This window comes from Dipodomys merriami, unplaced genomic scaffold (assembly GCF_024711535.1).
Source record: "Dipodomys merriami isolate MVZ:Mamm:240054 unplaced genomic scaffold, mDipMer1.0.p SCAF_21, whole genome shotgun sequence".
Lineage (NCBI taxonomy): Eukaryota > Metazoa > Chordata > Mammalia > Rodentia > Heteromyidae > Dipodomys > Dipodomys merriami.
In genome coordinates, this window is record NW_027203493.1 from 5,849,546 (window position 1) to 5,913,804 (window position 64,259).

The 64,259-nt window shown below is 35.8% G+C and overlaps 9 protein-coding genes across 9 annotated transcripts; 1 reads left to right on the plus strand and 8 right to left on the minus strand.

Annotated features, from left to right (window-relative positions):
- Positions 1-420: 420 nt before the first annotated feature.
- LOC138834201 (olfactory receptor 4P4-like) lies at positions 421-1,347 on the minus strand. The gene has a single exon (XM_070032951.1). It carries the CDS (start codon positions 1,345-1,347, stop codon positions 421-423), a length of 927 nt encoding a protein of 308 aa, XP_069889052.1.
- A 6,313-nt stretch (positions 1,348-7,660) lies between these two features.
- Positions 7,661-8,587, minus strand: LOC138833693 (olfactory receptor 4P4-like). The gene has a single exon (XM_070031984.1). It carries the CDS (start codon positions 8,585-8,587, stop codon positions 7,661-7,663), a length of 927 nt encoding a protein of 308 aa, XP_069888085.1.
- A 16,647-nt stretch (positions 8,588-25,234) lies between these two features.
- Positions 25,235-26,164, plus strand: LOC138833695 (olfactory receptor 4P4-like). Its single transcript, XM_070031985.1, has one exon. It carries the CDS (start codon positions 25,235-25,237, stop codon positions 26,162-26,164), a length of 930 nt encoding a protein of 309 aa, XP_069888086.1.
- Positions 26,165-32,382: 6,218 nt separating this feature from the next.
- LOC138833696 (olfactory receptor 4P4-like) lies at positions 32,383-33,309 on the minus strand. The gene has a single exon (XM_070031986.1). The coding sequence runs from the start codon at positions 33,307-33,309 to the stop codon at positions 32,383-32,385; it is 927 nt and encodes a 308-aa protein (XP_069888087.1).
- Positions 33,310-37,761: 4,452 nt separating this feature from the next.
- LOC138833697 (olfactory receptor 4P4-like) lies at positions 37,762-38,679 on the minus strand. Its single transcript, XM_070031987.1, has one exon. The coding sequence runs from the start codon at positions 38,677-38,679 to the stop codon at positions 37,762-37,764; it is 918 nt and encodes a 305-aa protein (XP_069888088.1).
- Positions 38,680-42,888: 4,209 nt separating this feature from the next.
- On the minus strand, positions 42,889-43,815 carry LOC138833698 (olfactory receptor 4P4-like). The gene has a single exon (XM_070031989.1). It carries the CDS (start codon positions 43,813-43,815, stop codon positions 42,889-42,891), a length of 927 nt encoding a protein of 308 aa, XP_069888090.1.
- Positions 43,816-50,425: 6,610 nt separating this feature from the next.
- LOC138833699 (olfactory receptor 4P4-like) lies at positions 50,426-51,352 on the minus strand. Its single transcript, XM_070031990.1, has one exon. The coding sequence runs from the start codon at positions 51,350-51,352 to the stop codon at positions 50,426-50,428; it is 927 nt and encodes a 308-aa protein (XP_069888091.1).
- Positions 51,353-56,130: 4,778 nt separating this feature from the next.
- Positions 56,131-57,051, minus strand: LOC138834202 (olfactory receptor 4P4-like). Its single transcript, XM_070032952.1, has one exon. It carries the CDS (start codon positions 57,049-57,051, stop codon positions 56,131-56,133), a length of 921 nt encoding a protein of 306 aa, XP_069889053.1.
- A 5,740-nt stretch (positions 57,052-62,791) lies between these two features.
- On the minus strand, positions 62,792-63,718 carry LOC138833700 (olfactory receptor 4P4-like). Its single transcript, XM_070031991.1, has one exon. The coding sequence runs from the start codon at positions 63,716-63,718 to the stop codon at positions 62,792-62,794; it is 927 nt and encodes a 308-aa protein (XP_069888092.1).
- Positions 63,719-64,259: the final 541 nt, after the last annotated feature.

Here is a 64,259-nt window from a genome sequence, read left to right on the forward strand (position 1 = left end):
TCAGAGCATTAAGTTGTATTTCACAGAAAATAGAATTTAATGCAATAGTCTGAATAAGAACGGAAATAACTCATGCTTTTATTCCTTTTTGTTGCTCTGAATTAGCCCCTATCTTTCACATGCTAAGCATTCTTTTCACCATTGAGCTATAACCCAAAGCAGAAGGATGTGTTTTACAAGAACATTTCTTGAAATCTTCAAATCTTCCCATTTCTATCTTGGCTAAAAGGACCATTTAACATATAGATTACATCTCAATAACAGTAGGTAATTGTATTGTAGGGATTTTTTTCCCAATGGAGTAAACATAGTAGGTCATTTAGTCCATCCCCATAACAAAAATTCATGATGTTTACATGACCATTTAAGTAGTAACTGTTCTGGGAAAGTAGAACTCAAAGCATAATGATCATTCCCCCATTACATTAATTCAGAATGAGACATTTGACACCATATCTTCCGCATAGCCATTTTCATCTCCATGTTTCTCAGAGTATATATGAGAGGATTTAGCATGGGAGTTATCATTGTGTAGAACACAGAGATTTGTTTATCCTCGTTAGCACTTTCCACAGGTAGGCTATAGGTATAAATGCAAGGCACAAAAAATAGAACAACCACCATTATGTGAGAGCTACAGGTAGAGAGAGCTTTGTGCCGCCCTGCAGAGGATCTTGTCCTAAGATGACATAAAATGAGTATGTATGAAGTTAACAGCACAATAAAAATTACAACTAATACTGTCCCCGAATTGACAATCGCTAAGATGCTAACCACATGGATATCTTTGCAAACAAGTTTCAAAAGAGGCTTGATATCACACATGTAATGGTTTATCACGTTGGGACCACAGAACGGTAAATTCAGTACCATGAGCAGTAATGCAAGAGAATGCCCAAAACCAAGACCCCAGGCCATGGCGATGAGCAAGTTACACCTCTTCCGGTTCATGATCACCATGTAATGCAGTGGCTTGACAATGGCCACATAACGGTCAAAGGCCATGGCCACCAAGATGAATATTTCCACACCCGCCAACCAGTGCCCAGTGAAGAGCTGCGTCATGCAGTTGTTGTAGGAAATGTCTCTTCTGGTTGCAACCAAATCGCTGATAAGTCGGGGAGCCACAGTGGAGGTGTAGCAGAGGTCCATGAGGGAAAGATGGCAGAGAAAGTAGTACATTGGTTGCTCTATCAGATGACTGCAGGTGACAGTGAGGATGATGACAGAGTTTCCCATTATGAGTGTCAGGTAGCAGAGCAGGAACAAGAACAGAAACACTAGTTCTGTTTGCTTATTTCCAAAAAGTCCCATCAAAACAAATTCAGTAACATTATGTTTTTCCATGAAGTCAAGTTGATTCTGCCATTCACCATAGAACTCAATTCATATTAAATTATATAGAGTACAATACATTTTGATTGATTGATGTGTGTGTGTGTGTGTGTGTGTTACTTGGATTCAAACTCAGATTATCTTATTTCTAGTGTAGTGCTTTACAACTTGAGCTACATCCCCATTTCTGCTTTTGCTGAATTTTGGGGAGCTGGGGTCTAGCAAATTTTGTGCCAGGGCTGGCCTTTAATGGTGATTCACCAGGTCTTGAATTCCTGTGTAGCTAGGATTGCAGTTATAAGTCACTGGCATCTGGCTTAGAATACAATGCATCTTTAAAGTATTTTTTTGTTTTGTAGATATTTATAACTAAGAAAAACTCCACAGAACAAATTTATTACAAGATTCATATCTTAACCTTTTTACATAAAAGGCATCATTTTATTCCGAATAGTATTTAAGGAAAACATAATTTTTGAAAAAAACTTTTATAAAAACTTTTTCAGAAAAATACAATTTGACTCTCATAGAAACCTAATCGTCACTGTTCTTATATTTGTTAATTTTTTTAAAAAATAGTGAAGAGGAGGTATTAGAAAGTACATGAAATAATTGAGATATTATATATCATCTAATATATGAACATATATCTGATGGAATACATTCCCTGTTTCGATAAGCTGTTTCACATTATCTATGGTCAAGTAAAATTCTAACTATTCTCTAGTGCTCTAAATAAATAGAATATTATGCTAAGTGATCTTTCATTGTTAGGTATATAATATTCACAAATTCTATATTCCTTGAAAATTATACATGTAATTTATTTATAAAATCTCAATGTTGCCTCCTAAAATGTCATGTATATGAAAACAATATTTATTATTGACAAATAATAAATAAATAAATAAATATTGCAATTGCTCTTAATGATAGAGGAATAGCTTGGGTTAGGTGATAAAATTTTCAGTATTTCTCCATGGCATCTTTGGTCACGTTCCAGATTTGGATAGGCTAGCAATCAGGATACGGAGGCATCTAATTTCAGTCATCTAAATAGAGGAACACATTGCTTTTTATTTTGTAAAAAGCTTTCACTCACTCCCACAAACTCTATCAGAAACATTTTAGAGAGCTATTCAGTTTCTAGTGACACTGGGCAGGGCATAGAGTATTTTAGACATCTTATGCTATGTGTCTAGAGCAGAGGGTCCCTGTGTTGAAAACATAACCTGTTGTCAATAATTAAATATCTGCCTTCATACGAAAGACTGTTGACTTTAATGTATTTGTGTTTTCTCACTGAACTCTGTGGGAGAACAATGTGATTGATGTCTCAGACAGATCTCTGAGTAAAAAAATCAGGTGGAGGAGGAGGAGGAAGAGGCTCTGTGAACTTCTTTATTCTTGGAGAATAAATAATAAACAAAGAGAATAAATTCTCATTTTTTCTGAGACTTTCTAACTGGTAATTAGAAAGAACTCTGATAATCTACTTCCCTTATTTATTCTACAATAAAATAAGTTTGCATAATTAAAAAGGCTAGCAAGTTTACAGAACAGTCCTAACTTATGAACATGCACTGGAAAGAAGAAAATTATCATAAATACAGAACATCATCTTCATATCTGCAAGGTTTCACCTTCAGTGGAATTTGTGTTCTGCTCTAAGAAGGGTTGAAGGACTTTAACCACCCACTAAAAGGGTATTAATATAATTCTTTTGTACTTGGTTGAAGTTATGAGGACAAGTCTGTGAGTTAATAACAAAAAAGGAATCATTGGATAATTTCTAATTAAGATTACAGATTAAAACTTCAGAAATATTGGAGAGTCTTTTTAAAAATGGGGAAAATCCCTATGATTGTTCCAAGATATTTTACCCAATATTGGTGCAAACATCAGTGTCTCTTAAAATATACATGTGGAGTTATCATATAGCTTTGGGATGTTGTCTAGGAAAGCAAAGACTATCATGGCCAGAGTTGATTCAAAGCAATTAGTTCAATGAAACCTAGGGATTCTCCTAGAATCTCCTAGAAACTTAATCACCTTCTTCAAAGCCCTTACCATCTTGTAATACACTGAAATCTCTCTTTGCCTCTCTCTTTGCCCTCCATCCATCTTACCTCTCTCTTCCCCTCTTTATCCCCCACACACATCCCATCTACATATATACATAATTCCACATAATCCCACATGGTTTTAGGAATGAAAAACTTTAATCATAACAGATGCATATCTTGTATGCATCCTATTATTTCTGCTCTTCCAGAAAGATCTCAATGATGTACTATTTCCCTAAATATTTCAACTAGTGTCAGATGGAAAGAAAATATTGAAGTACAAAGGTGGGGAAATAAATATAGGATTGCAATCTTAAGAGCACATAAATTGTGTGAAGCTCCATCAAGAATCTTATGCTTTGATGTTTCCAAAGAGTTTTAATATCTGGGCATTGAACACTGTGAAATGGAAGAGTGCATGCTTAATTATCACTGCATTTAAATACAATGTCTATATACCAAATACTTGCAATTAAATAGTTTCAACCATATGTCACTCTTACCTTCACCATGAACAAACAGCTTTATATTATTTTATTATTGCCTCTGGCTTCCAGAAGTGTTATAGGCAAAGGATTCACAAGTTTTAAGGGGTAGATCTACACCTAAACCATGTTTGTATGTTCTGGTGCTCATAAATTCTTACTATAAATACTTGCATTTGAGCAAATACAGTAAAAAAAATCACTCTCAATTTTGTTTGACTTGACTATTCAATTTTCCTGAATGCCTTATATATTCTCTTGAAAGTAACCATCAACAAAAACATTATATGTGTGTGTGTATGTGTGTGTGTGTGTGTGTGTGTGTGTGTGTGTGTGTGTGTGTGTGTGTGTGTGTGTGTGTAGAGAGAGAGAGATCAGAAGAATTTAACACATACCATAATATAGGTTGCTCCAAACTTCAAACATTTTACCCCAATGTAAGGAAAATAATCTATGCTAATACTAGTAATTTGGATTTCAGATTTTTGGAATGTTAGGATGGTCCTTCATGCTCAACATTTTTACTTTTCTGAGTTAAAAACATGAAGGAAATGTGCAAAAATCCTGTCTCTCCTGTATCTCCCATTAATCTTGAGATTAAAAGCAGCTTCTAGTGATACATTGCTGATAATACTCTGAATTAAAAACTAAGGGGACCCCAGGGGGCAATTCTTATGAGCATTGTTATGAGTCAAATGCATGTGGAATAATAATTATAAAGGTGGATTCAATAACAATAAAATAACATTACAGAAGATTGTGAAGAAGCTTTCTATCATTTATCTCTTTGGGATATAAGTTAAAAAAATGTCTATAATGTTATAGCATTGGTGAAATATTAGAAATTATTTTCTCTTTCCCAGAAAAATCTCCTTAAAGACTGAATTCACTGATGTTCGTAAAATAAATATTTAATAAATCTTGAATCATGCATCATTTAATAGCAAGATTTTGCCCAGAAAGAATGAGAATCACTATTATATTCACCAATATCATCCAAATTACTACCATTTTCATACAGGATTGCAAATATTCTTCAATATTTAAGTATGAGCATTGGAAATTTAGAAGCTATGAACACTATTTTGTGTTCATACATATTAACTAGCATTAGATGAATGGCTAGTGATTGGAAATATCACTATATCTAATTAAGTTTTGTATTAATTTTTCTGTTTATGTGTGGCTTTGTTTGGTCCCAGCCTCCTCGTTGAGTAAGAGAAGGAAAAAAAAACATATCAATAGAACCTAAACTGAACCGAATATATAAATCATAGTCCCGACTTCATAATAGCCCATTCTCAAAGGTCTAGGGAAGGCTACTCTACAGGATTTCCTTGTTCTATTTTTTATATTGTACAAAATACATTCATGAAATGTATTTGTATCCTATCCCCGTATCTCCTTCTTGCCTTCCTTCCCTTATTCCCCAGGTCCTCCCAACACAAAATATTTCCCAAATGAAGTTGTTATCTTATTTGTTTGTTGTTTGCTTATATTTACGTATTTAGTATCTCCACATGAGGGAAAATACGTGATATTTGTCTTTTTGCATTTGACTTATTTTGATAATTTATATGAGAAAACATACAATAATTTTCTTTTTTATTATTATTGCTAAGTAGTTGTACAATGGAGTTGCCATTCAACAAAGAAGGTTGTGACTATAATGCATCCTGATTAATGTCTTGTCTTTACCATACTCCCCCATTCCTTTCCACTTGTCTCTTTTCTCACTTTCAATTTTGGAGGCTATACATTGAATTCTTGGCTGATTTCTCCCCACTTCTTTCCTTTGTTTGTCCACCTCTTTCCCTTCTCCCATGCATTTCAAGTATTACCTATTTCTTGGTGTTTATATTCTTGAGCTTTGATTTTGACTTTTTAAGGGATTGTCCTGCTTGACTTGAATCTACCTTACTTCAGTTAATACATATTTTTCTTAACTGGTGTATTGTGATGAACTAAGTAACCTCCGTTTCATCCACATTTCTGCAAGTGACATATTTCCTTTTATTAATGCCTGAATAGCCCTCAATTGTGTATATGTACCACATTTTTTCTGTTCATTAATGTTTAGGACAACTCATCTGCAGGTTACTCAGGTCTTGGGGAGTTACAGCCCTTTAATCATTGTTTGAATGTAGGTCAATTGTCTGCAAATTTAAATCACTTTTGCTATAACCTCAGGAGTCCTACATATCAAGGTTCTGTTTTTTAGTTCTGTTTTTAGTATTTAGATGAAATGTCATACTTGTTTCTAATTATATTTCTGTACTAATTACATTTCTGTCAACACAGTATGAGATTTCTGTATTTTTTTTATTTTTTTATTTTTTGTTCTTTCTTTTCTTGATAATTGCCATTCTGACCATGGCGGGAGGGGTGGAATCTCAATGCTGTTTTGATTTACATTTCTTTTGTAGCTAAAATTATGGAACATTTCTTTGGGTGTTTAGTGAATATTAGTTCTTCCTTTGGAAACTGTTCAATTAATTTCCAATATAAATTATTCTTTTGTTTAATATTTTGCAGTGTAGATATTGCAAATATTAATCCCTTGTCAGATGACATATAGCTATGTTCTCACATTCCCTATGCTATCTCTTCAATCTGAAAATTATTTACTTTATTTTTTTCCTTTCTTATTGTGAAAATACCTATACCGAAGCTTTTTGTAACCTGACATAATTCCATTTTTCAATTCATTGTGTTTTTTTGCAGAAAAAATTTTATTGGGGGAAGAGCAAAATGCTGCCCAGCACAAGATGGAGGTATGTGGAAAGAGAAGAGGAGAGGAGAGGAGAGGAGAGGAGAGGAGAGGAGAGGAGAGGAGAGGAGAGGAGAGGAGAGGAGAGGAGAGGAGAGGAGAGGAGAGGAGAGAAGAAGAGAGGGGAGGGGAGGAGAGGGGAGGGGAAGGGAGGGGAGGGGAGGGGAGGGGAGGGGAGGGGAGGGGAGGGGAAGGGAGGGGAGGGGAGGGGAGGGGAGGGGAGGGGAGGGGAGGGGAGGGGAAGGGAGGGGAGGGGAAGGGAGGGGAGGAGAGGAGAAGAGAAGAGAGGAAAGGAAAGGAGAGGAGAGGAGAGAAAATGAGGGAGAGGAAGAGAAGAAGAGAAGGAGGAGAGGGGAGCGAAGAAGGCAAGAAAACAGAGGTCCACAAGCACAGAGAAGACACAAGAAAAAGACATATTTTTCAATTCTTATTTGTATGTAGTGACCTATTTGATTCCTGTTGAACTGTGTCAATATCACCATGATCCTAATTCTTATCTTTATCACTATAATTTCTTCCACTGTACTGAGTTATAAAATAAGCACATTAGATGTGGACCAATTTTGGGTATGACATATGAGAAGACTAGATTGTATTTGAAAGAGAAGAGTTTAATTTAAAAATTTTGTTGAGAGGACTGAGCCATCTGAAAATGTGCCTGATTTACAATCTATTTTGGTGCTAGAGATTAAAATCAACGCTTGCAAATTACTACCCATGGTTCCCATGACCGAGCTATTACACCAAGCAGAAGGATGTGCAGAGGAAAATATACAGGAAATTATAAAGATTCAAATCCACTTGGTCACATCTGGACTATTTGAAGCATCTCACAGAGATTCCGATGTGAATTCAAATATGATTTATTACTTCATATAAATAACAAGAAAGTCCATTTAGCCCAAGTCCCACAAAACCTTCTAGGCACTATATTTGTAACAAAACAAATGATACCTATCATGAGGACATGGGACTGAAAGGGTTATAAATAAATCATCCCTTACTTACCTTAATCGTGAATGTGACATTCGCCCCCAGACCTTCCCCATAGCAATTTTCATCTCCTTATTTCTCAGAGTATAGATGAGAGGATTTAGCATGGGGGCAATCACGGTGTACAACACAGAGATTTCTTTATCCTTATTTTTACCACCTGCAGGGAAGCTATAGGTAAAAATACAGGGCACAAAAAATAGAACCACAACCATTATGTGAGAGCTACAGGTGGAGAGAGCTTTGCGTCTTCCTGCGGAGGATCTCATCCTGAGGTTATATAAGATGACTATGTATGATGCAAACAGCACAACGAAAATTACAATGACTACTGTCCCCGAATTAGCAATCACTAAGATGCTAACCAGACGGATATCTTTGCAAACCAGTTTCAAAAGGGGCTTGATATCACACACATAGTGATTTATCTGATTAGGACCACAGAAAGGTAAATTGAGCACCATCAGCAGCAAGGCAATAGAATGGCAGAAGCCAAGTCCCCAACCCATGGCTATCAGCAGGTTACACCGCTTCCGGTTCACGATGACCATGTAGTGGAGCGGTTTGACAATAGCAACATATCGGTCAAAAGCCATAGACACCAAAATGAACATTTCCACAGCTGCCAGCCAGTGGACAATAAAGAGTTGGGCCATACAGCTGTTGTAAGAAATACTCCTTCTTGTTGCAGCCAAATCCCTGATAAGCCGGGGAACGACAGTGGACGTGTAGCAGAGGTCCATGAGGGAAAGGTGGCAGAGAAAGTAATACATTGGTTGTTCTATGAGATGACTGCAGAGGATGGTGAGTAGGATGATAAGGTTTCCCATTATAACTGCCAGGTAACAAAGCAGGAACAAAAAAAAGAAGACTAGCTCTGTTTGCTTACTTCCAAAATGTCCCGTGAAAACAAATTCAGTGACGTTCTGTTTTTCCATGAATCAAAGTGAGCCTATAATACGCAGCAGAAACTTAGTTCTTCTGAAATTACATACTCATAAAAAATTGGGGGGAGGGCTGGGAATGTGGCTTAGTGGTAGAGTGCTTGTCTAGCATGCATGAAGCCCTGGGTTCGCTTCCTCAGTATCACATAAGCAGAAAAAGACGGAAATGGTGCTGTGGCTCAAGTGGTAGAGCACTTGAGCCTTGAGCACCAAGAGGCTCAGTGACTGTGCCCCAGGAACAGCAAAAAAAAAAAATTGGGAAAAAAGCAGATGCATACAATCGATGACTATAAAAGATTTTTATATTCAAAGTATCAACATATTTCTAATGGCATTTGATCAAAGAATATTGTATGACTGAAAACATTTCATATATTTTCATATATTTAAATGCAGAAAAAAATCCTACTGGGTAATATTCTTATATTCATCTTACATGTGAAGAAACAACGAATTAAGAGTAAATTTACTGTATCAAAATTTGAAGACATTATATAGTAGACTGAAGAACCCGAATCTGATGTCTGGATCCATGTTCTCAACAGGTGTGCTGTCTTGTTCAGGTCAAGTGGATTTTTACATGTTTTTCTACAGCTGTCAACAAAGAAAGATGATAGTACATTGTGAACACTTTGCAATTTAGAAAGTACAGACATTCACAGATGTATACACATAACTGTCTATATATCTATCTATCTCTGAATATTTATGTGTGCATATATGTATATATATATATATATATATATAGTGCTGATGTTGAACTCATGATTTCAATTTCCTTCTCAAGTGCTTTAGCCTTTGAGCCATACTTCAAGTCACACCTTCTTCTCTTCAACTTTACATATAAACAATCTATAAAATTTCAATATCACAACTAGCATTTCATGTATCTAGTGTAATTAATATGTATTTTACAAAAAGATACTCAATCTCCTTAAGAACAGCAGTGAAACAGCCTGGAGTTGTTGGGTTTTTTTATTTAGTGTTTCCTCAGGGCCCATTTGGTCACATTTAGGACTTGTAGAGACTAGAAACAAATACTTTGGGATGTCCATGCCAAGCATCTTAATAGAAGAACGTTATGTTTTGTTATATAACACCTTCACTTTATTCCTAAAACTCCAAAAGGCACATTTTGAAATAATTCCTGGAGGCAACAATGCTTGATAAGAAATGTACTCATTACCTTGCTCATGTAATTATAACCCCTCTGTATGGTATTGTCATAATAAAAAACGTATTAATAAAAAAGAAAGAAAGCATTCCTGGCATATTGGAAACATGACAGAGGACCTACACAATGACCAGATTGAAGACATGGAAGCTATTCTGATGCTGTGTATCTGGGAGCAGAGCATTGTGAGGATGATCACTCTTAACCACTGTCCAAGTAGCCTCTGCTGCAAACACATGCTTTATTTTCAATGAGATGTACAAGACACTATGTTGAAAACAAACCTTACAACAAACCTTTGTGGGTTGGAGAGGTGGGGAAGGAAGGGATAGTAGGGGAAAACAAAGGAGGGGGTAACAATGCTTGATAGGAAATGTATTCATTGCCTTACTCATGTCACTGTAACCGCTTTGTACAGTATAGTTACAATAATATATATATATATATATATATATATATATATAAAGCCTATTGTTCTAAGTGAACTTGTGTCCTTTCATTGGCATCTATGAGGAAGCAATGTAGTATACTAAGTATAGAGCTGCCTAAGAAACATAAATTGCGCCCACTTAGCTGCACTGTGAGTCTCTTTGTTTTTTACTTGAACTCTGCATTCTCTCTAAGCAATTTCTTCAACTGGTACATAGAATAATACTGCTCATCTACCCATCTTATTTAATCTCCCAAACAAAATAAGTTCATGTAAAAAACATGTATGTGGAAAAGGGCTTGTCAAATAAGAGAGCAGCCTTGTAAACGTTTTGAAGAAGAAAAACCATTGTAAATATATACACCAATGTATTGACAAAGATTTCTGCTGAGATGGATTTTGTGGTCTGCCACAAGAGGCAGACTGAGGAACTCATATTTTACACACACTAAGTTCACAGAGGGGGACGCGGCTATGAGAAGCTTGCTCTGGTTTGAAGTTTTGTGGAGAAATCTGTAAGGTGAATAAGGAAAAAAGGAACCTAGAGGTAAACTTAACATTAAACTCACAGAATAGAACTAGGGGAAAGTTAGAAGATTCAACTTCTGAAAATGGAAAAACTAGGTCCAAATTACACCCCTGATATCAGAGTGTTCCTCTGTATTAAAACATAGATCCAGTTCTGTATTATTTACAGGGTTTGAATATCATCCAGGAAAACACCTAACTCTGTAGACTTAGATGCTTTGCAGTAGTTCCCAGAGTCTCTACTAAGAATTCTCTGAAAATATGCCATGTTGACAAACCTCTTTCTCTTCAAATTCCATCGCTTCTTGATATCTTGAATCTGTCTGACAGTCTGTCTGTCTGTCTGTCTGTCTGTCTGTCTGTCTGTCTCTGTCTCTGTCTCTGTCTCTGTCTCTGTCTCTGTCTCTGTCTCTGTCTCTGTCTCTGTCTCTGTCTCTCTCTCTCTCTCTCTCTCTCTCTCTCTCTCTCTCTCTGCCTCTCACTGTGTCTCTCCTACTCTCTATTTCATCCCTCCCCCTGTCTTTATCTTTCCACACATATACCTCTGCATATAAGTATACAAGATTTTAGAGCAAAGAAGTTTCTCCTTTTGAGTACATACCTTTGGTTTAAACTCTACTATTTAAATTTCTTCAGATCTCAGTGACAAATTCTTTCCAAGGGTATCTCAACTTCTGTCATACAAGGAACAAAAAGAAAGAAAGAAAGAAAGAAAGAAAGAAAGAAAGAAAGAAAGAAAGAAAGAAAGAAAGAAAGAAAGAAAGAAAGAAAGAAAGAAAGGAAGGAAGGAAGGAAGGAAGGAAAGAAAGAAAGAAAGAAAGAAAGAAAGAAAGAAAGAAAGAAAGAAAGAAAGAAAGAAAGAAAGAAAGAAAGAAAGAAAGAAAGAAAGAAAGAAAGAAAGAAAAAAGAAAAGCATCAATGCACAATACCATGGATGTGGACATAGGACTAATGATACCAAAATTTTTAGAACACATAAGACTCAAGGAATATTTTATTCTTTCTGGCATAATATAAACTACTTCTCATTTATCACTTTATTTTCATGACAATTCATTGGTCATGAAATTCATATGCCATTTAATTATTGATCTTGCCTTCCAGCAAGTACAGTACAGCCTAAGATTGCACAAGTACTCAGAAGAAGATCTGCATATAAACAAAATAAAAATAAATGCAAATCAAAACAACATTGAGATTCCACCTCACCCCAGTTAGAATGGCTATAATCAAGAACTCTAACAACAACAGATGCTGGAGGGGATGTAGACAGAAGGGAACCCTACTGCATTGCTGGTGAGAGTGTAAACTTGTTCACCCACTTTGGAAAGTAGTATGGAGGTTCCTCAACAGACTCCACATAGAGCTCCCCTATGACCCAGCAATCCCACTTTTGGGCATTTACCCAAATGTTTACAAACAAGACCATACTAAAGCTACCAGCACAACTATATTTATTGTAGCATTATTTACCATAGCTAAGATATGGAACCAACCCAGATGCCCCTCAGTAGATGAAAGGATCAAGAAAATGTGGTATATATACACAATGGAATTCTATGCCTCCATCAGAAAGAATGACATCACCCCATTTGTTAGGAAATGGAAAGACTTGGAAAAAATTATATTAAGTGAAGTAAGCCAAGCCCAAAGAAACATAGGTCCCATGGTTTCCCTTATTTGCAATAATTAGTAAATGTCTGGGACAAGCAGACAAGTTTAAAAGCTATGTACATATGACCAGATAAGATGATGTTAAGCGAAATGAACCCCAAGTTAGGGACACAAGTGGTTTTTTCTTTCTTGCTATTGTTTCTAATATATTTATAATGTACTATGTGATTTTTTTCTTTGTATGTTCCTCCCCTACGATATAACCCCTGTTTTCACTGTATTGGATGTCGGTGCCCTGCATGTTGTATATACACTTCTCTAATTTGGGGAGGGGAAGGGAAAAAACTAAATGCTTAAATAGTGATACAGGTTGACCCATTGTAACAATGAGATGCACAAGCCACTATGTTGAAAAATGAACTTTACAATTTAGACAGGGGGTGGGGGAGATTGTAGTTGTGGAGGTGGGAGGGAAGAGATGGAAGGGAAAAAACAAAGGAGGAAGTAATAATGCTTGATAAGAAATGTACACCTTACCTTGCTCATGTAACTGTAACCCCTCTGTATAATATTTTTACAATAAAAATGTATAAAATGCAAAAAGCAGCAAAACAAATGTTCTTCTTGCTACAGCTGATGGAAATAATACAGCCACAAGATTTATTATAATCCTTCTCTTCTCCAAAAGGAAATCAATTTTAAAAAAGCAGAGCTGAAAAAATTGTATGTTCCAAATCTCCTGTACTTTTACCCTATTTAGTTATAGTTTTAAAATACAAATTTAAAATAGTCATGTCAAATTAAATGGCTCTTGGATTGCCAGGCCAATTTTCCCAAATTATCTTTCTCTTGAAAATAACCACTTTCAGAGTTTAAAATTTTACATAATATTAATCCAAATACCAAAGATTTTTACCTCTATATATGAAAAACATTAAATGTTAATTCTTACTTCTACCAGATTTCACATTTTGAGGGGATATGTAATTTGTCCTTCCAACTGCTTCTTCTTACTTTGGAAAACGTAAAAGAACAACTTGATGTGGACACAACCTGTCCCTCCCATGAATCTTCAAATCAAAGAAGCTATTCAGGATTCACTGCTAGGAAATAAAAGATATGTGAAGACCCAAAGGGAAAGCTCCTGTGGGAACTGTTTTGCAACAAATTGATGTGAAGTTACAATCATGAAAGTGAAGCCAATATTGCTAATGTGGTCAGACAGATGGTTTCAAGACTCTCTGTCATTCCTCTCATCAGGATTAAATATTTCTGTAATTTTATAGCATCGGTGACATCTGAAAATTTTGTTTTTATTTTTGTTTCCAGAAAAAAAAATCCCTTAATTATGGTATCTTTATAATTCATACTTTCTATAATGTTCATTTATTTTTCAGTTGAGCTAAGAAAGTCTTATAAGAGTGCTATTATTGTAGCATTTAATATTGTCCTTTGAAATGACATTATTATTATAGAGGATTGTAAATATATTTTTTGTCAGTAGTTCAATTTACCCTTTAAAATTTTAGGAGCCAGGAGCACCATTATTCAGTAGTTACCATTGATTTTAGAATAACAGCTGGAAACTGGAAAATTCCACAATGTGAAATGTAATGTAGTATTTGATCACTTCTGTTTGCTTTGGTTTCTGATTGTGTTGGTTTCATCCATCTCCTCATTGAATGGGAAAGCAAGGAAGTGTTGAAACTTCAGCAGAACCAAAGGGGAACAGGGCATGTATATCATACCCTTCAGTTGATAGCAGGCTAAATGCAGGCATCGCAAGGCCATGGATAGGTACAATCAATTCACTTATTATTGAAAACAGTTTCAATGGCGTGTATTATTTTACTTTCATACCTGCATATAAATTATTTTGATCTGTTCTTTTTGCTGTCTCCTTTGCCCTCCGTATCACACGGCTTCTTGCCTCCAACAATTTCCATTTTGCATATGACTGATTTATTGTTTTAACATCTGTATTCCTCATATTGTAACAAATAGTTAATATTTGTCTTCCTCATTCTTGCATTTTATTTTTGCACAATAATCTTTAGCTCCATCCACATTCTTGCAAACCACATCTTTTTTAATGTTTTTTATTGTAAAAATACTTTACAGAGTGGTTACAGTGGTTACATGAGCAAGGTAAAGAGTACATTTCCTATCAAGCATTGTTACCTCCAACACTGTTTTTCCCCTACCATCCCTTCCCTCCCACCTCCACAGCTACACCCCCCCCCAATCCCTACCTAAATTGTAAAGTTCATTTTTCAACATAGTGTCTTGTGCATCTCATTGTTACAATGGGTCAAACTGTATCCTTATTTAAGCATTTTGTTTTTTTCCCTTCCCCTCCCCAAATTAGAGAAGTGAATATACAAGATGCAGGGCACCAACATCAAATACAGTGAAAACAGGGGTTATACTGTAGGGGAAGAACATACAAAGAAACAAAAAATCACATGATACATTAGAAACAATAGTAAGAAAGAAAAAACCACTTGTGTCCCTATCTTGGGGTTTATTTCGCTTCTTTACAGCACCTTGACTAATTCCACAACTTGTCTATTGTAAATTGTAATTCAAAAACATGGGTGTGCAGATGTCTCTATTTTATACTGACACTTTAGGGTACAAGCACAAAAATATCAGTCAAGAATAATATATCAATTTTAGATTTGGGGCAACCTCTATGCAAATTTCCAGAATAACTGCAAAACTTACATCATTCCAATAGTAGATGCTGTTTCTTTGTGATTCTTATATTTTTCTTTTGTAGCCTGGCTAGCATTTGTTATTTCTTTTCTTGCTAGTTGATATTCTGACTGCGGTAAGATAGAATTTCAATTTTCTTTGGACTTGTATTTCTTTAATGACTAAAGAGGTTGAACATTTATTTATTGACTGTTAGTTCTTCACCTTTGGGAAACTTCAGTTAATTTGCATATATTAATCTCCTTTTGTTTTTTACTTTTTTGAATTCATACTAATTTTGCCAGATTATATTCACCTTTCTGGTTAATTGTTTGCATATATTTGGTTTCATTTTCTAGACTTCCTCTTTTCTGTGGTTTATGTAGAATCTTATAAATCTGATGTAATCCCATTAATTAATTCTTTCTCTTATATCCTAAGTGACTGGCAATTTTGTTTTTTTTTTGGTCAGTCTGGGGCTTGAACTCTGGGCCTGGGTGCTGTCCCTGTACTCTTTAGCTCAAGGCAAGTTCTCTACCGCTTGAGCCACAGCACCACTTCCAGTTTTCTAGTGGTTTATTGGAGATAAGAGTCTCATGGACTTTTCTGCCCAGGCTGGCTTTGAACCGCTATCCTCAGATCTCAGCCTCCTGAGTAGCTAGGATGACAGGTGTGAGCCGGCTCCCAGCGTGACTGGCATTCTATTGGGGAACAAGTAATCTGTGATTCTATCTTGAAATGCTTTCCTATTTTTCCCTCTAGTAGTTTCAATATCTCATATTTTACATTAAGGTCTCTATGCATTTTGAATTGATGTTTGTATAGGATGAGACACAAGGATCTAGTTTCAGTCATATACGTGTAGATATCCAGTTTTCCCAGTGCACTTTGTTGAAACAGACATCTTTTTTTAAAAATTTCAACAATAGACATTTTATTTTTTTAAATTTTTATTTATTTTTATTGTGAAAATACTGTACAGAGGGGTTACAATTACATGGGCAAGATAATGAGTACATTTCTTATCAAGCATTGTAGCCTCCTCCTGTTTCCCCTTCCCCCGCCCCTCCCGCCTCGCCCCCTTCCCTTCCCCCCCACCAAAGTTGTAAAGTTCGTTTTCGACATAACAACTTGTACTTCTCATTGTTGCAACTGGTCCACCTGTATCCCTATTTAAACGACTTGTTTTTCCCCTTCCCCTCCACAAATTATACCGACAACAAATACAGTGAAAGCAGGGGTTATACTGTGGGGGAGGGACATACAAAGCAACAAAGAAATAATCTTATAAATGCGTTAGAAACAATCTCATGAAAGAAAAAAAAAACATTTGAATACATACCTTAGGGTTCATTTCCCTAACCTCATGTTATCTGACCTTTTCTGCTTGACTCAGACATATACTAGGTATTGCAAATAAAGGAAACCATGGGACCAATTGAAACAGACATCTTATGTTTCAGCATCTTTCCAAGAATGATATGTCTGTTAATGCACTGATTTATTCCTGGGTCATGTATTCTATCCATTTTCAACACATCTATTTTTATGCAATAACACACTGTTTTTGTCGCTGTATCTCTGTAGTATAATTTGACATCAGATATTTTGATACCTACAATATTTCTTGGGTTGTTTTGTTTTTATGTGAATATAAGATATTGCATGATTTCATGTGAATTCTAAGAGTTTTATGTTATGTGAAAGATAATATCAACATTTGTAAAGACATTGCATTTAGCCTGTGCTTTACTTTGGGAGAATACAGTCATTTACATAATGCTAATCCTACCCAGTATTGAATACAGGAGGACAATTTCTTCATTTTTTCAGTATTTCACAATTTTCATTGTGGTAGTCATCTATGTCCAACTAGATTTGTTTGTTGGTGTTTCTGAAGTTACTGTGTGTTCATTGTTGATGTATTTATTTTGTATTTTTTAATTTATCCTATGTTCTCTTTTTATTGTAAAAATACTGCACAGAGGGGTTACAGTTACATGAGTAAGGTAATGACCACATTTCCTATTGAGCATTGTTACCTCCTCCTTTGTTTTTCTCCTACTGTCCCTTCCATCCTCCCCTCCCCAACTACTCCCTCCCTCCCCCCAAAGTTGTAAATTTCGTTTTCAATATAGTATCTAGTATCTTATACATCTCATTGTTACCTATATCTTTATTTCCGCATTTTGTTATTTCCCTTCCCCTTCTCAAATTGGAAAAAACGTATATACAAGACACAGGGCACCAGAATCAAATACAGTGATTCAATTCCACTTTCCTCATCATTTCTGACTATTCACTGTGTTTCAATTCCTTCTACCATGTACATAATTTTGTTTTTTAGTAGAGACCCAGACTTATATATACTAATAGTTTCCTTCATTCTTTTTCCTTTTCCTTCCTTTTTTTCTATTTAATACCCACTGCTTCAGGCCCTGCATGCAATTCTGTCTTCCATTGGTTCCACTAGACCAAAGCAGCTTACAAGAGACCCTCTTATGTGATTTAGAGAATGTTTTGCTGCCAGAACTCTGATTATGAAATTTGGTGGGGGATTTCATTCACTTTATGGATTTCTCCTTTCACATTTACATTGCCTCACATGTTTAATTTAGCTGTTTATTTCCAGTGGGACAGGTAATATGGAGTAGCACACTCATCAGTATCTGTTACATTTTTTTGGTTTTTTGATGGTAGCCCTTCTAACTGCAATGGCAGAGTGCTCATTGTAGGTTGACTGAGATTTATCTGAGAAAGCAACAGAAGAAGAGATTAAGACAGTCAGAATAAAGATGCCCAAAGACACATAGATATGATAACCACTAGAATATTTGTTTTTATCATTTTTGTCAGGGTTGCCATTGGAATATAGAACCTCCTGTCTCCTAGCAGATGCTCTATCTACACTGAACCACAGCTCTAGACCCATTATGCACTGATGATTTTGAAATAGGTTTCTCCCTGCTTCGTTGGGTTCAACTTATAGACTGTAATTTCTCCTAGTTTTTTTTTCTTCCTTCCATATCTTGGAACATAAGCACATAATAATACCCTGACCTGCTTCTGTTGAGATGGACTATTATATTTTGTTCAAACTGGCCTCAGGATTTGGTTCTTCCAATCTAAGTCTTCCTGTTGGCTAAGATCATAGGCCTGAACTACCATACCAGGCGCTTTTTAGTGTTTTTACATATGGTGAAATGAGGAGTTTACAATAACCTCCTATATATCTTACAAATCTTCAGAAGAAAAGAGCTTCAGGCACTAAATAAAAGATATCACAGTGAGAAAGGAAGAAATCAAATTATTTCTGCTTTTAAGCGATATAATTCATATATCTGTATATAAATTTGTACATTTTATGTACATGATATGTGTATGAAACTTTATTTGAAATTCTAAATGCTTTAGAATGTGAAATCATATATTCAAAACCATGAGTTAGTGTTTGCAGAAAATAAAGATTCAAATAAAATATGTCCTATGTGATGAATTAAAGAATTAATACTGTTAAAATTTTATACTATTCAAAGCAATCTACTGAAAAGTTCAATACTAAATTTCTAATGATTTTTAATGCAAAAAGAAAAATAATAGAACCAGAGAAATCTCAGCAATGAGAACAAAGCAAGCTCAAGGATGAAAGTCTTTGTCTTTAAAATATGTTATAAAAATACTACACCAAGCATTACATCACCTCTCATTAAAATATACACATATAACAATAAAATGAAGGTATCATAAACAAACCCATTCACATAAGACCAGCTACTCTTCAATAAAGATGCCAGAGGCATGTAATGATGCCAATATTCCTTTAGACAATCCTTGATATGCTCAGAAACAATTGTCTATCCTCCAGTAAAACCAAGAAATTAAAACCTTATATTATGCAATTCATAACAGAATATAGTTTACATGGGTTTCAACTGTCTTTTACTTCACATGTGAAACATTTCCACCAGTCAACCCATCTTCATCTCTCTTAGCCTGCCTTTGCTTCTGCTTAACCTCACCTAGAAACCATTTTATAATAATGTTATTTATTGTAGATCCCAAATATTTGAGTCTTTCTGAGTCTAGCTTATTCCATTGAACAGAAAAAGATACCAAAACAGCTACAATAATTCTGAACATAAAAATACGGTGGCAATGTTATACAATGAAACAGGATGGTAATAGCACAGAACTAGTCATAAAAGTCATTTGAATAATGATCCTGGAAAAACATCCATGTTATCACACTACAAAAGCTTTTGTTTTCATTTATGTCCTATTCTAAACAATAGAAACCCTCATAGACATCTATCTGACCATTGGCAGTGCTGTTAACTACACATTCATTGCCTGCATACAATGCTCATAGGAGTTTGTCTCTTGGGTCTCCCTTATGCCTTTTAACTCAAAGTATTCTCAGCAATGCATCCCTGAAAGCTTCTTTTTGTTTGAAGACTCATAGGAGAGACAGATTTTTTGGTACATCTGTGAGTTGTTTCAAGTTATCACAGAAAATTAGGATCACTTTAATATTTCCCCCAAATAGAATGTCTGGAGGAAGGTAGAATTAGGACTAGTACTTGTTCTTTTTCTTAAATTGGAATAAATTTGGACTATTGACCAATAAGTATAAAAAATTAAGTTCTTCTGTAGTCTGTATTTTTGATAGATATTTGATAGGTTAAAGACATTTGGGAAACTCTGAATGGTAATTAGAGGACAAATTAACTTGAGGACAAATGTTCTAATGTTTCCTTTGTGTTTCTGACATTACAAGTAAGCAGAGTGAAAATGGTATGAGCTTTGAAAACAGGCAAACATGATTTAGAAACAGATGCTTTCTTTAGAAATTGTGCAATTTTGCACTGTAGTATCCATAATTGAAAAAAGAGAGAAAAAAACAAATATCATATACCTCATTGGGGTATGGTGAAGAGGAAATGGGTTAAATGGTGAAAAGAATTTATCATTATGCCCAGAACATATTTGTTATGTGAATATTTACCCTAAATGTATCAAATAGTTAACCATGCATCTTCCTGTTTCACGATTTTTATTATTAAATTATGATCATTTTTTAAAAGAAACAAGAGTATAAAGTTCTCCAAGAGGATATTTTACACTATCTATGTATCAGTCATATAACTACTTTCAAAGAAATGTAATTCAATGTTTTTTCCTTTTCTTTTTATCATTACTAATTGCAGATGAAGTATCTTTGGAAATGATTTTTCACAGAGATCTTTGTGGAAGAATTAAATAACAGAAACAATGTGAATGGCATGTAACAAAATGGTAAAGGAATGTTGTTTACAATTGAATCTTCCTGTACCAAGGAATATAGTCAGATGGGATTGATAGAGGGAAGAAAAGGGAAGATTTCAGAACTGCAAGAAGAAATAAAACTAAGAAAGAAATGAGACCTGGGTTATCTCAAAGGATACCAAGGGGATATGGAAACAGCCTTGAAGACCTTTTTCCATAAGGTTCTGTGTTTCCTTAGACCAAATTTAATCACTGGAAGTAAAAGAGAGTCGGATATATGCTGAGTTTTGCACCAATATGGTGTAACTATTTTGAGCTAGGAATTACAATGTCTACACTATTGTTATTCTAGTTGTCTTACAGTTCTACTCTACAATTTTAATGAGAAGTTTTTCTTCAAATACTTCTTCCTCATCTCACAGATTCATCCACTGAAGTTTCCACTGGGAGCAAATATGCACTAATAACATAATTTTTCTGTGTACTGAATGCATGTTTAATATGAGTTCTCCAATCCATCCCCTTGTGAAGGAACACAGATCCACAGAGCCTGAAGACGGTAAGAGGCTGGTATATGTTTGTAAGAGTTTGCACCTTGACAAAACATTTTAAGGGAATAGGGCCATTCTCTGAATTGTAAAAAAAATTAATTCCTATTAATTCATTTTTCTTTGAGATAAGTGAGGGCAGTAGATGAGCAGCACTGCTTTTGCCAGTTGAAGAAGCAGCACAGAGAAATGAGGTGTTCAGCTGTAAAACAACCTGGTGCTGAGAGCTTTGGGGTTCTTCCTGCTCCTTAGAAAAGGATTTGTCTAGGACATTTTATTGTTTCCTGACTAGCTCCACTGAAAGAACATAAATTCGTTGAAAATGACCATTTAGTATGAAACATACCTTTTTACACTGCTTGTGCATCTAGGAATTGGTAAAAGGTGATGATTTAAATATAATTACGTTCGGCTCCCAGCATCAGAATGACTTCAGCGCTCTGAATATGTGATGAAATAAACATATCACTAGATAAGAATTGTAGCAAATCCTCCAATGTGTCACCAGAACAATGAATAGCTCTGAAAGGTTTCTAATATGTCAGGCATCATCTCTCAAACAACATTTTGAAATTAACAGAAATCAAATAAAATTCATGTAATGGAAAGTTGTGTTCTTCTGTTTCAATTTAAGTGCTTAGGTGCTTCAAATGCCATATTTCCATCTTCTCCAAGGTCTGGACTTGACCATGCTAGCCTCGGAGAAGCACTGAAAGTTTAATTAAATAATCTAGGTTAGTTTTATGTTATGATTAACAATGATGTAATAATTGGGTGGAATATATATATATTCATATATATATATATATATATATATATATATATATATATATATATATATATACATATTATTGGTAGTGTGGCTTGAACTCTGGGCCTGGGCAACATCTCTCAGCTCTTCAGCTGTCCCTTAGCTCTTCAGCTCAAGTCTAGTGCTCTGACAATTGAGCCACAGCATCACTTCTGGTTTTCTGGTGGCTTATTGGAGATCAGACTTTCACAGACTTTCCTGCACAGGCTGGCTTTGAACCTCAGTCCTCAGATTTCAGCCTCCTGAGTAGCTAGGATTACCAGCTTGAGATACCAGTACCTGGAGAAAATAAATTATTTCCACTGAATATATAAATATTAGCGCTGAGATTGGGATTTCAAAGATAAATTATTAAAATTGGAAGGGACAGAATTCCTTAACATTCAATATGTTAGTAAGTAATATAGGTTATGAATGCAAGAAAAATCTTTTTTGTTGTTGTTTTTTGTGTGTGTGTGAAAATATCCTACAGAGGGGTTACAGTTACATGGGCAAAGTAATGGGTACATTTCTCATCAAGCATTGTTGCCTCCTTTGTTTCCCCTTACCATCCCTTCCCATCTCCCCCACCCCCCCCGTCCCCGTGTCCCCCGTACCCCCCTCCCACCCTCCTCCACCCCCTGCATGCCAAAGTTGTAAAGTTTGTTTTTTGACATAACGTCTTGTACATCTCATTGTTGCAATGGGTCCACCTGTATCCCTATTTAAACAAGTTGTTTTTCCCTTCCCCTCCACAAATTATACCAACATGAAATCTTATTCGCAAGAATGAAAAATAGTTGGATTTTTTATAATTATCTTTCATTTTATAAGGAAGGTGTCATCTAACAAAGCAACATCTGAATTCAATGCATTTTGATCTGTGTCACCCCATTAAGCAACCTCATTCCCCTTCTACCCACCCCTTTGCAGGTGGAATTCTACTTGAGCTTGGATAACGTTGCATGGCATTAGGAGCAACAGGTTGTATATACACTCAGACCTTAGATGTTCTCCATAATCTTTTTGGGGGGTTGACAGTCCAGGAGATTGAACTCAGGGCCTGGGAACTGTCTCTGAGCTTTTTTGTGCAAAAGGCTAGCTCTCTACTATTTGAGGCACAGCTGCACTTCTGGCTTTTTGGTGGTTAATTGGAGATAAGCATTTTATGGATGCTCCTGCCTGGGCTGTCTTTGAACTGTGATCCTCATATCTCAACCTCCTGAGTGTCTAGGTTATGGGCATGACTCAAAGGTGCCAAACATCCATAATATCTTAAAGTCTTGTATTTAACTTACCCTTAACTATTTTTCTGCCTTTGTATGCAACATGAATGTAAGAATAATGCCTATTAGGTTTCTATGAGTATAGTGACGCTAAAATACTTATAAAAGTTTTGTATATAAAACATGTTTCCACTAAATATTATGAAGGGAAATGTGCCTTTTTTAAATTATATTTTATGATCTCTAAGTAGTTGTAGAAAGAAACAGTCGTTCAAGAGTCAGTTTATAAGTCCAATGCATCATTCTCCTAACTCCCTTTCCAATCACCTCCTCCCCTCAGTTTTCTTCATAACATAGGAGACACATTGAATATTATGACTGTATTCTCCGCACCTTCCTCTCTTCATTTGTCTGCCCTCTCTCCTCAAACTCTACACACCTTGAAGTGACAATTTCCTGGTATTCATTTTTTGGACCGTGAGTTCGTTTTTCTAAGGAATTGCGCCATTTGAATTCTCCCCTGTAAATACCATACTTTGGTTGATACGTTCATGTATACTTGCATACAACCCCATGTGTGTTTACTTGTACACTTACAAGCTAGGTCTAGTTTGCATATAGGAGAAAAAGCATGCATCCTTTGTGTCTCTGGTCCTGACTGACTTCATTAACATGTCTCCCCAGGTCCATCCATTTCTTTGCAAATGATAAAATAATATTCTTCATATATGTATATTATATAATATATATCACATTTTCTTGATCCTTTCAAGAAGGATCAAGGGACATCTGGGCTGATTTTATGCTTTAGTAATGGTGGACAGTGCAGCAATAAACACAGTTGTGCAAAATGAGAAACAGGAAATGGGCATTTGTAAGAGGTAAGGTCAAGCAGAGAGGGCTTTATGAAGGAAGAAGAGAAGAGGGGGAGAATGCAGTAAGAATTCAATGTATATCCTACAAAATTAAGAAGAATGAAGGAAGAGGTAGGTCAGGAGAGATGGACCAGAGTGTTGAAAAACAGTGACATTGATCAAGATGCACTCCATTCTAAACTGCTTTGTTAAATCACAGCCCATTTGTAGGACTATTTAAAGGTAACTTGAAAAGAACAAACCATGAACCTCAACATAAGAGGTTTTTTTCTTTGTCCCTGTTGTTTCTAGTGTACTATGTGATTTTTTTGGTTTCTTTTGCATATTCTTCCCCCATTGTATAACCCATTTTCACTGTATTTGATGTCAGTGTCCTGCACCTTGTATTCTAATTTAGGGAGGGCAAGGGAAAAACAAAATGGTAAGACAAGGATACAGGTTGACCCATTGTAAAAATGAGTTGTACAAGACAGTATATTGAAAATAAACTTTACAACTCGGGGCAGGGAAGAAGTTGGGAAGGTGGGGAGGGAAGGGATAGTAGGGGGAAAACAAAGGAAGGGGTAACAATACTCAAGAGGGAATGTACTTATTACCTTACTCATTTAACTGTAACCTCTCTGTACAGTATCTTTACAATAAAAAAATAAAAAACAAACAAACCATAGCTGTAAATGTAGGTTTACTGTATCCTGATTTGTAATCTTTAAATAAATACCCAAGAGAAGAATTGCTGAATCATATAGTATGTTTAGTTTTTTGAAGAATGCCCACACTACTTTCCACAGTGGTTGAAGAAGGTTACTTTCTTACTAACAGTGTGCTGGGATTCCTTTGGCCTACATCCATGCCAGCATCTGTTGTTTGCATTCTTGATGATAGCCATTCTAACTGGGCTGAGATGGAATCTCAGTGTTGTTTTGATTTGCATTACCTTTCTGTCCAGAGATGTTCAATATTTCTTCAAGTGTCCGTTTTTCACTTTTACTTCTTCTGTGAAGTCGTTAATTACCTCTTTTGCCAATTGGACTTTTTACTGCTTGAGAGTTTATTTTCTTTTTAAAATTAAATATTTATTTTTATTTATATATTTTACTGTTATCTTAAAGATGATATACAGAGGGGTACAGTTACATAAGTCAGGTAATGAGTACATTTTTTTTGAACAGTGTCTTGTCTTCCCTCATTTCTCCCCCAGTTTTTCCCCTCCTGACCCCCCCTCCCCCATAAGTTGTATAATTTATTTTCAACACATTGTCTAGTGAGTACCATTATTGCATTTGTTCACCCCTTTTTGAGCTCTTTGCATACTCTAGATATTTGAACACATTTTTAGAGCAAAAGAGATTATTGCTGTAAGCAATTAGCTATAAAACCTTTTTCAATTTGTAAATCTCTAGAAAACATAAAGTGAGCCTTTGAGTGTATATTACAGTCAGCATAACTTTCCATGCCTGACGTTTCTTCTGTGTATTGCAGACTCAGCTTGACTTCATGGAAAAACAGAAAAATGTCACTGTATTTTACTTCACGGGACTTTTTGGAAATAAGCAACTGGAGCTACAGTTCCTTCTTTTGGTCTTGTTTTGTTACCTGGCAGTTATCACGGGGAACTTTGTCATTTTACTCACAATCACTTGCAGTCATCTCCTGGAACAACCAATGTACTACTTTCTCTGCCACCTCTCCCTCATGGACCTCTGCTTCACCTCCACTATGCTTCCTCGACTACTCAGGGACTTGGCTGCAACCAGAAGAGACATTTCCTACAACAACTGCATGACGCAGCTCTTCACTGGGCACTGGCTGGCAGGTGTGGAAATATTCATCTTGGTGTCCATGGCCTTTGACCGTTATGTGGCCATTGTCAAGCCACTGCATTACACGGTGATCATGAACCGGAAGAGGTGTAACTTGCTGATTGCCATAGCCTGGGGTCTTGGATTTTGGCATTCTCTTGCCTTGCTGCTTATGATACTTAATTTGCCTTTCTGTGGTCCTAATGTAATTGATCACTATATGTGTGATGTCAAGCCTCTTTTGAAACTTGTTTGTAAAGACATTCATATTGCTAGTATCTTGGCCATCGCTAACTCTGGAACACTGATTGTTGTGATTTTTATTTTGCTATTAACTTCATACATACTCATTTTATATAACCTCAGGACAAGATCCTCTGCAGGGCGGCACAAAGCTCTCTCCACCTGTAGTTCTCACATAACAGTTGTAGTTCTGTTCTTTGTGCCCTGCATTTATACCTATAGCCTCCCTGCAGATAGAGAAAATAAGGACAAACAAATCTCTGTGTTCTATACTATGATTGCCCCCATGCTAAATCCTCTCATTTACACACTGAGAAACACAGAGATGAAAATTGCCATGCAGAAGGTATTGTATAGAATATTAAACTCAGTTTTAAAGTAAACCAGGAAACCTCCTTTACTCTTTCAAACACATGTCTCAGGACACTTATGACACTTACGACTCCACTTCATGGAGTTGGACTCCATGAACTCATGTTCTCTCACCAAGTGTGATATTTTCTATTTAGATTGGAATGTGTATGCTAAAAGGCTCAACTAGTCCAGTGTGACTCTTTGAATTTTGAAAATTGCAAATCATTTCAGTTTGAATCATATCCTTCTGCTTAAGGGAGGCTATAGTTAGTTCCGTGGTAGACAGCATGGATGAAATATGGAAAGCCCTGAGACCAATCACTGTACCAAAAGAAACCCAAAAACGTAGTAAGTTACATTTTCAGTTATATACTCTCCCTAAAAACAATTACATTAATCTCTCTTCCATTCGAAGAGGAGGCTTCTCACTCATCAATCATAAATCTTCTTACAAGGATCCAGGTCTCCTTGGCTGATTTGAGAACTCACCACACTGGATGAAAGTGTGAAGTAATTGCCTTTTGGATCAAGGAGATCTCAGCCATATATAGTATTAATATTTATCTCTGCTCTTGGGAAGTTTTATTAATCTCCTGATCATCACAATGTTAAGGTATCTGCAAGTAGTAGAGATATCACAAAACACTGTAGCATTTTTCTTTTCTTTTCTTTTCTTTTTCTTTCTTTTTTTAAAATTTTTTTTGGCAACAGGTTCTTAATTTGAACCCAGGCTGACCTTCCAACATGAAACCATGCTGCCTCTTTCTCCTGAATGTGGAGATTATAGCTATACACTACTATACTTGACTAGGTATTTTATAAGTGTTAATTTTTTATTGTGAAAATACTATACAGAGGGGTTACAATTACATGAGCAAGGTAATGAGTACATTTCTTATCAAACATTGTTGCCTCCTCCTTTGTTTTCCCCTTACCATCCCTGCCCTCCCATCTCTACTATTACACCCCCCTCCCCCTCCCACCCTCCTCCTCCCCTACCCAAGTTGTAAAGTTCATTTTTTCATCATAGCCTCTTGTACATCTCATTTTTTGCAATTTATCTGTATCCCTATTTAAACAATTTGTTTTTTTCCCTTCCCCTCCTCAAATTATACCAACATCAAATACAGTGAAAACAGGGGTTATACCGTGGGGGAGGGACATACAAAGCAACAAAGAAATCACCTTATAAATACGTTACAAACAATAGCAAGAAAGAAAAAACCACTAAAGTTTTGCATCTATCCTCTGAGGTTTTCTTCATGTCCTGTCCTTTACAGGAGATGTCCCCATTTCTGTGTGGCAGAGTCTGTGACTTACAGAAAATCACACAATAAATGCTGTCTCCTTCAGGAATGTTTTCAATGCCCATCAACTAAGCACATACATTTCAAATTGCTTCTCTTTTCTCATAGAGTGATTTCTCTGTGCAGCTATTCTCTTGGCATATTCCTATGCAACTCACTTATGTTTTTTTCTCATGAACTATATTTTAAATTTTTGAGCTAATAAATTATGTGCTACATTTCTGTTTTCCTTATGCTTATTTTCCTAGTCAATATAAATAATTAGGTAAATAAACTATTGTGGTGAAAGACCCCCGGCGTGGGGTGTCCTTCGATCTAAAGAGACCCTTCCCCAAGGAACAACGAGACCACTTGTACGGATGCAAACAGCACGAGGTTTATTCGGGCATGCCTCGGCTCCCAGGTGCACTTAACCACGAGATCCACAAGGTTCGGGTCAAGTGTCTGGGAACCGGTTACACGGGTACCCGGGGCGACAAAGTCTGTCGGGAGACTTGCGCGCCGAGTGCTTGAAAGCACCCTTTTTTTTATGGACAGCAGAAGCAAGGTTACAGAAGCAAGATGCTTGGTTACAGAGTATTGATTGGTTAATTTCAAATTACGCTCAGGGTGGGGATTGGTCAGGTTAAGCTGGCCAGATGGGGCAGGTGGGGTTGGGGGAAAGCTGACGTGTCGGTACTTGCCCCGGCAAGTCTGTGCTGGTCGTCATGCACCGAAACTGTTCGTTCCCTAATTTTGACAAGTGATTTATTACCTCCTGACCTACCCTGCCATTATAGCTAAGTTTTACAGGAAGGGACGGGAGGGTCGGCTATTTTCCAGGAATGTCTGGTTTTAGGGCATGTAATGACTTGCCTGTGTCCTGCTTCGCTCTCCTAGGTATGCAGGGGAAGGGGCAGCAGTTTTCCTTAAAGGGCTCAATGGGGGCTCAATGGGTGAACATATACTGGAGTCTGGGGTCTTTCAGTGGAACACTATGGAACACACAAATGAAGTGTTCTTCTCATTTCAGTTGAATTATTAATGCCTGTTCTTTTTATTCAAGATTCCTTTGAGATTTTAATCATAAAAAGAGGGCAAAACTTGTCACCCCTTAGTTATTGAGGTGATTGTGTGTGTGTTTCAGCCTTAGTTCAGTTTATGCATTATGTTTATCATGTTTATTGTTTTGCATACATAAAACTTTCTTTGCCTCCTTGTAATACAAAGTCTTTTCCAGCTTGATGCCAGTGGCTCACAATTCTAATCATGCTTATGAGGTGGCAGAGATCTGAGTATCATGGTTTTCAGTCAGCCTGGTCAAGCAAGTCTTTGAGACTCTATTTCTAATTAACCAGCAAAATGCAGCAACTGGAAGTGTGGCTCAAATGGTAGAGCAGCAGTGCTGAGTGGAGAAGCTGAGTGAGAGCTCAAGGCTCCAAGTCTAATTTCAGTACTAGAGAATACACACAGAATTAATCCTTTTAATATCTGTAGTATGTGTTGGAGTTGGACTGCAAGTATTATATTGAGAATTTTTACATCTATGTTCTTCATAGAACTTTATATGCATCACAGTATTTACCCATTTTTCTTTATTAGTCATTTCTTGGTGTATAAATTAGCAAATATTTTCTATTGTTCTTGCTTGTCCAACGTCCTATGATAAAGTTTAGTAAGGACTGATAAATAAATTAGAAACTTCTTATATACCTAAGCATAATTTTGAAATAACCCCTATCAATATTATTTAAACATCCTTTACATATATAATATCCAATGCATACACAATATATGTATTATATTATGTATATATGCCTTATATATAAAATTTATACATAAAATATTATATAAAAAGTTTTATATATACCATATATTATATACAACTTCATATATAAATATATTTACATATAATTATATACAAAGCCTAATTTTTTAAAATTTTATTTTATTATAAAGATGCTATATAAAGGGGTTAGTTACATGAGTGAGGATATGAGTGTATTTCTTGTAGAATGTTGTTACCCCCTCCTTGTTTTTCTCCTACTATTCCTTCCCTCTTCCACCTACCCCACTCCTTGCCAACCCCAAAATTGTAAAGTGCATTTCCAACATAGTGTCTTGTGAGTATCGTTGTTGGAATGGGTCATCCTGTGTTCTTGTTTCAGAATTTTGTTATTCCCCTTCCCCTTCCCAAATTAGATTAATGTATAGACAAGATGCAGGATACCAAAATCAAATACAGTGACAACAGGGAATATATCATAGGGGGAAGAAATATAAAAGAAACAAAAAATCACATAGTACAACAACAACAACAACAAAGAAAATCCTCTTGTGTCCATATCTTGGGGTTCATTTCCTTTAACATCATCTTATATGGTCACAGTACATGGTTTTGAGCTTTTCTGCTCATCTAATAAGATTATTCTAGATTTATTAATTATTGCAAATAAAGGAAATCATGGGACCTATATTTCACTGGATCTGGCTTACTTCACTTACTATGATTTTTTTCCAAGTCTTTCCATTTCCTAACAAATGAGGCGATGTCATTCTTTCTGATGGAGGCATCTGGGTTGGTTCCATATCTTAGCTATGGTGAATAATGTTGCAATAACCATAGTTGTGCTGGTAGTTTAGTATGGCCTAGTTTGTGATCATTTGGGTACATGCCCAGAAGTGGGATTTCTGGGTCATAAGGGAACTCTGTGTGTAATCAAAGCCTAATTTTTAAAGTATGCAGGTTTTCTATCTATTTATTCGCTTGATATTTTGCAGACACTAGACATTGGAAATGATCTACAAATCATTGCTAAAAAATCAATAATCAAGTAGAAAATTAGGTAATAATCTAGTAGATAATTTTACTGCATGTATGGACTAAACATACATGCTAACAAACATATTATGCTAATTTTCCAACTTAAACCATGTAAATACCTGCAAAGTGAGAAAAAAATGATACAAAAATTTTGGTGGTTGTTTCTTTTTTCATTAATATTTTTAGGATAGTATAATGTATTCCCTAAGCTATCAGAGTAACCCACAAGGGCCATGTGCCTTAAATATATCATTACACACACACACACACACACACACACACACACACACACACACACACACCACAATACTCTATATGCTATATCTACACATTTAAATAAAAATTCCATGTACTCAGTAGAAAAAAATGTGTCATTAGCCAATATAAATAAGTTTGAGTAAATAAGGTGTAAGAATTAATTTTCTTTTGAAATTCAAAATGTTTGTCATGATATCCAAGGGATTTGGGTAATTCTTGAAGAGAAAAAGTCATCACAGGTTTGTCAACAGTACTGAGTTAAATTTTGAAAAGAAAAAGTTCACTGAACTGGGTTATGTCAATTATAAATATGCATGAAAACTAAAATTAGAGGAGAGAAACTTCCTATTACATAAAATAATAATTTAAGTTACTTTGGGAAGTTAAGTGTAGGTTGGATTCCTTCACTTTCCATAGGAACAGATATTTTTAATTGTTGTTGTTTTCTGAATGTTATTTTAATATTAATCTGATAAAAAAGATATTCCAGAGAGTTGAAAATGATACATATAATCAAATAAAAAGAGAAAATATACCTTGAGTATGTAAGACTGATTTATTTGTTCATTAATTTATTTGTATCACAGTCATTTCTAGAAGAAAGAAGCAAATAAAGTAAATAAAAGTAAACAGCAATTCAACACATTTTCTGACTCAGTCAACTGGTAGGACATAGTTCACAAGAATTACTGTGTATATATTATTAATGGCACAGAGGAACAGTGACATAAAAAGAGGAAACAAATGAGTCCATTAGGTCTGTGAAAGGCTGCAACTCATGAATTCTGAACTGCAGAAGCAGGGAGAGAAAGAAAAAATAAAGCCCCTAACATGTGAGAAACATTAGAAAGTGACTTGGCAAAGCGAAACACAAGAATTTACATTCACATCACTTGCATCTTATTCTCTATTAAAAGTTCTCATTGTTTCCCAAAACAAACATACATTTTTAAGAAATATATCTACCTGGACATGATCACCAGTAATGTCAGCATTGAAGAAGAAGAGGCAAAATGATCTAGAGTTGAATGATAACTCGGGTCATTCCAATAATCTGTCTCATAAAACAATGAATAAAAGAAAGAATGAAGAAAGAAGGAAGGAAAGAAAGGAAGGAAAGAAGGAAGGAAGGAAGGAAGGAAGAAAGGAAGGAAGGAAGGAAGGAAGGAAGGAAGGAAGGAAGGAAGGAAGGAAGGAAGGAAAGAAGATGAAAAGGGAAAATAAAAGGTTTTAAAAAAAGAAATACCACAACTCAGTAATACTTCGTTTAACAGATATTATACAAATACACTCACAAAATTAAAACAAACTTTCACAATTAAGACAAAGCAACTGATGGAGTCAATAGTTGCTCTGATCTCCAACACTCCAAAGCCATTAATTATCACACAACACATTCTGCAAAACAGTGAGTTATGAAATCAGCAACTGAGACCTGGACAGATTTTCTTTAAAGATTTCTATCCAATGAATTGGCTTGATTGTCTAACTCAGGAAATTGAGTTTAATGTAATTGTTTGGAGAGATTGTCATGATGGAAGATGTGCCTTATTAGTTATTAGTCCCCACCACCACACACACACAACCTAGGGTACTGCAGATTGAATGTATTTCCTTGACACCCTAACAACTCTTAACAGTGAGCCAGAGGGATGTTCACTAGGGCAAATTGTCTTACATTCTTCAAATTTACTTGTTTCTATCTTGAAAATGTCAGCTGTTTTACATCCAGATATCTGTCTGTATATTGAAATCTTACTTCAAAATCATAAAGACAATAACACATAAGACAAAATCCAAAGAGAATTCTTACTTCTTTCTTTATTTTATAAATGTCCTGAAACACAAGCTAAATGTATAATAAATTTTACTCCTTATTTACTTTAATCTTGAATGTGATATTCGTCCCCAGACCTTCCCCATTGCAATTTTCATCTCCTTGTTCCTCAGAGTATAGATGAGAGGGTTTAGCATGGGGGCAATCACAGTGTAAAACACAGAGATTTCCTTATCCATATTTTTAGCACCTGCAGGTAGGATATAGACATAAGAACAGGGGACAAAAAATAGAAATACAACCATCATGTGAGAGCTACAGGTGGAGAGAGCTTTGCGACGCCCTGCTGATGATCTTGTCCTGAGGTTATATAGAATGAGTACATATGAAGCTAAGAGCACAGAAAATATGGAAAGAGCTACTGTTCCAGAATTAGCAATCACTAAGATACTAGAAATATGGATATCATTGCAAGCCAGTTTCAAAAGGGGCTTGATATCACACATGTAGTAGTCAATTACATTAGGACCACAGAAAGGCAAACTGAGGCCTAGGGCCAGTAGAGCAATAGAATGCCAAAAACCGAGTCCCCAAGCCATGGCGATCAGCATGTGACATCTCTTCCGGTTCATGATCATCATGTAATGCAGCGGCTTGACAATAGCCACATAACGATCAAAAGCCATGCCCACCAAGATGAATATTTCCACACCTGCCATCCAGTGGTAAGTAAAGAGCTGCGTCATGCAGTTGTTGTAGGAAATGTCTCTTCTTGTGGCAGCCAAGTTCCTGATTAGCTGGGGAACTACAACGGAAGTAGAGCAGAGGTCCATGAGGGACAGGTGGCAGAGGAAGTAGTACATTGGCTGTTCCAGGAGATGGCTGCAGCAGATTGTGAGTAAGATGATGCTGTTTCCCATTAACACTGCCACATAGCAAAGCAGGAACAAGAAAAAGAGCAGTAGTTCCGTTTGCTTACTTTCAAACAGTCCTGTGAAAACAAACTCTGTGACATTTTGTTTTCCCATGACATCAAGATGAGTTCTACAATACACAGCTGAAATCTAATTTATCTGAAGTCATCCAGAATATAATACAACCTTGAAAGTCTTCTTAAAATTTTGTGTTGTTGTATGCTTTGATTTAAGAAGTCATAGAAAACTTATGACACGGTTCACCTAATTATTGACTTATATATTGGGTCTTCCTGCACAAGCACTATAAAACTTGAGCAACATTTCCCACCTTCATATCAACTTCTCTGATATGAAACATATCACTATACCTCTAACAATTTATCGTGTCATTAAAGCAGATTTGGTGCCCAAAACTTTCACCAAGATTTAAGATACTTTGAATTTTCATAAAGTTGTCATAGACACCTACTTGAATTTTGTGGTAGAAATAATGAAATAGGAGAGGCTAATTAATTTATCCCAAGCTAGAAGATACAAACTTGTATCTGAAACCCATTTAGACAACCAAGTTTACTGTGCAACATTATTTATAAACAAGTAGAATCCCGAAAGCTTCCTACTCTTCAACTTCATAGGGATTATTTTCCACTCCACATGCCATACTACATTTTATTTCTATATGGTGCATAATGTATCTATAATAATACAATATCCCAATCTCAGTAGTGACATCTCATGTATGATAGAATTATATACTTTTTACAACTTGCAGGGATCTTCATGGCACAGAAAGTGACTGGTCTTTGGAAGAGTGTTCTGATGCTTCTTCATGACTTCTTTGTCCAAGGTCAGTACATCTGTCTCCAGGAAGTTTAAAAAAATGTGACAGCAATATTGGGCATCTAAAGGGGCAAATACAGTATTTTTTAATATAGGAAATCTTTACCATAAAAAGTGCTAATAGCATGCTTTCAGATAATTCCACCAATATTAGAAGGTTTTTGTAGATGTATTCAGTTCCTAGGAAATATTGAAGTACTTAATGTGATTCTTAAGCTTCTACTTGCTTCCTTTTATACAGTGTCAGAATATTGCAGCCATACTGACACTGTGGGTGTAGAAGTAAACAGTGATTTTGTTGGAATCATCACTTCTTATCAACACCATATTGATTTGCATAAAGTTGCATTCTTTCTATACAAACAAGGCAAGAAACAAATTATGTTCTAGATAGATCTGTGTTGAAAGAGGTGAAGAAGAGCACCTACCTCAGTTGTTTTGTGAATCTCTTTGTTTCTGAAGTGGACACTTCATTCTCTGAGCTTTTTCATCTGGTCAATGGCATCAATCTCGTTGTTCCTAGAGATGGATATTCATTGTCATTGAGGTCATTGGAGTATTGTCACTCGTCTTTCCAAAGCAAAATTATATCATGTAAATTATGCTTGAGAGAAAAGTCTTGTCAAGTCCACAGAATAGTCATATCCCTGCCCAAAAGGATTTGGAGAGGTACTGACTCTTCAAACTATATACTAACACTATCACGCATGAAAGATGTCAGTTGTTAAGAATACTGTCTTCCACTACAAGAGAGGAAATTGAAGACTACATTAAAAACCTTCAGAGTATTATCAGTAGACTTTCAAATTAACATTCGGTGTCTCCTCAAATTGTTACTCTTAAAAAACAAACAAGCAGGAATGTTACAGAACTTCAAATTTATGTATTATTAGAAAATTTGACTCCAACAATTTTACCTCAATTTAGGTAAAAGGTTATATGCTACTTCATATGCTAATTCCAATTGGTATTTCTGCCAGATTCTTAAAATATTTTTGGAATGTCAAGTTGGTCATTCATGCTGGCTCCTGTTCCTTTTTTGCAATTTTCATCATGGAACATTAAACTGGTGTGGAAGCACCCAGGCTCTCCCATGAACCTTCAAACCATTGAAGCTTTTATGAATGGTCTGCTGAAAACATTTTAAACTAAAGGACATAAGGAGTCACAAGGGGGAAACTCCCATAGGCATACATTTGCACCAACTGCATCTGTATTTATAATTGTGAAAGTAAAGTCAGTACCAACAGGGCCCTTCGAGTTGATTTTAAGACCCTTTTTCATAATCTCTTTAGGATATGATACAAGTGATGCAAGTCTTTTGTAATGTTAGAGCATTGATGAAATGAGTGAATCTTCATTTTTTTCCCCTACTAGGAAAATTTCCTTCAACATTGGATTTTCTAATGATTATGGAATGTGTTAAAAATGTGGAGTGTTTATCATTGAGTCTACCAATGTGCTGATAGCTAGTACCCATTTTGTACTCATCAATATTACCGCAGTTATCACAAAGGATTGAAATTAGTTCCTATTTAATTATGACTATCAGAAATTTAAAAGGCATAAATATCATTTTGTGTAAAAAGCTAGAAATTGGGAGATTTCTTAATAAATAGTCATACATTTTAAAATAGGTTGGGTGGCAAAATGTAAGTTGGATTCCTTCTCAGTAGACACAAAGATATTTTGATATGGGGGAGAATTATGATAATATTAGTGTATTATCAATAATAATGAAAGGAGATAATCTTGACATTTGAAAATAGTACATAGAGGCAGGTGCTGGTGGCTCACAACGGTAATCCTAGATACTCAGGATGCTGAGATCTGAGGCTTGCAGTTCAAAGCCATCCAGGGCAGAAAAGTCTGTGAGACTCTTATCTCCAATTAACCACCAGAAACCGGAAGTTGCACTGTAGGAAAAGTGGTAGAGCCCTAGCCTTGAGCTGAAGAGTTCAAGCCCCATGACCCACAAAAAAGAAAAGAAAGAAAAAGAAAGAATACATAGAATCAAATAAAATAATACTTTTCAGTGCATTTCAAGAATTGTTTATTTACTAAGTAATCTGTAGCACAGTCAAAACAGGTAAAAAAAACATATAAAGAAAAATAGAAATAGCATGTATCATTTTCTGATTCAGTCCACTTGGATTCTGTAGTTGTATGACTAATTACATAGAGGAATTTCATTATAAGAAGAAAGAATTGGTTCTTTGATGAGAATTCAAAATATTCCTGAAGAATATTCCAATAAGTATTTGCAAAAATGTGATTTATGTACTTTGAAGCACAGAAGCAGAAACATCCTGTGTTTGAGAGACAGAACAAAGTCCCAAACATGGGAGAAACTTCAGAGAATGACATAGCAGAGAAAAACACAGGAAGAAAAGTTCCCCACATCACCTTCTGTTTACTTCCAAGTGTTCTCCACTAAATGGTCATACATTTTTGCCAGAGTAATATTTTGCAATGTGAATATGGTCACCTGCAATGCCAACAAGAGGACAAAGCAGAATAATCCTGAGTTTCATGATAACCTGGGTCTATTCCAAGATCTTGCCTTATAAAATGAGTAGAGAGAGTAAGAGGGATGGAGGGAAGGAAGGAAGGAACGAAGGAAGGAAGGAAGGAAAAAAGGATTGATACCTCCTTTCATTGATGTTATATAAATGAAATACAGAATTAGAACATACTTTCACAATTTAGAGAGAAAAACTCAGTTAACAGTTGCTCTTGTCCCCAGCACCTCAAAATTTCAACCTATATAACAGGACCCTGATTCAGACTTATAACATTAGATATTTAGCCCATAACATTGGTCAAAATCCAGAAAGGGTGCAGCTGTTTTTGTCCTTTACTATGTAGTGTGTTTACTTGTTGCTTTATATGCACTTTTGAAACCATGCAACTTATGTTCATCCCCTTGGTCTGGCTCAATTTGTTTAATATAATTTTTCCATCTTTCTATTTCCTTACAAAGGGGGAGATGTCATTCTTCTGATGGAAGCATAGAATTCCATTGTGTATATAAAGCACATCTTGATCCATTCATCTGTTGAGAAGCATCCAGGTTTATTCCATAGCCTGGATATGGTAAACATTATTGCCATGAACATGGTTGTGCTAGGAGCTTTAGTCTGGACATGATAAATTATACAAGACCCTAGACATTCACACAGTGAGAACAAAAGAAGATATTCTTAGGAGATGATCAGAAAGGCTCATCAGCTGTGGACATCTGATCATATAAATTGAGCTTTATTGACATGAACACCAAGAAATGGAAACAAGAAATTTCATGTTATTGTTCATCTTTCTATTTCTATCCTTGGGCACAGTTTTTGCTTTCTGTAACTTTTGTCTTGAATGTACGTTAATGTGTTTTGGAGAGGGTAAGGCAGAGCACAGAAATGGTAGGACAAAGGGTGAACAATGGCATCAGTGAAACTCACTAGATACTATGTTGAAAACTAACTATACAATTTGTGCAGAAGGAGAGTAGGGAGAGAAAAACAAGGAGAAATGAGGAAAAAGGTGACACTGTCCAAAGAGAAACGGACTCACCACCTGGCTTATGTAACTGCAACCCCTTTGTACATCACCATTGCAATAACAATTAAAGCAGAATGCTTCTATATTTGTTTTCTATGATATCTCTACTTAAAACCATCCTGGGAACACAGGGTGAGCGTGCAATAAAGGACTCCTTCTTTATTTTAATCATGAATGTGACATTTGCCGCCAGACCTTCCCCATAGCAATTTTCATCTCTTTGTTCCTCAGAGTATAGATGAGAGGGTTTAGCATGGGGGCAATCACGGTGTAAAACACAGAGATTTCCTTATCCTTATTTTTACCACCTGCAGGGAAGATATAGATATAAACACACGGCACAAAGAACAGAACTACAACCATTATGTGAGAGCTACAGGTGGAGAGAGCTTTGCGACGTCCTGTGGAGGATCTCATCCTGAGATTATATAAAATGAGTATATAGGAAACTAAGAGCACAGAAAATATGGCAATTGCTACAGTCCCAGAGTTAGCAATCACTAAGATACTAGAAATACGGATATCTTTGCAAACCAGTTTTAAAAGGGGTTTAATATCACACATGTAATGATCAATCACATTAGGGCCACAGAAAGGCAAATTGAGGACCATGAGCAACATAGCAATAGAATGCCAAAAACCGAGTCCCCAGGCCACGGTGATCAGCATGTGACACCTCTTCCGGTTCATGGTCATCATGTAATGCAGTGGCTTGACAATGGCCACATAACGGTCAAAAGCCATGCACACCAAGATAAAAGTTTCCACACCTGCCAACCAGTGGTAAGTGAAGAGCTGTGTCATGCAGTTGTTGTAGGAAATGTCTCTTCTTGTGGCAGCCATGTTTCTGATTAGCTGGGGAACTACAACAGAGGTAGAGCAGAGGTCCATGAGGGACAGGTGGCAGAGAAAGTAGTACATTGGCTGTTCCAGGAGATGGCTGCAGCAGATTGTGAGTAAGATGATGCTGTTTCCCATTAACACTGCCACGTAGCAAAGTAGGAACAAGAAAAAGAGCAGTAGTTCTGTTTGCTCACTTTCAAACAGTCCTGTGAAAACAAACTCTGTGACATTCTGTTTTTCCATGTCAAAATAAGTTCTATACTACATATCAGAAATATAATTTATCTGAAGTCATCCAGAATATAATACAACATTGATAGCCTTGTTTAAATTTTATAGTATTATAGACTTTGATTAAACAAGTCATAGCAAATTGATGATGTTTCACATTATTATTTAATTATGGATCAATCTGTCTATTTGTTTAGGGTCTGCTGATGGTTATGCTCACATACTGGGTCTTTCTGCACAAGCACTGAACAACTTGAGCAACACTTCCCAGTCATACAAGGGTAATCGTTAAAGATGTTTGGTTTGACACACATCACAGTACTTCTAATAAGGGATCATGTGATAAAAACAGATTTGGTGCCAAAAACTTTCATAAGAATTTTGCATGCTTTTAATTCTCATAAATTATAGAAAAGAAATAATGAAATATGACAGGTCAACTAATTTCTTCCAAAATGGAGAATATAAATTTTGTATGATATAAATTTGTAGCTATTATACAGCCTAATTGCTATTCCACATTATTTTTAAACACTTAGAATTCCATCTGTCTCCTACACTGCAACTTAATAGGGACTATTTTCCATTGCACAATCTCCAAGTTCTATAGTACATAAAATTATTATTTTATTCCTGTATTACATATAATGTATCAATAATAACCCACTCTCACTACTGACATCTTAGGTCTGATCAAATGAACATGTTCTCTTTTACACTTGCAGTTATCTTCATGGCACAGAAACTGATCTTTGCAAGAGTGTCCTGACGCTTCTCCATAGCTTCTTTTCCAAGGTGACACTGAAGTCTCTGAAAATATATTTTAAAATATTGAGGCACATCTATAAAGAACTACAGTTCTTAATATTATTATAGAAATCTTCACTTATTCATAAAAATGCTAGTAGCAAATTTTGCGATATCTCCTGGAATAGAAACATTTTGTAGATGTTTTCCTTTGTCCTGACATATTAAAGAATGTAATAAGATTCTTACACCACTGCTTGCTTTTTTAATCCCACCATCAGAATACTGTAGATACTCTGACCCTGTGGATATGGTAGCAAAGAGTGATTGCGTTGAAATCATCTTCTATCACCAATATCTATTGATTTTCTTAAATTTGGATCCTCACAGTACTGTCAGGACAAAAAACAAATTGAGTTCTATGCAGATCCTTGTTTAAGGAGAGGAAGATGAGCACCCATCTCAGAGACGCTGTGAATCTCTTTGTTTCTGGAGTGAACAATTCATTTTCTGAGCCCTTTCATCTAGTCAATGATGTAATGCTGCTAATCTCCTCGCTTTATTCACTCAAAGAAAAATGACTTCATGTAATTTGTGCTACAGAGAAAACATCATGTAAGTTCAGAGCACAGGCCTTTCCTGGCTTAAATGGTTTGGAGAAGAACAGATTCATAAATACACACTAACATTGTTCACCATTGCAGGTGTCAGTTGTTAAAAAAATTGTGTTCTGCCACAATTCAAGACACATTAAAAACTGTCAGAATATTTATAGACTTTCAAATTATCTTTATTTTCCCTGAGTGACTTCGCTGAAAAAGAAACATAAGCAGAAATATTACAGAACTTCCACATTTATAGATTATTAGCCAATGTGCATTTCGAAAACTTTTACCTCAATTTGTGGGAAACAATATATGCTAATATGAATTACTATTCCGGCCAAGATTTACAATATTTTTGAAATGTCAAGTTGATCCTCCATGCTTACTCCTCTTCCTTTTCTGCTATTTATGATGAAAGAGTACATACTTTGGGAAACACCCAGTCTCTCCCATGAACCTTCAAACCAGAGAAGCTTTTATGAATGTTTTGCTGAAACTGTTTTGAACTAAAGGACATAAGGAGACACAAGGGATCAACTCCCATAGGCAAACACTTACAACAAATGCATATGCATCCATAATTATGAAAGTAAAGCCAATACCAATAAAGGGATCAGTCGAGATGATTTTAAGGCCCTCTTCCATTTATCTCTTTGGGATATGATACAAGAAATGCAAGATTTTGTAATGATGGATGCAGCATTGATGAATTCAATAACTTTTTTGATTTCTCTTACCTCTACTAGGAAAATTTCCTTCAACATTGAATTTTTTGATGAATATATAATGTGTTAAAATGTGGATTATTATCATTCATTGTACCAATTGTTAATAACACACATCAATTCTGTATTCACAGATACTAATCAATAAAGTTATTGAAAATATCAAGAAGGATTGAAAATATTTCCTCTTTAAGTATGACTATGAGAAATTTAAAACCCAAAATACCATTTTGTATGAATTGTTGTTGACTTGTATTAATGGCTGAAAATTGGAAAATGCCACAACAAATAGTCTTTTTCCCACTCCTTTGTCTGTTTCTGTTTTGCTTTGTTTTGTCACACTCAGTCTTTACAATAAGAAACATAGGAATGTGTAGGAGGATACATAGAGGAGGAGTTATATAAACCATAGTTCTTAGTTCACACTGGGAAATATTCATAAGACTCCACAGGCTCATACTATTGACTTATTTATTTTTCTATGTTTCACATAACTGTGGACTTCATTATTGTGTTTTCATACATGTATAGAAGGTAGTTTGCCACAAAATATGTCAAATTTGTATTTCTGAGTCATTGCCTATTTTTCTTAATTCCTATATGCTTTAAAATAATTTGGTTGGCTAATTGTAGGTTGGATTCCTTCATTACCTGGAGACACCTAACTACACTAATTTTAATTAGGGGCATATTATAGTATTAATATATGATCACCAATAAAATAAGGAGATAATGTAGGTACTTGAAAATATCACATTGAGTCAAATAAAATAATAACTTTCAGTGCATTTCCAAAATGGTTTATTTATTAATTAATTTGAAGCAAATCATGTCTAGGAGAAAAAGACATATAAAGAACAGAAATAGGCCATATAATTTTCTGGCTCAGTCAACTTGTAGGATAAAAGTCACAAGAATTACTGTAGGTGCATTACTAATTGCACAGGGAATTGCAATATAAGAAGAAGAAGGGATTGGTTCTGTTCATTGACTCCTGTTCTGGGAAGCACAGAAGCAAGGACATCCTGTGTAGGGAAGACAACACAAACAAAGCTCCAAACGCAAGAAACTTTAGAGAATGAGCTAGCAGAGAGAAACACGGAAAAGTGCCATACATTAGCTTCCAGTTCTTTCCCAGTATTCTCTGTTAAAAATGTTCCATATGTTTGCCAGAGCAGTCTTTTGCATTGAAGAAAAATAATATATAGGCAAGCATGGATGCCGTTAATTGAAATACCAGCATTCAACAGGTAAAGACAGGATAATCCTGAATTGTATGATAACCAGGGTCTATTTCAAGAACCCGTTTTATGGAGCAAGAAGAGAAAGTAAGAGAAAGAGAGAAGAAAAAAATCAAGAAAGCAAGAGAGAGAAGAAGGAAGGAAGGAGGGAAGGAAGGAAGGAAGGAAGGAAGGAAGGAGGGAAGGAAGGAAGGAAGGAAGAAAGGAAGGAAGGAAGGAAGGAAGGAAGGAGGGAAGCAAGTAAAAAAATCAATAATAACCTCCTTTCACTGATATTATACAAATAAAACTCAGAATTAGAACAAATTGCACAATTGGAGATTGAAAATTGAGTTAACATTGGACCTAGTTCCCAGCTCCCCACAATATTTTATTATCACCCAAGATATTTAGCAGAGTAGTGAGTACTGAAATCAACAAATAAGACCTAGAGATTCATAGAAATTTCTGACTGAAAAAAAAGAGAAGAATGGATTTTATTGCTGAGAAAATTGACTTTAACGTAATTTTTTGAAGAGATGCCTTGCATGATGGAAGGCAGGCCTTCTTCGTAGTCTTTGTTTGCTTTCCACTTTGGTGCTTACGATTGGAACTATTTTATCTACACTTGATCCATGGTTTTTAAAAAGGAGGTAGATTTCCAAAAGATGCATATGCTCTAGAAGAAAATCCTTATCATTCCTTAAAATAACCTATATAATTCTGAAATATTTGAGCCATTTTATGCACAGATTTCAATCCGTATAACAAGGGGTCTTGCTTCAGAATTATAACCAGAGACACTGTCCTACAACATTTGTCAAAATATAGCAAGAGTTCTCCTACATTTCTTGTTTTAGGTACTTTAAATTAGAACTATCTTGAGAACACAGGCTGAGAGCATAATGAAGGACTTTTTTCTTTTTACTTTAATTTGGACTGTGACATTCGCCACCAGACCTTCCCCATAGCAATTTTCATCTCCTTGTTCCTCAGAGTATAAATGAGAGGGTTTAGCATGGGTGCAATCACGGTGTAAAACACAGAGATTTCCTTATCCTTATTTTTACTACCTGCAGGTAGGATATAGATGTAAATACAGGGCACAAAAAACAGAACCACAACCATTATGTGAGAGCTACAGGTGGAGAGAGCTTTGTGACGTACTGCGGAGGATCTCATCCTGAGATTACATAAAATGAGTATATAGGAAGCTAAGAGCACAGTAAATATGACAACTATTACTGTCCCAGAATTAGCAATCACTAAGATACTAGAAATACGTATATCTTTGCAAACAAGTTTCAAAAGAGGTTTAATATCACACATGTAGTGTTCGATCACATTAGGACCACAGAAAGGCAAACTGAGAACCATGAGCAACAAAGCAATAGAGTGCCAAAAGCCGAGTCCCCAGGCCACGGCGATCAGCATGTGACACCTCTTCCGGTTCATGATCATCATGTAATGCAGTGGTTTGACAATGGCCACATAACGGTCAAAAGCCATGCACACCAAGATAAAAGTTTCCACACCTACTAGCCAGTGGTAAGTGAAGAGCTGCGTCATGCAGTTGTTGTAGGAAATGTCTCTTCTTGTGGCAGCCATGTTTCTGATTAGCTGGGGAACTACAACAGATATAGAGCAGAGGTCCATGAGGGACAGGTGGCAGAGGAAGTAGTACATTGGCTGTTCCAGAAGATGGCTGCAGCAGATCGTGAGTAAGATGATGCCATTTCCCATTAAGACAGCCACGTAGCAAAGCAGGAACAAGAAAAAGAGCAGTAGCTCTGTTTGCTCACTTTCAAACAGTCCTGTGAAAACAAACTCTGTGACATTCTGTTTTTCCATGGAGTCAAGATGAGTTCTATAATACACATCAGAAACCTAATTTACCTGACGTCCTCCAGAATATAATACAACCTGAAAGACTTCTAGAAATTCTGCAATGTTATATACTTTGATGTAAAAAGTCATAGCAAATTTATGACATAGTTCACCTTATTATTGATTTATATATTAATCTGTCTATTTATTCAGGCTGTTCAGAGGGTAAATCTCACATCTTTGCCTTTCTGTACTGTACAACTTGAGCAACACTTCCCTACTTCATATCAACCTCTTTGATATGAAACATATCACTATACTTCTAATGATGTGTTGTGTCATTAAAGTAGATTTGCTGCCCCAAAATTTCATAAACATTTTACATGCTTTTAATTTTCATAAACTTGTCATAGATACCTACTTGAGTTGTGCGGTAGAAATAATGAAATAAGAGAGGCTAATTAATTTCTCCCAAAGTAGAAGACATAAATTAGTATTTGAAATCCATTTATACAACTGAAGTTACTAAAACACATTATTTATAAACAAGTAGAATTCCAAGAGCTTCCTACTTGCATTGGAATTCTTTTCTAGTACACAATCTCCATATTCTATACTACATTAAATTATGGAATTTTACTTGTATATTTGTGTGATATATCTATAATAATGTAATATCAAATTCCACTACTGACATCTCACATCTGAGAATTATTATGTACTTTTTACGCCTTGCAGGGATCTTCATGGCACAGAAGGTGATTTGTTTGTTGGAAGCGTGTTGCGATGCTTCTTCATGGCTTCTTTGTCGAAGGTCAAAACAGGTATCTCCAGAAAGTTAAAAAAAGTGTGACAGCAATGCTGGACATCTAAATGAGGAAATATAATATTTTTTATTGTAGGAAAACTATACCATATTACTCAAAGTGCTAATAGCATACTTTCAGATAACCCTGCCCATATTAGAAACATGTTGTATATATATTCAATTGCTAGGAAACATTGAAGTACTTAATGTGATTCTTAGGATACTACTTGCTTTTTTTCATGCAGTGTCAGAATACTGCAGCCATTCTGGCACTGTGGGTATGGAAGCAAACAGCGAGTTTGTTGGAATCATCACCTCATATCAACATCATCCTCTCAATAGAAGCAGGACAAGAAGCAAATTATGTTCTGGGCAGATCCTTGTTTAAGGAGGTGAAGATGAGCACCCATCTCATAAGTTCAGTGAATTTCCTTGTTCCTAGAGCTGATTGTTCATTCTCACTGAGGTACTTCTTCAACTGGTCAGTAATGTAGCTCATCTCCTCTTTTTTCACCCCAAAGCAAAATTATGTCATATAAATTAGCCTTGAGGAAAAAGTCTTGTCAAGTCTGCACAATAATCCTACCCCTGGCTAATTTTTTTTGGAGAGGAAAAGACTCTTAAAAAAATACACTAACACTGTCATCCACTGAAAGTGTCAGTTTTAAGAATATTGTGTTCTGCCACAGGATGAGAGTAACTTCAGATTATATTAAAAACCTTCAGAGTAATATTGACAGACTTTCATATTAACATTCAGTTTAGCTTGAAAGACTCTTAAAAACAAACATAAGCAGACATATTGCCTAACTTCAAATTTTACATAATTATTAGTAAATCAAAACTCCAACAGTTTTACCTCAATTTAAGGAAAAGGATATATGCTAATCTGAACTGTTATTTCTGCCAGGGCTTTTACAATATTTTTGGTGTGTCAAGTTGGTCATTCGTGCTGGCTCCTGTTACTTTTCTGCAATTTATATCATTAAATATTAAATAGATGTGACAGTACCCACTCTCTCCTATGAACCTTCAAACAATAGTAGCTTTTATGGATGGTCTGCTGAAAATATTTTGAACTAAAGGAGTCACAAGGGAGAAACTCCCATAGGCATACATTTGCAACAACTGCATGTGTATTTATAATTGTGAAATTAGAGCCAGTACCAACAAGGGGCCATTCGTGTTGATTTTAAGACCCTTTTACATTATTCCCTTTGATGCGAGACTTTTGTAATGATATAGCATTAATGAAATATGTGAATCTTTTCTTTCCATTTCCTCTACTAGAAAAATTTCCATCAACACTGGATTTTCTGATGATTATGAAATACGTTAAAAATGTGGAATTGTTTGCCATTTATTGTACTAACAGCTGGTATCAATTCTGTACTCATTGGTACCAATCATAAAAAATTACTGTAATTATCACAAAGGCTTGATAGTATTTCCTACTTAACTATGACTATTAGAAATTTAAAAGGCACAATATAATTTTGTGTAAAGAACTGGAAATCAACAAATGCCACAATCAATATTCTTTTTTTAAAATTGTTTCTGTGTAGTTGACATATGGGAGGTTAGAGTTTCTTGAATCAGGAACAATCAAAACAATTCTTTTTGAACCATTTTCCCCTTCAGATGCTGTCTCCCAATCCTTCCCTCCCATTCCCACCCATCAAATAGCCAGTTCATTTTTCACTTAGTGTCTGGTATTGCTATGGTATTTGTTTGTCCTTGTTTCATCTTTTATGTGCCCTCGTTTATCCTCTCAAATACAAACAAAATAAAAATACAAAGGGAAAAGAGAATGAAAACAGCCATAATGGCAACTAAAGAGTGTCTTCTTTCCTTTTTTGGAGTTCATCTCATAGAATGCTATTTTATGTCCATAGTTACTGAGCCTTTTCCCACTACTCCTATGCATAACTTCCTTTGTCTTCTGTTTGTTAATGGCTAGGGTCCTAGATAATTTACCATGTCCTGGTTTTATTTGCTTGTTTTGGTCATTCAGTGTGTTTACTTGTGAATTTATAGATACATTCTATTTACCACATGAGGTAAATCATGAAGCCTATGTTTCTTTGGTTCTGGCTTACTTCACTTAATATAATATTTTCCAACTCTTTTTCCATTTTCTTACAAATGGTACAATATCATTACTTCTGATGGATGAGTAGAATTCCATTGTGTGTGTGTGTTTGTGTGTGTGTGTGTATCACATTTTCTTGATCCATTCGTCCACTGAGGGACATCTAGGTTGATTCTATTTCTTGATTATGATAAACAATGCTACAATAAATACACTTATGCTGATGGCTTTAGTTTGGCCTGTTTTGTGGCTCATTGGATAAATAAATGTCCAGGAGTTGAATTGCTGGGCCTTAAGGAAGCTCTTTGTTTAGTCTTTTAAGGAACCTCCATAGTGCTTTCCAGAGTGGTTGAACAAGTTTACTTTCCCACCAACAGTGTAACAGGGTTCCTTTTTGGCCTCATCAGTACCAGAATTTGTTATGATTATTTTTCTTAATAATGCCTTTCTAACTGGAGTTAGATGAAATCTCAATATTGTCTTGAATTGTGTTTTCTTTTATGGCTAGAGATGGTGAACACTTCTTTTTTATTATATATATATTTTTTTAATTGTGAAAATACCATACAGAGGGGTTACAATTACATGGGCAAAGTAATGAGTACAATTCTTATCAAGCATTGTTGCCTCCTCCTTTGTTTCTCCTTATGTGTCTATTAGCCATTTTTTTTTCTTCCTGTAAGAAGTCTCTCTTTAGGTCTTTAGCCCATTTATTGATTGGTTGTTGGAAATAAAGATCCAGAATCACAACAAATAGAAGAAAGGCTGAATGCATAAGATTGTATCAGGGGCTGGGAAGTCGGCTCATTGGTAGAGCGCTTGCCTTGCATGCATGAGGCCCTTGGGTTCGATTCCTCAGCACCACATAAGCAAAAAGGAAAAAGCTGGAAGTGGCGCTGTGGCTCAAGTGGTAGAGCGCTAGTCTTGAGCTGAAGAGCTAAGGGACAGCGCCCAGGCCCAGAGTTCAGGCCCCACAACCAGACCCCCCCCCAAAAAAAAAAGATTGTATCAAACTGAAGTGCTTCTGCTTGGTAAATAGCAAGCAAGACAAATAGAAAGTCTAGAAAATGGGAGAAAATCTTCACTAGCTATTCATCAGACAAGGGCCTTATGTCCAACATATACTTAGAGCTCAATAGTCTTTTGTCAACTCATTGGTATGTTTTTGTTCTGCTTTGTTTTGTTACACCAAGTCTTTTTGAGAGGGAATATAGGAAAGTGTGATAGGATGCAAAGAGCAGAAGTTATATAAACTAAAGTTCTCAGTATACAATGAGAAATATTCTTATGACTCTACAGATTTATACTATAGATTAATTTATTTTCATGTTTCACATACTATGGGCTTCATTATTATAATTTCATACATGTATGGAATGTGCTTTAGCATAAAACTTTATATTTTTATTACTGAATCTTTGCCTATTTTTCTTAACCCTATATGCTTTAAAATAGTTTGAGTGGCTAAATATAAACTGGAGTCCTTCATTATCAATAGATACATATAGATATTTTAGTTTGGGGATGATGATGATAATAATAACATATGATTAATTATAACATAAGGAGATAATCTAGACATTTGAAAATAATACATAGAGTCAAATAAAATAATACCTTTCAATGTATTTCCAGAATGATTTATTTACTAATTAATTTGTAGCACAGTCATTTCTAGGAGAGAAAACACATAAAGAAAAACAGAAATAGCCAATCATTTTCTGGCTCAGTCAACTTATAGGAGATAAGTCACAAGAATTACTGGACTTGTATTACTAATTGCACAGAGGAATTGCAATATTACAAGAAAGAATTGGCTCCTTAATGAGAACGTGAAATATTCCTGAAGAATATTCTACTAGGTGTGTGCAAATCTATGATTAATGTACTCTCAAGCAGAAGCAGAGACATCCTATGTAAGAGAGACCGCACAAACAAAGCTCCAAACATGAGAAAATTTAGAGAATGACCTAGTAAAGAGAAACACAGAAGGAAAACTTTCATACATTAGCTTCTATTTCTTTCCAAGTATTTTCTGTTAAAGGCCATACATTTTCCAGAGACATCATCTGTAATGAAGAAATATAATATCTAGTCAAGCATGAATGTGGCACTTGTAATGCCAGCATTTAAGAGGTAGAGGGAGGATAATTATGGATAGGATGATAACTAGGATCTATTTGAAGATCGTGTCTTTCAAAATGGGAAGGAGGAACGGAGGAAAGGGAGGGAAGGAGGAGGAAAGGAAGGAAAGAAAGGTGGAAGGAAGGAAGGAAGGAACTGACACCTCTCATTGTTATTATAAATATGAAACTCAAAAGTAAATCAAATTACACAATTTAGGGATTAAAAACTGAGTCAACCATTGCTCTGGTCCCCAGCTTTGCAAAATCTTTTATGATTATCGAATATATTCTTCAGAGTAGTAACTTCTGAAATCAGCATATCAGACCTAGACAGATTTTTAGAAAATTTTGATTAACAAATCAGAAGGAAGGTTTTTGTTGCTTAGAAAATGGACTTTATGTATTTTTGGAGAGCCTTTGCGGGATGGATGGTATGCCTTATTAGTCATGTTTGTTTGTTTTCCATTTTGGTGCTGGTGATTGAAACCATTTCCTCTATCCCTTAACCACAGTGTTTTAAAACAGAGGTAGAATAACAAGCAGATACAAGTGGTCTAGAAGAAAATTCTCTGTACTCCTTAAATGGCTCATTTAACTCTGGAATATTTGACCCATTTTACACACAGATTTCAATCTATATAACAGGATCCTGCGTTAGACTTATAACATTAAAACATATAGACTTATAACATTATATCCCATACCATGTGAAAATCCAGAGTGCACCTATTTTTTGTCTATTACTATGCAGTATGTTTGCTTGAAGATTTAGAGGCACTTTTAGTTAGCCCAAATGAGGAAAAGCATGCAACCTATGTTTCTCTCCTTGGTCTGGCTTAATATATATCTTTTCCAAGTCTTTCCATTTCCTTACAGACAGCACAGTATCATTCTTTCTGATGGAAGCATAGAATTCCATTGTGTATATACACCACATTTTCATGATCCATTCAACTGCTGAGAGGCATCTGGGTTGATTTTATATCCTGGCTCTGGTAAGCAATTTTGCAATGAGCGTGGTTGTGCTGGGAGCTTTCATCAGGACATGAAAAAATTTTACAAGACCCTAGACATTCACATAGAACAAAGGAGGATATTCTTCAGAGAGGATCAGGAAGGCTCATTAGCTATGCTTATACGATCATATAAATGATGTTTATTGACATGAACACCAAGAAATGGAAACACGAGAAATCATGATGTTTTTCTCCTTCTGATTTTTCTCATAGGTCACCATTTTTGCTTTCGGTAACTTTTGTCTTCAATGTAAGTTAATGTGTTGTGGAGAGGTTAACACAGAACACAGCAATGGTAGGACAAACGACTAAGAAAAAGAAAGCAGTGATACTCACTAAGTACTACACTGAAAATTAACTACACAATTGTGGGGAAGGAGGGTGGGGAGAAAAAAACAGGGAGAAAATGAGGAAAGAGGCAACAATGTCCAAAGAGAAACGGACTCACCACCTGACTTATGTGACAACCCCTCTGCATGTCACCATTACAATAACAATTAAAACAGAGTGCTTCTATAGTTCCTTTCTGTGATACCTCTATTTAAATCTATCCTGGAAACACAAGGAGAGAGTGTAATAAAGGAAACTTTCTTTATCTTAATTGTGAGTGTGACATTCGCCACCAGACCTTCCCCATAGCAATTTTCATCTCCTTATTCCTCAGAGTATAGATGAGGGGATTTAGCATGGGGGCAATCACAGTGTAAAACATAGAGATTTCCTTATCCTTATTTTTACCACCTGCAGGGAGGATATAGATATAAGTACAGGGCACAAAAAATAGAACCACAACCATTATGTGAGAGCTACAGGTGGAGAGAGCTTTGCGACGTCCTGCGGAGGATCTTGTCCTGAGGTTATATAAAATGAGGACATAGGAAGCTAAGAGCACAGTAAATATGGCAACTGTTACTGTCCCAGAATTAGCAATCACTAAGATACTAACAACACGAATATCTTTGCAAACCAGTTTCAAAAGAGGTTTAATATCACACATGTAGTGGTCGATCACATTAGGACCACAGAAAGGCAAACTGAGAACCATGAGCAACAAAGCAATAGAGTGCCAAAATCCGAGTCCCCAGGCCACGGCGATCAGCATGTGACACCTCTTCCGGTTCATGATCATCATGTAATGCAGCGGCTTGACAATGGCCACATAACGGTCAAAAGCCATGCACACCAAGATAAAAATTTCCACACCTGCCAACCAGTGGTAAGTGAAGAGCTGCGTCATGCAGTTGTTCAAGGAAATGTCTCTTCTTGTGGCAGCCAAGTTCCTGATGAGCTGGGGAACTACAATGGAAGTAGAGCAGAGGTCCATGAGGGACAGGTGGCAGAGGAAGTAGTACATTGGCTGTTCCAGAAGATGGCTGCAGCAGATCGTGAGTAAGATGATGCTGTTTCCCATTAACACTGCCACATAGCAAAGCAGGAACAAGAAAAAGAGCAGTAGTTCTGTTTTCTTACTTTCAAACAGCCCTGTGAAAACAAACTCTGTGACATTCTGTTTTTCCATGAAGTCAAGATGAGTTCTACAATCCACAGAAGAAATTTAAGTTATCGAATAATAGAGTATAAGACATCTTTGAAAGAGTTCTTTAAATTTTGTTGTTAGCTATACTTTAGCTTAAACATAGTCATAGCAAATTTATGATATGGTTCACCTCATTATATATATATATATATATATATATATATATATATATATATATATATATATGATTCTGTTTATTTAGGCTGTTCTGAGATTTAAACTCAGTAACCGGGTCTTATTGTGCAAACACTGTACAACTATACCAACACTTTCCATCCACTTGGCTTCCCTTTAAACTTCTTTGAAACATATCACTACACTGCTAATGATATATTATGCAATTAAAGCATCTTTTATGCCCAACACTTTCATAAATATTATACACCTAAGAAGTTAATCAAGATTATTTTCTATTGCACAGTCTCTAATTTCCACACTACTGAAGATTATTGAATTTTATTTCTGTATTACATATAATGTATCAGTAATATCCCAGTCTCACTGCTGACGTTTCATATATGATATGATTAATATGTACAGTTTAACTGGAAGTTATCTTCATGGGTACAGAAAATGATCTTTCAAAGACAGTTCTGATGCTTCCCATAGCTTGTTTCTCCAAGGTCACAATACAGTCTCTGAAAATACAGGGGAAAAAATAGATTGAGGCAGCAATGTTTCACATCTAAATACAGAAATATAGTTCTTAATAATATTATAGAAAAACTTCACTTATTCCTAAAAATACTAGACACACACTTAGCGATATCTCCTAGCATAGAGGAAACACTTCGTAAATGTGCTCATTTTCCATGACATATTAAAGAATGTAATAAGATCCTTACACCACTGCCTGCTCTTTGATCCCACCATCAGAACACTACAGATACTCTGACCCTCTGGATATGGTAGCAAAGTGTGATTGTGTTGAAATCATCTTCTATCACCAGTATGTACTGATTTCAATAAATTTGCATCCCTACAATAGTATCCATCCACCTCAGATCCTCTGTGAATCTCTTTGTTTCTAGAGTAAACAATTCATTCTCTGAGATTCTTCATCTGGTTAATAGTGTAATGTTGCTAATCTCCTCACCTTATTCAACCAAAGCAAAATGACTTCATGTAAATTATGCTTCAGAAAAAAAAATCTTGTAAATTCACAGCACAGACCTTTCCTTGGCTTAAATGGTTTGGACAAGAACAAACTCACTAATAAACACTAACATTGTCACCCATCGAAGATGTCAGTTGTTAAGAATTTTGTGTTCTGCCACAAAAGAAGAAATTGAAGAATGCATTAAAAACTGTCAGAGGAATATTGATAGACTTTCAAATTATCATTTAGTTTCCCCTGAATGTCTTACCCTTAAAAAGAAACACAAGCAGACATATTACAGAACTTCTCCATTTATAGATTATTAGTCAATGTAAACATCAAATATTCTACCTTAATTTTGGAAAAGAATATCTGTTAGTACAAATTATTATTTCTGCTGAGATTTACAATATTTTTGAAATGTTAAGTTGGTTCTCCATGCTGACTCCTCTTCCTTCTCTGCTATTTATAATGAAAAAGTAAATCCTGTGGAAACACCCAGTCTCTCCCATGAACCTTCAAAACAGAGAAGCTTTTATGGACTAAAGGACATAAGGAGACACAAGGGATAAACTCTCCTAGGCATACATTTGCAACAAATGCATATGTATTTATAATTGTGAAAGTAAAGTCAATACTAATAAAGTGACTGTAGAGGTGGTTTTAAGGACCCCTTTCATTTATCACTTTGGGATGCAATACAAGGGGTACAAGACTTTTGTAATGATGCATCATTGATGAAGTCAATGAAATTTTGGTTTCTCTTTCCTCTTATAGGAAAATTTCCTTCAACACTGAATTTTTTAATGATTATGGAACATTAAAATGTGGAATTATTTATCATTGATTGTACCAGTGTGTTAATAGCATGGATCAATCATATTCATTGACACTCATCACCAAAATTACTGAAATTATCATGGAAGATTAAAAATATTTCCACTTTATTTTTTGTTGGTTGTGGGACTTGAGCTCTGGGCCTGAGCGCTGTCCCTCAGCTCTTCAGCTCAAGGCTAGCACTCTACCACTTGACCCACAATGTTACTTTCAGCTTTTTCTATGTATGTGGTACTGAGGAATTGAACCCAGGGCCTCATTCATGCAAGGTAAGCACTCTTCCACTGAGCCACCTTTCCAATCCCTTCCTCTTATGAGTATCAGAAATTTAAAACCCATACACACCATTTGCATGAAGAGTTACTAATTGGTGTTAATGGCTAAAAACTGGGAAATGCCACAACAAACATTCTTTTTCTTTCCATTCTTTTGTTTGTTTCTGTTTTGTTTTTTCAAACCTTTTCTTTTCAATAAGAAAAATAGGAAAGGGTAGTAGGATGCAAAGAGAGTAAGTTATAAACTATAGTCCTTAGTTTAGAGTAGGAAATGTACAAGTCTCTACATGCTCATGGTATAGATTTATTTAGGTATCTCTATGTTTCACATAACTGTGGGCTTCATCATTATATTCTCATACATGTACAGAAGGGATTTTGGCACAAAGCATATCAAATTTGTATTTCTGAATCTTTGTCCAATTTTTTAACCCTATATGCTTTAAAATATTTTTGGTGGCTAAGTATAGGTTTAATTCCTTCTTTATCTGTAGACACATTAGGGGAGTATTACGGTAGTATTAATATATGATCACCAAGAAAATAAGGAGATAGCCAGGTGTTGGTGGCTCATGCCTGTAATCCTCAAGCAGCTAATATCTGAGGATCACAGTTCAAAGCCAACCTGGGCAGGAAAGTCTGTGAGACTCTTTTTTTTTCTTTCTTTTTTTAATTGGGAAAATACTGTACAGAGGGGTTACAATTACATGGGCAAGATAATGAATACATTTCTTATCAAGCATTGTAGCCTCCTCATTTGTTTCCCCTTCACATCCCTTCCCATCCTCCCCCTGCACTCCCCATCCAATCCTCCGCTTTCCCTCCCCACCAAAGTTGTAAAGTTCGTTTTTGACATAACGACTTGTACTTCTCATTGTTGCAATGGGTCCACCTGTATCCCTATTTAAACAATTTGGTTTTCCCCTTCCCCTCCACAAATTATACCAACATCAAATACAGTGAAAGCAGAGGTTATACCATGGGGGAGGGACATACAAAGCAACAAAGAAATAATCTTATAAATGTGTTAGAAACAATCGCATGAAAGAAAAAAAACATTTGAATACATATCTTAGGGTTTATTTCCCTAACGTCACCTCATCTGACCTTTTCTGCTTGACTCATACATATACTAGTTATTGCAAGTCTTATCTCCAATAAAAACCACTAGAAAATGGGAAATGGCACTGTAGCTCAAGTGGTAGAGTGTTCGCCTTGAGCTGAAGAGCATAGGGACAGCGACTGAACCCAGAGTTCAAGCCCCATGACCGACAAAAAATAAATAAATAAAGAGATACTGTATACATTTAAAAATTGTACATTGAGTCAAATAAAATATTCACTTTCAGTGTATTTCCAGACTGATTTATTTACTAATTAATTTGTAGCACAATCATTTCTAGGAAGAAAAATATATAAAGAAAAGCAGAAATAGCCCATATAATTTTCTGACTCAGTCAACTTTTAGGATATAAGGCACAATAATTATTGTAGGTGTATTATTAATTGCACAGAGGAGTTTCAATATAAGAAGAAGAAAGGATTGGTTTGGTGATGAACCGACTGTTTCATGGACTTGTGTAATATGTAGCATAGAAGCAGGGGTGTCCTATGTAGGAGAAACAGCACAAAGCCCCAAACATATGAGAAACGTTAGAGAATGACCTCGCAGAGATTACAGGGAGGAAAAGTTCCATACATTAGCTTCCACTTTTTCCTAGGATTCTTTGTAAAATCTTTTCAATGAAGAAATATAATACCTAACCAGGCATAACAGTAGTCATCTGTCATATCAGCATTCTAGAAAGAGGCAGGGTGGCCCTGAGTTGTGTAATAATTGGGATATGTTCCAAGATCTTGACTCATAAGCAAAAAGAGAGAAAGAAAAAAGATAACAACTCAGAAATACCTCATGACACCAGTACTATACAACTAAAACTCAGCATTAGGACAAACTTACACAATTTAGAGATTAAAACCTGAGTCATCAGATGTCCTGATCCCAAGCACCCCAAAACCATTTAATATCATAAAACACATTCCACAGAGTCATGAGTTCTGGAATCAGGAAATCAGACTTGAACCGATGTTTGGGAGATATTTCTGACTCACAAATGAGAAGGATGGATTTTTATTGCTCAAAAACTGAGTTGCATATAATTTGCTAGAAGGGAGGATTTGGAGGATGGAAGATGTGCCTTATTTGTCATGTTAGTTTGTTTTCTATTTTGGCATTGGTGATAGAAACCATGTCATCTACATCATAACCATGCTTTCTAACTCAAAGGGAGAAGCCCAAGCAGTAAATGTGCTCTACAAGGAAGTTTCTTGCACTCTTCAAATTGACCCATTTATATCTGGATTATCTATGCCATGTTACAATCAGTTTTCAATTTGTATTATGAGGTTTTGCTTCAGACTTACTACATGGGACATTAGCTCCTAACATGAGTCAAAAATCCAAAAAGAGTACCCTAAGTTTCTTTTAGTGGTATCTCTATATCCTAGAAACACAGGCTGAGAGTATAATAAATTTTATTCCTTTATTTTCATCTTGAATTTGACATCCGCCACCAGACCTTCCCCATAGCAATTTTCATCTCCTTATTTCTCAGAGTATAGATAAGAGGATTTAGCATGGGGCCAATCACAGTATAAAACACAGAGATTTCTTTATCCTTATTTTTACCACCTGCAGGGAGGATATAGATATAAATACAGGGCACAAAAAATAGAACCACAACCATTATGTGAGAGCTACAGGTGGAGAGAGCTTTGCGACGCCCTGTGGAGGATCTTGTCCTGAGGTTATATAAAATGAGGACATAAGAAACTAAGAGCACAGTGAATATGGCAACTACCACTGTCCCAGAATTAGCAATCACTAAGATACTAACAACATGGATATCTTTGCAAACAAGTCTTAAAAGTGGTTTCACATCACACATGTAGTGGTCAATCACATTAGGACCACAGAAAGGCAAATTGAGGACTATGAGCAACAAAGCAATAGAATGCCAAAAACCAATTCCCCAGGCCACGGCGATCAGCATATGACACCTCTTCCTGTTCATGATCATCATGTAATGCAGCGGCTTGACAATGGCCACATAACGGTCAAAAGCCATGCACACCAAGATAAAAATTTCCACACCTGCCAACCAGTGGTAAGTGAAGAGCTGCGTCATGCAGTTGTTGTAGGAAATGTCTCTTCTTGTAGTAACCAAGTTCCTGATGAGCTGGGGAACTACAATGGAAGTAGAGCAGAGGTCCATGAGGGACAGGTGGCAGAGGAAGTAGTACATTGGCTGTTCTAGGAGATGGCTGCAGGAGACTGTGAGGAAGATGATGCTGTTTCCCATTAACACTGCCACGTAGCAAAGCAGGAACAAGAAAAAGAGCAGTAGTTCTGTTTTCTTACTTTCAAACAGTCCTGTGAAAACAAACTCTGTGACATTCTGTTTTTCCATGAAGTCACAGTAAGTTCTATAATACACAGCAGAAACTTAATTTATCTGATGTTATTCAGATTTATTACAATACAATGGGGAAACAAAGGAGGAGGCAACAATGTTTGATAAGAAATGTACTCATTACCTTGCCCATGTAATTGTATCCCCTCTGTACAGTATTTTCACAATAAAAGTATGCAGCTGTGAAAGCCTTCCTTAATATTGTGGCATTATATACTTTGATTAAAAGTAGTCATGGCAGATTTATGACATAGTTCACCTTATTATTGGTTTGTACATTAATTTATCTATTTATTTAGGCTGTTCTGAGGGTTAAACTCACATACTAGATCTTTCTACAAAAGCACTGTAGAACTGAAACACATCACAGTAATTCTAATGTATTTGTGTCATTAAAGCAGATTTTGTGTGCAAAACTTTCATAAATAATTTACATGCTTTTAATTCTCATAATGGGTTCACCTACTTAAATTATATGGAAGATATATTGAAAAAAGAAAAGGTTAACTAATTTCTTCCAAAATAGAAGATATAAACTTCATATGTTACAAATTTGTAGGAATTATACAGCCTAAGTTGCTTTTGTACATTATAAACAATATAAACCAGTAAAATTCCATGTCTCCTACTCATAAACTTAATAGAGATTATTTTCCATTGCACAATCTCCAAGTTTCACACTACATAAAAATATTGACTTTTATTTCTGCATTATGTGTAATGTATCGATAAGATCCCAATCTCACTACTGACATCTCATGTATGGTAGAATTAATATATTTGCTTTAAAACTTGCAGTTATCTTCAAGGCACAGACACTGATCTTTGCAATAGTGTCCTGATACTTTTCCATAGCTTGTTTTTCCAAAGTCAGCAGTCTCTGAAAATATATTAAAAATTTGAGGCACATCTAAACAGGGAAATACAGTTCTTAATATTATTACTGAAAAACTTCACTTATTCCTAAAAATGCTAGTAGCATATTTAGAGGTATTTCCTGGCATAGTAGAAACATTTAGTAGTTGTTTTCATTTGCTTTTACATACCAAAAAATGTAATAAGATTCTTAAACCACTGCCTGCTCTTTAATCCCACATCAGAACACGACAGATACTCTGACCCTGTGGATATGGTAGCAAAGAGTGATTGTGTTGAAATCATCTTCCATTACCAATATCTATTGATTTTCTTAAATTTGGATCCTTACAGGACTGTCAGGACAAGAAACAAATTGAGTTCTAAGCAGAATCCTTGTTTAAGGAGAGGAAGATGAACACCCATCTCAGATGCTCTGTGAATCTCTTTGTTTCTAGAGTGAACAATTCATTCTCTGCTTACCTTCATTTGGTCAATGGTGTAATACTACTAATCTCCTCACCTCATTCACACAAAGCAAAATGACTTCATGTAAATTATGCTTCAGAAAAATAAAAATGTCATTCTGATGGAGGCATAGAATTCCATTGTGTATATAGACCACATTTTCTTGATCCATTCATCTACTGAGGGGCATCTGGGTTGGTTCCATATCTTAGCTATGGTAAATAATGCTGCAATAAACATAGTTGTGCTGGTAGCGTTAGTATGGCCTTGTTTGTGAGCATTTGAGTAAATGCCCAAAAGTGGGATTGCTAGGTCATAGAGGAGCTCTATGTGGAGTCTGTTGAGGGAGGAACCTCCATACTACTTTCCAAAGTGGTTGAACAAGTTTACACTCCCACCAACAATGCAGTAAGGTTCCCTTCTGTCCACATCCCCTCCAGCATCTGTTATTATTAGAGTTCTTGATTATGGCCATTCTAACTGGGGTGAGGTGGTATCTCAATATTGTTTTGAGCCATCAGAAACAATGACATTGCCCCATTTGTTAGGAAATGGAAACATTTGGAAAAAAATTATATTAAGTGAAGTAGCCAGACCCAAAGAAACATAGGTCCCATGGTTTTTCTTATTTGCAATAACTAGTATATATCTGAGACAAACAGAAACTGTCAGACAAGTTGATGTTAGGAGAAATGAACCCCAAGATAAGGATTCAAATTTTTTTCTTTTTTATGATTGTTTACAACATATTTATAAGATGATTTCTTTGTTGCTTTGTCTGTACCTCCCCCATGGTATAAGCACTGCTTCTTTCACTATATCTGATGTTGGTATAATTTGTGGAGGTTAAGGGAAAAAACAAATTTTTTAAATAGGGTGACAGGTGGACCCATTACAACAATGAGATGTACAAGACATTATGTAGAAAAAGAAACTTTACGACTTTGGCGGGAGGGAGGGGGGTGGTAGAAAGGGGAAGGGATGGGAAGGGGAAACAAAGGAGAAGGCAACAATGCTTGATAAGAAATGTACTCATCACATTGCCCATGTAATTGTAACCCCTCTGTATGTTATTTTCACAATTTTTTTAAAAAAGGAAAAGAAAAGAAAAAGAAAATGAAAAGCATTTTGTTAAGTCCACAGCACAGACCTTTCTTTCTTTCTTTTTTTTGGTCATGGGGCCTGAACTCAAGGCTACCACTTGAGCTACAGCACCACTTTCAGCTTTTTCTGCTTATGTGGTGCTGAGGAATCGAACCCAGGGCCTCATGCATGTAAGGCAAGCACTCTACCACTGAGCTACCTTCCCAGCCCCATACACAGATCTTTCTTTGCTTTAAATGGTTTGGAGAAGAACCGACTCACTAATAAACACCAACATTGTCACTCATAGAAGATGTCAGTTGTTAAAAATTTTGTGTTCTGCCACAAAAGAGGAAGTTGAAGAATACATTAAAAACTGTCAGAGGAATATTGATAGACTTTCAAATTATCATTTAGCTTTCCCTGAATATCTTACCTTAAAAAGAAACACAAGCAGACATATTACAGAACTTCCCCATTTACAGATTATTAGTCAATATAAACTTCACAAATGTTACCTCAATTTATGAAAAAGTATGTTAAAATGAAGCATTGTTTCTGCCAAAATTTACAATATTTTTGAAATGTCAAGGTGGTCCTCCATGCTGGCTCCTCTTCTTTTTCTGCAACTTATAATGAAAAAGTAAATACTTGTGGAAATACCCAGTGCCTCCTATGACCTTCAAACCAGAGAAGCTTTTATGGATGGTTTGCAAAAACTATTTTGATATGAAGGACATAAAGAGACACAAGGGATAAACTCCCACAGGCATGCATTTGCAACAAATGCATAAGTATTTATAATTATGAAAGTAAAGCCAATACCAATAAAGGGGTCATTCAAGATCATATCTCTTTGAGATATGATACAAGTGATGCAAAACTTTTGTAATGATCTAACATTAATGAATTCAATGAATTTTTGGTTTATCTTCCATCTGTTTGGAAAATTTCCTTCAACATTAAATTTTTTGCTTATTACAGAATGTGTTAACAATGTGGAATTATCATTGATTTTACCAGTATGCCATTTTGCATAAAGAATTATTGACTTGTGTTAATGGCTGAAATTTGGGAAATGCCACAATAGTTTTTTTTTCCCTTACTCCTTTGTCTGATTCTGTTTTGCTTTGTTTTGTCACACCCAGTCTTTGCAATAAGAAACATAGGAAAAAGCAGAAGGATGCAAAGAGAAGATATTATATCAACAATAGTTCTTAATTTATACTGGGAAATATTCATGTGTTTATACAGACTCATTTATTTATATGTTTCACATAACTGAGTGCTTCATTATTGTATTTTCTTATGTGTATAGAAGGTATTTTGATACAAAACATGTCCCATTTGTATTTCTGAATCCTTACCTATTTATAACCCCTTATTTTTTAAAATAACTTGGGAGGCTAAGTGTAGTTTGGATTCCTTCTTTATCTGTAGACACATAGAAACACGATAGTTTTAATTAGGGAGTATTATGGTAGTATTAATATATGATCACCAATAAAATAAGGAGATACTGTAAACATTTAAAAATTGCACATTGAGTCCAAGAAAATAATACCTTTCAGTGTATTTCCAGATTGGTTTATTTACTAATTAATTTGTAGCACAATCATTTCTGGGAGAAATGAGAAACAGAAAGAGTCCACATAATTGTGACTTCACAAGAATTATTGTAACTGTATTACTAATTGCACAGACGAATAGCAATATAAATGAAGAAGAAGGAATTGGTTTCATTCATTGACTCCAGTACTCTGAAGCACAGAAGTAAGGACATCTTGTTTAGGAGAGATGTCAAAAACAAAGCCCCTGATATGTAAGAAAGTTCAGAGAATGACCTAGTAGAGAGAAACAAGGAAAGAAAAAGCTCCATATGTTAGCTTCCATTTCTTTTTTCTTAAATTTTTTATAAAGATGCTGTACAGTTGCTTTCAGTCACATGAGTAAGGTAATGAGTACATTTCTTGTTGAACATTGTTACCCTCTCCTTTGTTTTTGTCCTAACATCCTTTCCCTTCTCACCTCCCACTCCTCACCCCACAACATTGTAAAGTTCATTTCCATCATAGTGTCTTGTGAGTCTCATTGTTGCAATGGGTCATCCTGTGTTCTTGTTTGAGCATTTTGTTATTCCCCTTCTCCTCCCCAAATTAGATAAATGTCTATAAAAGATTCAGGGTACCAAAATCAAACATGGTGAAAACAGGGATATACCATAAGGGAAAGAACATACAAAAGAAACAGAAAAATTACATAGTGCATTAAAAACAACGACAAAGAAAGAAAGACCTCTTGTACCCAAACCATGGGGTTCATTTCATTTAGCATCATCTTATATGGTCATATGTACATAGCTTTTCTGCTCATCTGATAAGATTATCCTAGATGTATACTAAGTATTGCAAATAAGGGAATCCATGGGGGCCTATATTACTTTGACTCTGGCTTACTTAATATGATTTTTCCAAGTCTTTCCATTTCCTAACAAATATTCTCTGTTAAAATCTTTTGCAGTGAAGAAATAATAATACCTACCCTAACATGACAGTGGTCACCTGTCATACCAGCATTCTAGAGAGAGAGGCAAAGTGGCCCTGAGTTGGGTGATAACTGGGATATGTTCCAAGATCCTGTCTCATAAAGCAATAAGAGAAAAAGAAAAAAAAGATAACTCAGAAATACCTCATGACACCGGTACTATACAACTGAAACTCAGCATTAGGACAAACTTACACAATTTAGAGATTAAAACCTGAGTCATCAGATGTCCTGATCCCCAGCACCCCAAAACCGTTCAATATCACAAAACACATTCTGCAGAGTCATGAGTTCTGGAATCAGGAAATCAGACCTGAACCGATGCTTGGGAGATATTTCTGACTCACAAGTGAGAAGGATGGATTTTTTTTGCTCAAAAACTGAGTTGCATATAATTTGCTAGAAGGGAGGATTTGGAGGATGGAAGATGTGCCTTATTTGTTTGTTTTCCATTTTGGCATTGGTGATGGAAACCATGTCATCTATATTTTAACCAGGCTTTCTAATGTGAAAGAAGATGTCCAAACAGTAAATATGCTCTAGAAAGAAATTTCTTGCACACTTCAAGTTGACCTATTTATATCTGGACCATTCAAGCCGTACTGTACTCAGTTTTCAATCCATATCATGGGGTCCTGCTTCAAACCTATAACATGAGCAACTAACATGAGTCCAAATCCAGAAGGAGTTGCTCCTATGTTTCATTTTTTTGTGGTAGCACTAATGAAAACTATCCTGAGAACACAGGCAGAGAGTGAAATAAAGTACTTTTTATTGCTTGTGTGTTTTATTTTAATCTTGAATGTGGTATCCGCCACCAGATCTTCCCCATCGCAATTTTCATCTCCTTGTTTCTCAGGGTATAGATAAGAGGATTTAGCATGGGGGCAATCATGGTGTAAAACACAGAAATTTCCTTATCCTTATTTTTACCACCTGCAGGGAGGATATAGATGTAAATACAGGGCACAAAAAATAGAACCACAACCATCATGTGAGAGCTACAGGTGGAGAGAGCTTTGCGACGCCCTGCTGATGATCTTGTCCTGAGGTTATATAAGATGAGTACATAAGAAACTAAGAGTACAGTGAATATTGCAACTACCACTGTCCCAGAATTAGCAATCACTAAGATACTAACAAGATGGATATCTTTGCAAACAAGTCTTAAAAGTGGTTTGATATCACACATGTAATGGTCTATCACATTAGGACCACAGAAAGGCAAACTGAGAACCATGAGCAACATAGCAATAGAGTGCCAAAAACCGAGTCCCCAGGCCACGGCGATCAGCATGTGACACCTCTTCCGGTTCATGATCATCGTGTAATGCAGGGGCTTGACAATGGCCACATAACGATCAAAAGCCATGCACACCAAGATGAATATTTCTACCCCTGCCAACCAATGGGATGTGAACAACTGGGTCATGCAGTTTTTATAAGAAATATTTGTTCTTGTTGCAGCCAAGTTCCTGATTAGCTGCGGAACCACCGTGGATGTGTAGCAGAGGTCCATGAGGGACAGGTGGCAGAGGAAGTAGTACATTGGCTGTTCCAGAAGATGGCTGCAGCAGATCGTGAGTAAGATGATGCCATTACCCATTAAGACAGCCACATAGCAAAGCAGGAACAAGAAAAAGAGCAATAGTTCTGTTTGTTCACTTTCAAACAGCCCTGTGAAAACAAATTCTGTGACATTCTGTTTTTCCATGAAGTCAAGATGAGTTCTACAATCCACAGCAGAAATCTAGTTTTTTCTGAAGTCATCTAGAATATAATGCATCTTTGAAAGTGTCCTTTAAATGTTGTAGTGATAAACATATATAAAATGTAGTCATAGCAAATGTATTATGGTGGTCATAGTACATTTATTTGTATATTGACATATTTATTTAAGCTATTCTGAGTGTTAAACCCAAAGTATTGCCATCTGCACAGCCGTTGTACAACTTGAGCAACACTTACACTCCATGCAAGATTAATATTTAAAACTCTTTTGGTATAAAATATATCAGTACATACCTAGAAATATTTGATCAAAGGAAAACACATTTTATACCTCAAATTTATATAAATATTTTGCAACTTTTTAATTGTCATAAACACCTACTTGATTTTTTATGGAAGAAAGAGTTAAATAAGAAGTATTTGTTTTCTCCCAAAATGAAAGATTAGGAGCAGACCCAACATATAAATTTATATCCAATACCCATTTATACAATTAAATCCTCTATTTCATACTGCCCATGAAG

Coding starts and splice junctions, on each gene's coding strand:
- LOC138833696 (XM_070031986.1), bottom strand. CDS start 33,309: ATGGGAAAACAAAATGTCACAGAGTTTGTTTTCACAGGACTGTTTGAA.
- LOC138833700 (XM_070031991.1), bottom strand. CDS start 63,718: ATGGAAAAACAGAATGTCACAGAATTTGTTTTCACAGGGCTGTTTGAA.
- LOC138833693 (XM_070031984.1), bottom strand. CDS start 8,587: ATGGAAAAACAGAACGTCACTGAATTTGTTTTCACGGGACATTTTGGA.
- LOC138833698 (XM_070031989.1), bottom strand. CDS start 43,815: ATGGAAAAACAGAATGTCACAGAGTTTGTTTTCACAGGACTGTTTGAA.
- LOC138833695 (XM_070031985.1), top strand. CDS start 25,235: ATGGAAAAACAGAAAAATGTCACTGTATTTTACTTCACGGGACTTTTT.
- LOC138834202 (XM_070032952.1), bottom strand. CDS start 57,051: ATGGAAAAACAGAATGTCACAGAGTTTGTTTTCACAGGACTGTTTGAA.
- LOC138833697 (XM_070031987.1), bottom strand. CDS start 38,679: ATGGAAAAACAGAATGTCACAGAGTTTGTTTTCACAGGACTGTTTGAA.
- LOC138834201 (XM_070032951.1), bottom strand. CDS start 1,347: ATGGAAAAACATAATGTTACTGAATTTGTTTTGATGGGACTTTTTGGA.
- LOC138833699 (XM_070031990.1), bottom strand. CDS start 51,352: ATGGAAAAACAGAATGTCACAGAGTTTGTTTTCACAGGGCTGTTTGAA.